General features: G+C 35.8%; 3 protein-coding genes across 3 annotated transcripts; all 3 read right to left on the reverse strand.

The window, feature by feature from the left end:
- Positions 1 to 20362: 20362 nt before the first annotated feature.
- On the reverse strand, positions 20363 to 49385 carry LOC131062400 (protein LPA2). Its single transcript, XM_057996054.2, has 2 exons — positions 48554 to 49385; positions 20363 to 20780 (listed from the first exon to the last, which is right to left on the reverse strand). The coding sequence occupies exons 1-2, from the start codon at positions 49119 to 49121 to the stop codon at positions 20641 to 20643; spliced, it is 708 nt and encodes a 235-aa protein (XP_057852037.2). The 5' UTR covers positions 49122 to 49385; the 3' UTR covers positions 20363 to 20640.
- A 16192-nt stretch (positions 49386 to 65577) lies between these two features.
- On the reverse strand, positions 65578 to 66569 carry LOC131875910 (sufE-like protein 1, chloroplastic/mitochondrial). The gene is made up of 3 exons (XM_059220630.1): positions 66532 to 66569; positions 66230 to 66443; positions 65578 to 66183 (listed from the first exon to the last, which is right to left on the reverse strand). The coding sequence occupies exons 1-3, from the start codon at positions 66567 to 66569 to the stop codon at positions 65578 to 65580; spliced, it is 858 nt and encodes a 285-aa protein (XP_059076613.1).
- LOC131029781 (alpha-mannosidase At3g26720-like) lies at positions 66153 to 67111 on the reverse strand. Its single transcript, XM_059220213.1, has one exon. It carries the CDS (start codon positions 67038 to 67040, stop codon positions 66573 to 66575), a length of 468 nt encoding a protein of 155 aa, XP_059076196.1. The 5' UTR covers positions 67041 to 67111; the 3' UTR covers positions 66153 to 66572.
- Positions 67112 to 72089: the final 4978 nt, after the last annotated feature.

Consider the following 72089-nt stretch of genomic DNA (forward strand, 5'->3'; position numbering starts at 1 on the left):
GTATGGGGACCAGCTCATGTATCATCTCTTGGTGGCTCTTGTTATTATGTTATGTTTATAGATGATGCAACTAGGAAAAACATGGGTATATTTCCTAAAACAGAAATCAAATGTTTTTGAAAATTTTAAGAAATGGAAAGCTTTGGTTGAGCATGAGACAAGAAAAAATTTGAAGTGTCTAAAATCTGATAATGGAGGTGAGTATTGCAACAAAGCATTTGAATATTATTGGTCTTTCAATGGAATCCAAAGGTAGAAAATGGTTCCAAGAACTCCACAAGAAAATGGTGTTTCTGAGAGAATGAATAGGACCATCATGGAGCGTGCAAGGAGCATGAGATTGCATGCTAGATTGCCCCTACATTTCTGGGTAGACGTTGTACATACTGTTGTTTATTTGATAAATAGAGGAACTTCAAATCCTTTGGATGGTGGCATTCCAGATGAGGTATGGACTAGTAAAAAGGTAAATTATTCTTTTCTGAAAACATTTGGTTGTGAAGCTTTTGTCCATGTTGATAAAGAAAAAACAACCAAGCTTGATGCTAACTCTAAAAAATGTACCTTCATTGGATATGGAATGGATGACTTTGGTTATCGGTTATGGGATTTTGAAAATCAGAAAATAATTAGAAGTAGAGATGTTATATTCAATGAGAAGGTCATGCATACAAAACAAATGCGAGAAAAGAAGCATGAATAGGTCAAAAAGGAATATGTGGTGCTGGATTAGATTCCTGAAAATAAAATGCCAGTGGTACCCGATGCTTAGCAACAACAAAATATCCCACAAACTCCTGCAAGTGTTAGATGTTCTACGAGGTTAAGTAGACCTCTTGAAAGATTTTCTCCTTCTTTGTATTTTATTTTATTAATTGAATCTAGTGAACTAGAAGGATATGGAGAAGTAATACAGGTGGATTCCAAATAGCAGTGGGAGATAGGCATGAAAGAGGAAATGGATTCCTTGATGAAGAATCAGACTTGGGACTTAGTCCCATTGCCTGCAAGAAAAATAGCCTTGCCAAATAAATGGGTTTATAGGCTGAAGGAGGAGGATGGAGGACAAAAAAGATATAAGGCCAAACTTGTGGTTAAAGGTTTTGCACAGAAAAAAGGGTATAGATATTGATGAAATATTTTCTCTAGTTGTAAAAATGACTTCAATTAGAATTGTTCTAAGTCCTGTCGCTACAAAAGACTTTCATCTTGAACAACTAGATATTAAAACAACTTTTCTCCATGGGGATTTGGAGGAGGAAATCTACATGCAGCAACCACAAGGATATGAGGTCAAAGGTAAGGAGGAGTTAGTGTGCAAGTTGAAGAAGAGTCTTTATGGCCTAAAGCAAGCATCTTGACAATGGTATTTGAAATTTGATAGTTTCATGGCTGAACAAGGTTACCATAGATGTCATTCTAATCATTGTGTTTATTTTAAGAGATTGGATAATGGTAGTTATATTATCCTGTTACTTTATGTTGATGACATGCTTGTTGCTAGGTCTAACATGCAACATATAAATGAACTTAAACATAAATTAGAAAAGTCATTTGCTATGAAGGATTTGGGTGCAACTAAGAAAATCCTTGGTATGAGGATTTCACGGGACAAGAAAAATAGAACATTAATTATGTCCCAAACTGAGTATATAAAGAAGGTGTTGGAAAGATTTAACATGTAGAATGCAAAAGTCGTTGATACACCTTTGGCTAGTCATTTCAAATTGACTAAGGAGATGTGTCCAAAGACATAGGAAGATGTAAATAAAATATCTAACATCATGTATTCATTAGTTGTTGGCAGTCTGATGTATGCGATGGTATGCACACGAGGTCAGATATTACACATGTAGTGGGAGTTGTGAGTAGGTATATGAGTAATCCAGGAATCGAACATTGGAATGTTGTCAAATGGATTCTTAGGTATTTGAGAGGTACTACTAGTAAGGCATTATGTTTCAAAGGATCAAATGTTGCTCTACGAGGATATGTTGACTTTGATCTGGTAGGTGACATTGATACAAGGAGTACTATAGGGTATCTTTTTACTGTAGGGGAACTGCAGTTAGTTGGATTTATAGACTGCAAAAGGTTGTTGCACGTTTAACCACTGAATCTGATTATGTAGTTGCTACTGAAGCTAGCAAGGAGATGATTTGGTTACAACATTTTTTAGAGGAATTGGGCCAGATGCAGGAGGATAGCCCATTGTATACCGATAGCCAGAGTGGCATTCATCTTGCAAAGAATTTTTCTCTTCATTCAAGGACAAAACACATTTAGCTCAAGTACCACTTCATATGGTCTATTTTGGAGGATGGCTAGTTACGGCTTGACAAGATTCACACAAGTGACAATCCTACATATATGTTCACAAAGGTAGTCCCATGGGAGAAGCTGATTTCCTTCTCGGTTTCTCTCAACCTTCTTGGTTGAAAATTGTGGAATTAAGGAACAATTGAGTTCAGGAGTTTTTATTTAACTAGAAATAGTGCAAATTTGCATCCCTACTAGGGGCCCCATGTCAATGTGAGTCATATTAAAATTTACATTCATGGCTTGATTTGGATCTTTCTATGTGGAAGGATGATAAATTTCTAAAAATAGGTGGTCAATGGTCTCATTCTCTACTATCCTTAAAGTAACTTTGAGCTTTTTGGTTTGAGGAGAAGGGGATATTGAAGCGATTTCTTCATTGCATCATTGGGTGGCATCTTAGTAGACTCAATCTTCCTTTATTAGACAAGGAGGCTTCTAGCCATGATAGAGAGGAAAGTGTTTGCATGGCACTTTTTAAAGAATTAGGAGTAAACAATAAAGCTCTTTTCATTAGGGGGTTTCTTTCTATGTTTTGCAAATCAAAAGGAATGGAAAGATTTGTCTCACTACTTTTGGAATTTTCCTCCAGGTTGGAGGTTGTTGCTCCCACCCCTTCTTCTTGTTTGCATGTGACTTCATTTTCTTCTCTTTTATCACCTTCATTTTATTTGCCCTGGTCTTCCCTTTCTTTATCTTTCTCCTTTGTTCATGCATCTAGTAATGGGCCTTCTCCACAAATCCTTTTAAGGGATTATTTATTTTTAGGGGGTTTTTCATCACCTCCATTCCCACTTGGTGTAGTCATTTGCTTTGTCCCAAATAGATGGAGCGGATGAATCATTCGTAGAACTTGAATTATTTTTCCCATCGACCTTTTGTGCTTTCTTTGGAGCAACTTTTGAAGCCTTTGCCTTCTTCTTGGCCAACCAAATTTGTGGCCTCTTAAGAACTACAACAATTCTTGATAGTATTGCCTAGACTGTTGTTTGTCGTAGGCGAAGGGGGAAATTTTCCCCACCACCCCCAAACCCCTCCTGGCTTGGTTGTCCCTACCCCTCCTTGAGTTGGGTCTAGTTGATGTTGAATTGTAAGGTTTTGTTGTTGTAAAAGTGTTATTGATAGTCTTTGACTATGTAAAGGGTCGGCGCCCTAGTTATCGTTGCTTTATTAATAAAAAAAAATTCTTGGTCGTAAGTCTCTATGCTCAGGTAGGCTCCAATCAATAGAAACAAGTGTTGTGGTTGGATTTTTTTTGTGTATATAGGATCCAATAGATCAGACTCGCCATCTTCAATTCCTTCAACATCCCACCCCAGTGATATTCAATAACTTGTCTTAAACTCAATCTCATCCAACTTTGCTTCCAAGCCTTATAATTGTCAACACAATCAGCCCAATAATCCTCCAATTTTGGTATATGGAGATATGCAAGACCTAAATGCCAATTATTTTTGACAAAGTTCTTACTATCAAAGTGCAATATGAGGTGACCATAGTTTGAGGTAGTATATTTAACCATGTCTCTTTCAATATTCAAGGAATTTGACTAAATTTTACAAACATAATACCCTAGTCCAATTGGGAATTGAATACCAATATTTCTTCTCTCAACACATCTTTTTTTTACTTTGCATACTTGTGTACATACCTCAATTAGGACAAATTTATCCTTTACATACTTGGGTAACTTTTATGGAAAATCATCATACCTGTCTACTCTAATGTAGGTAAATTGTTGGAATTATATGAAATGACTTCCATATTGACTTAACTAATTTGACGGCCTCTGGTGAAATTCTTTTCCCTAGATTCCCTTTTAATTCCCTCACAAGCCTCATTGTGAGTGCATTGTTCACTCTCTTGAAGTTAGAACAACTCTTTTGTGATTAGAGATTAAAATAGACATCATAGATCTTTTAATTATCATCATACTGCTCAACATTATTTAACCTAGGAGAATACCTTGTACATGCTAGGGCATTAAATAAGTAAGGGAAAAAAAATTGTTGAGAGAAAAACAAGTGATCATTGTATGTAAAATGTCACCGATTAGGCTTGCCCACTCTTAGTATTGTTCTTCGACACATATAACTTCCACAAAAAAGTACATCCATTCATCCAAATAGAATGCATCCACACCCCATATAGCCTATGTAGCAAGATGATAATGTCTATTGTTTCTCCTTTCAAGTATAATTTATGAATTGTCTTCAGTATTTGAGATTCCCCCCTCTTTGGCATAGAGAACCACACCTTATCTATGATATTCCTATAGTAGTTCTTCTTCTTGTTGAAATGTGTTTGTGATAAGGTAAAATCCAATGTGAATATACTACCCTATTCAAAACCCAGAAGCAATTGTGAATCGTTGCTCTATCTAGGGATATGAGAACCCTATTATCACTAGTCTTAATTTCTCAAATGTGGGGATCGTATTTATTAATGCATTAAACCATGACAAGGTCTTCACACTACACTGCTACCGAAAATGCAGCAACCTTCAACAATTCGCTCTCCACCAAACTCTATGTAATTGGATGCCTATTAGAACTTTTCACCCATTCCCAAAACTCCTATTAGTTTATGTGCCCTAGTCTAGTGTTACCAACCTTCGACAGTGAGCTTTCTAGACCTGATAGGTACTCATAACCAACATATGTGTACTTCGTCTTGAATTCTTCCTTGAAGAAAGAACCCTTAAATTTTTGGAAAATTCAAAAAGAGTCTCCCCTTATCTCAGTCGATTTTGATGTTGAAACTAGCATAAACTAAAACCCTAACACTAAAATAAAAATACGCTTGGATATTCTTAGAGAATACTTACTTCTAATGTGATGATGATGAAGAATAATGTTCTAACCAAGTTCTATACAAATTTCACCACGAACTTCAACTAAATACTCTGAGAACCTAGCTAATCTCTTGAATAATGTTCTAAAACTGGTGATTTTGAAATAACTATTCTCATCCTTGGGTCACGTAAAATTTTCATCTACCTTACCTCTCTATAATTAATGCACTGTTCTTCAATCTCCTATATCAACAATTGGCTTTCAATTAGTTTCGAAAAACTTGTCGGTCCTTGACAAAGGTTTTGAAACTATTTTATGCTTCCACTTTCACCTTTAGTTCACTTGGCTCAAAGAAATTATTTAATCATTGCTTTAGCTCCACTTTTTATCCTAGTTTTGAGTGATACATCAGAGTCTCATATCCTTTGAAAACTTACTCGAAGTTCACCTTTTGATAAAAACTTTGCATCTTTTTTCTTTGTCTTTGAAAAAGGTTCTACAGAAAAGGTCAAGTTATGAGAACCCCAACAATCTTTGACGAATATGGAAGAGTGACTTTGAAATCATCAACTGAGATCCACCAGGCTCTGATTTAGTTAATGAAAACTATGTTGAAACTCGACAGTCATTTTAAAACTTAAGAGGAATACAAAAGGGCTTCTTAGAAAGGAAAGGCTAAGTGAAGTTAAGTATTGCTCAGACCAAAAATAAGTTCAAGATGTTATGTCAGGTTCTGAAAAAACTTTCAAAACTAATGGGAAAGATGGATAGAACTGAGTCTTTTTTTAAAAAGTTGTGATGAATATTTATGGGGTTGTGGATATCTTATCAAAGCCCGACAACAATTTCAGAACCATGAGCGAAGTTTGACAGACTACAAAAATGATTTAAGTATAAAATGGTGGATAAATACTTATGGGGTTGTGGATACCCTATCAATGCCCGACGATAATTTCAGAACCATGAGCGAAGTTTGACAGACCACAAAAATGACTTAAGTATAAAATGGTGGATATGGACCAATTAACATGTTAAGATACAATAGCATCTAGATCCTAACATTTCTAAGTAGCTTGAAATCATGTCTGGAGCTCCCGCCCATAAGACGATTTCAAATTTTTGCAACAGCTCTCCTATGCGCAGGTCTCCTTCTGCTGTATCTTCTCCTACGGTGGTCTCCTTTGATGCTGCTACCTTTCCGCCACTTCCTCCTCGTGCTAGGGTTGTTGGTACTGCTGGTGGTGCTCCCTTCACGATGCTCATTGCTAGTTTGTGTGGTGCTCCCCAGGGGAACTCTCCTGTTGGGGACTTTCCCTCCATGGTGGGTGTCGCTGGTTCATGTCCACCCCTACTGGTTCTTTCGGGGGGTGATGCTGGTGTTGGCTCTCTAGCTTTTGGTGATGCTTCCGGGGATGCTTCTCAACCGACTGTTATGTTGTTGATACTGTTGGTGCTAAGTCCAAACCTTCTTATGCTGCCAAGCGTAGCTTTTCTCATGTGGTCAGACCTGCTGCCCAGCCCTCCAAGGGGGCTCGTCCTCTTCCTTGTGCTAAATCATTTTTTGGTGGTTTGTGGACAGGATGTGGTGGACAACATTGGGTTCTACCAACGTTGTGTTCTTATGTAAAGATTTTCAGGGCTTTGGCCTTCATTACCGAACCTTCATCGCTGGGTAAGTGACTCTTGGCATCCTTTGGTGGCTCACAATATTGATCTTTTTCCCTATGCTAAAGGTTTTTTGGTTGCTTCCTTCACATCTTCGGTTGATTGAGACTTGGTTTTGGGCATGTTATGGGCTTGGTGAGTGCACTCCCTCTCTATTAAGCCTTGGACAACCTCCTTTAACCCTCTCACTGAACTACTTAATGTGCATCCAGTTTGGGTTTGCCTTATTAATCTCCCTCTTCATTTTTGGGAGCACTCTTGCTATGAAGCTATTAGAAACTCTATTGATCGTTTCTTGAAGGTTGATGAAGCCACATCTTCTATGGACCACACTACCTTTGTATGCATCCGTGTGGACATTGACATCTCCTTGCCTCTCCCAGGAGATGTGGTTCTTATGGTGGGGGATAGGCCTTAATCACAATTGTTGGACTTTGATGGCCTCCCCTTTTGCTGTCAGAGATGCTTCTCTACGGGTCATCTTGCTTTGGACTGCTCTATTTCACACCACAAAGATATTTCTACTTGGTGGAAGGATGCTACTGTTGATCACTTAACAGTCAATGCTCCTGACTCTACTTCCCCTTACTCCTCTCATGAGGATGATGATGTTGTCTCCTCTCAGGATGAAGTTGTGCCCCTCGCAGCTACTTCTTCTCCTGTTGATCCTACCTTTGTGGCCTCATTTCTTGTGGTCGCCACTACAGCTTCTCTGGTTTTGCAGTCATTATTTACTCCTACTAGACCTACTTCTGGTGTTATTTCGTCTCAGCCTGCTGATGTTCTGCAGCAACCTGTTATGTTGCAACACCCAGTTAACTCCATGGACTGTAACCCTAGGGGGTCCCTCCCAATTGATATCTCTTTTGATGGTCCCAATGATAGCATCGTCTGGACCGTGGTTGCTCACAGGCAGAAGGGGAAGTCTTCTCCCCTTCCCCAAACCCTCCTTTGTCGGGGTTTGGGTGTCTCTCCCCCTCCATGATCAAGGTTTTGGGTGTTCTCTAATTTGATTGGGCTTTCCTTACTTGTTTGATTGTGTTTTGTTTCTTATTGCCTTCGAGCAGTTGTTTTTGTTGCCAACATCATGTTTTTTGGTGTTATTTGTTCTCATTTGATTGTTTTTTACTATGTTAAGGGCCAGTGCCCTAGTTAACATTGTTTTACTAATCAAAAACATATTAAATTCTTTGAAGCATTGATTTATGAATGGGGACAAGGAAAAAAGACTTTGATTCAATTATAGGTGAAAACTTTGGCAGCGAGGAGCTATTATAGTTCTAAGTGATAGTTATAGTATCATATGTGTGGCAAAGAACCTAACCTTTCATGCAAGGACTAAGCACATTGATTCATGCTACCATATGTGTGACATGTTAGAGGATGGGATGGTGATGCTAGAGAAAGTTGACAGTTTTTTATAATTTTAGAGATGAATTAATGAAGCCAATGAGCACCAAAAAGTTTAGGTGGTGTTGTGAATTTATGGGCCTCTTGAACCCTAGTAATTAGGTGATATTGTTTTTTATTTAAAAAGCAGCGTTAACAAGGGCGTTGACCCTTAACATAGTCATAGACTATAATTTAGGTAATATTGTTGATACTCCCTTTATTATAGCATTTTTTTTTAAAAGTGGAATAATATTAGGCAAGGTATCTCAATCTTGTATTCTAATGTTAAAAAAACATTAAAAAATGCATGTTTCACTATAATAAAGAAAAAATCAATTTTGGTGTTATAGACATATTTTTTAGAAGTACAAATATTTTTAGATAAGCTAAAATCATTTCATTGATTCCCATGATATGGACTTTGTGATATCTACAATTCAAAAAACATGCTCAATCGACTTCCCAAATCAAAATTTATGGCCTTCAAAAGTTAAGCCTCCCACATTGGAAATGTAAGAACGTCTATGAGCTTTAAGACAAAGTTACACATTGATAAAAATTATAAATCATCTTTGAATGGAGATATTGGATAAAAAATGACAAATTGGTGGGTGGATTATGATGATCTTATGGTAGGTGGAAGGAATATGTTAACTTTAGCTTGTGGAGTCATCTTGGGATGAGTATTAATTTTTTACTAGGAATTGGGTGCCACATTTTGGGTGTTTTTATCTTATGGCTTCTTAATTACAATTTGATTGTTTAATGATGGTGAGTTTTGTGGGTATTGTTATGTTGTCAAAAATTACTCCAAATATCTTGTTGGAAATACCCATGCAAAGGCTTAAGTTTTGTGAGTGTATTGTAACATTTGATTGTTGAATAATACATTAAGGTGCTTTCAAGTGGGTTTTTTAATATCAAGATGATTTTCCTAGTATAAATCATTATGCTATGGTATTTTTTTTTATTGCGTAATTTTCCATGTAACTATAATAATTTAACTTATTTGCACATACCTCCTCTCACGGATTAGTGACGAATTAGTCACAAGTGAACAAATGGTGGATTTAATGTGAACAACAAATAAGTCAAATGAACTCAACTTCAAGATTAAATGAGCTCAACTTGATGTAAAGTGCTCATTATTGGTAATCTACCTAAGTAAATAAAACTAATTACCTAAGTAAACTTAATATATAAGGTACAACTAAATAATTACACTAAATTTATTTTTTTACATTTCTCTTTAAAAAAATCATATATTTATTGAACACATGTATTTACTTTAGATCCCATATTTGAAACAAAAAAAACCCTACTTATGTGTTTCTTAATTTAAGGGTACAAGTAAATAATTATACAAACATCAAGGAATAAGAGATAAGGGGGAAACTGTTGAAAAAAGGATTATAAATACATGAAGGGGGAGACAGAAAAATTAACTATTAGGTGGGGAGATAAACATCACATGGATAGAGATAAGGAAGGATAGTAAAGGACCTAAACACATGAGAAATGAGAGGCATGAAACACACAAGGATAAACAAAATATGCACAAAGCTAGATAAGGTGTAAATAAGCGACAAAAAGACATGCAAAAGGAAACACCTAAAAAATGTGAAAAATGATGAAGCAATGCGCAACAAGTAGACTATAAAGCCATACCCATTCTAATAGACTGTTCACCGAGATAGTCACATTTAGCTAAATTCAACTGTGAACCATAGAATACACCTCCAAAGCTATCAAAAAGTCATAATACAACTGAATATACCATCTAAAGAAACCACAATCAATCTCCACACATCTACATGAACTCATAACCAATCCTTTGATACTGCATTACTTCGGAACACAACTGATCAAAATCTTGGACCAAGTTATCATCAATGACAACAAGTCTAACATCAATGCAAACACAAACTCATATTTGCAACACTCGCATGGATAGAAACAAGGAAGGATCATAGAGGACCTAAACACATGAGAAAGGAGAGGCATAAAACACACATGGATAAACAAAATATTTAAAAAACGGATAAGGTGTAAATAAGGGACAAAAAGACATGCAAAAGGGAACACAAATAAGTGAAAAATATGGTAAAAGAAATTACATATGGAATGCAATTTTAATTTTTATACTATTGTAGAGACTAAAATTCAACAAATGTAACAAGAAAAAATGTCCTTCATAGTGTTTGAGAATTAGACCATATATGAAAATAAAGAAGAAAATATGGGAAGGCCTTGAAGAATAGAAAATTAACAAATGGTCAATGTAGATAACCAAGGTGGTGTAGATTTCATTTTTAAAATAGAAAGGACTACACTCCATCAAGGAATTGTCTAGTTGTAAATTATAATTTTGACAATAAATAAAATCTATGTTATGAGATAATAATAATAATTGTTTTGATGTAGATTCTTGTAAAGAATTTTAGTATAATTAGAATCAAAAGGCTTGCCATAGTGTTGATTCAATGGTATTAGAAAAGAAACAATTTGCAATGAAGGCAAATGTATTCATGGACTTGATCATGGAAAGTAGCATAGCATATGTTAATAAATGTAGAGGAGCCTAATAATGAATGGGAAAATGGTAGAGAAAAATGTGAAGGTCTTGAAGATACAACACTGACATGACTAGGTCAATAAAATTATCATGGAAAGAGGAACCAGGTATAATGGTATGGTACATAGAAGGTAATGTGATAGAGAAGTATATGGGGTGTAGTAGGTTAATCATTCACCAATAGATAGCATTAACAAAATCATTATCTTCTATAGTGCATAAATTAGGGGTGTCATTTTATAAACCTATTGTTTTGTGATGTAACCCTAGAGGTGTATATAAGAGGAGAGTGTGTAGGGAAATGGGGTTGAGGGATATGAGAAATAAGGATAATAGATATAAATATCAAAATATCTAGAATAAATGTGAAATAATATAGTGGATGTCATATATTAGTGTGAAGTATAAGAGGAATGGTAGATAAAGATGATGAGGTTATAAGCCTAATATGGTTACTAAGAAAATGAGGAACCCAAGTATTAACATGTGTTAACATGCGTTGGTGTAGACAAAATAATTCCTAATATTAGATATACATGATGGTAGCTAAAATTAAAAGGGTCATAATTCTCCATCAGTATGGACAAACAAAATCAAAAGGAAAACCATGAAGGGAAAGGGAAAAAGTACCAAAAGGAAAAACTACAGTTATGGTGTCGAACTTGGGTCAAAATGAAAACAAGTAGTAAATCCCTTATGCTTTATATCATGTTCCCAAGATGATCTAGGAATAAATGACAAACCAAATAAACACAACAAAAATAAGTGTCACTCATGAAAGGAGAACAATAACAAAAAAATAATAAGCAACATAAGTGAACATAAAGAAGATAAGGAAAAGACACATCAAGGAAAATAAGGCACAAATACAAAATAAGAAATGTTGAAAAAATAAAAAAGGATTATGTAACACTAAAATCAAGAAGATAAACCATGAGAGACATATAGATACATAGAGGAGTACATAACAAAACATTATGTTGTCACCCCAAGTGTTGGCATAATAGCTCATCCACATAGATAGGGAAAATGGGCATGAGGAGAGAGACTATATGTATAAAATAGGGTAATAGAGAAAATAAACATATAGGACTAGGATGTGGAAGCTCATTGGTCATAAGGATCACTTAAAAAAACTTTTAAAAATTATTCAATTCTACATGAGGGATATAGGTAGTGGCAAGAGATAGGATAGTAATGTCAATGGGGGGATTAGCAACATGGAGAGGGTGAAGGCAAACTAGTGCCCAAAAGAGCATTGGATAAGGATGAAGGTGAATTAATGAAGGACTCTAAGTAGGGTCTCAAGGTCTCATCATTAAGAAGTCATATCCTTGCACTATGACCTTGATAGTCTATATCTATTAGAGAAATCATTCATAAATCCAAAAGCTAACAATTGGCACTTAATGATAGCTATGGATAACATTGCTTTATATTTTCCTATCTAGTGCAAGTGAAGAATCATATAACATAATGCAAGTATATGTATTGCTAGGATCAGACATAATATCAAACAAGTACTAATTACAAGAGATATTCTCGACAACATTATTAAATCTATAAGTATTTTTGAAAAAATCTAAATGAACAATAATCTCTATAAAATCTCAAATTTAAATGAGCTACAATTGGACACTACGACTCTAAGGAGGATGTTTAAGAGCATAGAAAGGTACATACTGAAGAGTTATTGTCCTAAGAAATCATTAAGGAAATTTCTAGAAATAGAGATTCGACAATCTCAAATGCAACAAAAGTCTCTCAATCTTATAGCATACATACAACATCATGTGAAGAAAATTAAGAAGCTTCTACAAGAGACCTTTTGCCACTTGAAGATCAACCCTTAGGAAAGATTGAAAAAAAAAACCCTAAAAGTGTTTTGGATTTTTATTTTTTTAACAAGAATGATAACTACTTTTCAAAATGTAATATAGTAGGGAAAATATCAAGCATCCTTATAAAGTGAGTATAACATATAAAGTGAGTATTCCACTGTTGAACTATAAGTAAGGGTTATCCTCCTAAGAACTTTTTTGTTATGGTAAGTACATGAGCTACAATTGGACACTACGAATCTAAGGAGGATGTTTAAGAGCATAGAAAGGTACATACTGAAGAGTTATTGTCCTAAGAAATCATTAAGGAAATTTCTAGAAATAGAGATTCGACAAACTCGAATGCAACAAAAACCTCTCAATCTTATAACATGCATACAACATCATGTGAAGAAAATTAAGTAGCTTCTCCAAGAGACCTTTTGCCACTTGAAGATCAACCCTTAGGAAAGATTGAAAATAAAAATCCCTAAAAGTTTTTTGGATTTTTATTTTTTTCACAAGATTAAAAACTACTTTTCAAAATGTAATATACTAGGGCAAATACCAAGCATCCTTATAAAGTGAGTATAACATATAAAGTGAGTATTGCACTGTTGTTATAAGTAAGGGTTATCTTCCTAAGAACTTTTTTGTTATGTTAAGTACTTTCAAAAATTTAAATGAGCTACAATTGGATACTATGACTCTAAGGAGGATGTTTAAGAGCATAGAAAGGTACATACTGAAGAGTTATTGTCCTAAGAAATCATTAAGGAAATTTCTAGAAATAGAGATTAGACAATCTCAAATGCAACAAAAGTGTCTCAATCTTATAGCATACATACAACATCACGTGAAGAAAATTAAGAAGCTTCTCCAAGAGACCTTTTGCCACTTGAAGATCAACCCTTAAGAAAGACTGAAAAATAAAGCCCTAAAAGTGTTTTGGATTTTTCTTTTTTTAACAGGAATGATAACTACTTTTCAAAATGTAATATAGTAGGGCAAATACCAAGCATCCTTATAAAGCACGAGTATACCATATAAAGTGAGTATTGCATTCTTCTTATAAGTAAGGGTTATCTTCCTAAGAACTTTTTTGTTATGTTAAGTACTTTTAAAAATTTAAATGAGCTACAATTGGACACTATGACTCTAAGGAGGATGTTTAAGAGCATAGAAAGGTACATACTGAAGAGTTTTTGTCCTAAGAAATCATTAAGGAAATTTCTAGAAATAGAAATTTGACAATCTCAAATGCAACAAAAGCCTCTCAATATTATAACATGCATACAACATCATGTGAAGAAAATTAAGAAGCTTCTCCAAGAGACCTTTTGCCACTCGAAGATCAACCCTTAGGAAAGATTTAAAAAAAAAAAGCCCTAAAAGTGTTTTGGATTTTTTTTTTTTTAACAAGAATGATAACTACTTTTCAAAATGTAATATAGTAGGGCAAATATCAAGCATCCTTATAAAGTGAGTATAACATACAAGGTGAGTATTGCACTATTCTTATAAGTAAGTGTTGTCTTCCTAAGAACTTTTTTGTTATGTTAAGTACTTTTAAAAATTTAAATGAGCTACAATTGGACACTACGACTCTAAGGAGGATGTTTAAGAGCATAGAAAGGTACATACTAAAGAGTTATTGTCCTAAGAAATCATTAAGGAAATTTCTAGAAATAGAGATTAGACAATCTCAAACGCAACAAAAGTGTCTCAATCTTATAGCATACATACAACATCACGTGAAGAAAATTAAGAAGCTTCTCCAAGAGACCTTTTGCCACTTGAAGATCAACCCTTAGGAAAGATTGAAAAGAAAAATCCTAAAAGTGTTTTGGATTTTTATTTTTTTAACAAGAATGATAACTAATTTTAAAAATGTAATATAGTAGGGCAAATATCAAGCATCCTTATAAAGTGAGTATAACATATAAAGTGAGTATTACACTGTTGTTATAAGTAAGGGTTATCTTCCTAAGAACTTTTTTGTTATGTTAAGTACTTGTAAAAATTTAAATGAGCTACAATTGGACACTATGACGCTAAAGAGGATGTTTAAGAGCATAGAAAGGTACATACTGAAGAATTATTTTCCTAAGAAATCATTAAGGAAATTTCTAGAAAGAGAGATTCGACAATCTCAAATGCAACAAAAGCCTCTCAATCTTAAAACATACATACAACATCATGTGAAGAAAATTAAGAAGCTTCTAGAAGAGACCTTTTGCCACTTGAAGATCAACCCTTAGGAAAGATTGAAAAAAAAAAAAAAAAACTGTTTTGGATTTTTTTTTTTTTTTAAAGAATGATAACTACTTTTCAAAATATAATATAGTAGGGCAAATACCAAGCATCCTTATAAAGTGAGTATAACATATAAAGTGAGTATTGCACTATTCTTATAAATAAGGGTTTGTTATGTTAAGTACTTTTAAAAATTTAAATGAGCTACAATTGGACACTACGACTCTAAGGAGGATGTTTAAGAGCATAGAAAGGTACATACTGAAGAATTATTGTCCTAAGAAATCATTAAGGAAATTTCTAGAACGAGAGATTCAAAAATCACAAATGCAACAAAAGCCTCTCAATCTTATAACATACATACAACATCATGTGAAGAAAATTAAAAAGCTTCTCCAAGAGACCTTTTGCCACTTGAAGATCAACTCTTAGAAAAGATTGAAAAAAAAAATCCCTAAAAGTGTTTTGGATTTTTATTTTTTTAACAAGAATGATAACTACTTTTCAAAATGTAATATGGTAGGGCAAATATCAAGCATCCTTATAAAGTGAGTATTGCACTGTTGTTATAAGTAAGGGTTATCTTCCTAAGAACTTTTTTGTTATGTTAAGTACTTTTAAAAATGTAAATGAGCTACAATTGCACACTACGACTCTAAGGAGGATGTTTAAGAGCATAGAAAGTTACATACTGAAGAGTTATTGTCCTAAGAAATCATTAAGGAATTTTCTAGAAATAGAGATTCGACAATCTCAAATGGAACAAAAGCCTCTCAATCTTATAACATACATACAACATCATGTGAAGAAAATTAAGAAGCTACTCCTAGAGACCTTTTGCCACTTGAAGATCAACCCTTAGGAAAGATTGAGAAAAAAAATCCCTAAAAGTGTTTTGGATTTTTATTTTTTTAACAAGTATGATAACTACTTTTCAAAATGAAATATAGTAGGGCAAATATCAAGCATCCTTATAAACTGAGTATAACATATAAAGTGAGTATTGCATTGTTGTTATAAGTAAGGGTTATCTTCCTAAGAAATTTTTTGTTATGTTAAGTACATGAGCTACAATTGGACACTTCAACTCTAAGGAGGATGTTTAAGAGCATAGAAAGGTACATACTGAAGATTTATTGTCCTAAGAAATCATTAAGGAAATTTCTAGAAATAGAGATTCGACAATCTCAAATGCAACAAAAGCCTCTCAATCTTATAACATACATACAACACCATATGAAGAAAATTAAGAAGCTTCTCCAAGAGACCTTTGGCCACTTGAAGATCAACCCTTAGGAAAGATTAAAAAAAAAAGCCCTAAAAGTGTTATGGATTTTTTATTTTTTTAACAAGAATGATAACTACTTATCAAAATGTAATATAGTAGGGCAAATATCAAGCATCCTTATTAAGTGAGTATAACATATAAAGTGAGTATTGCACTGTTGTTATAAGTAAGGGTTATCTTCCTAAGAACTCTTTTGTTATGTTAAGTACTTTTAAAAATTTAAATGAGCTACAATTGCACACTACGACTCTAAGGAGGATGTTTAAGAGCATAGAAAGGTACATACTAAAGAGTTATTGTCCTAAGAAATCATTAAGGAAATTTCTAGAAATAGATATTCGACAATCTCAAATGCAACAATAGCCTCTCAATCTTATAACATACATACAACATCATGTGAAGAAAATTAAGAAGCTTCTCCAAGAGACATTTTCTTCCTAAAAAAATTTTGGTATGTTAAGTACATGAGCTACAATTGGACACTATGACTCTAAGGAGGATGTTTAAGAGCATAGAAAGGTACATACTGAGGAGTTATTGTCCTAAGAAATCATTAAGGAAATTTCTAGAAATAGAGATTTGACAATCTCAAATGCAACAAAAGCCTCTCAATCTTATAGCATACATACAACATCATTTGAAGAAAATTAAGAAGCTTCTCCAAAAGACCTTTTGCCACTTGAAGATCAACCCTTGGGAAAGATTGAAAAAAAAAATCCCTAAAAGTATTTTGGATTTTTATTTTTTAACAAGAATGATAACTACTTTTCAAAATGTAAAATAGTAGGGCAAATAACAAGCATCCTTATAAAGTGAGTATAACATATGAAGTGAGTATTGCATTGTTGTTATAAGTAAGTGTTATCTTCCTAAGAACTTTTTTGTTATGTTAAGTACTTTGGTATAATTCAATCAATATCAAGGTAATGTGTTTCTATGTTAATTTTTCATTATTATTTTTTATGTAAAATTGTAAGAATTCTCAATTTTTAAGCTAATACAGTATGTTTTGTTTTTATATTAGTTCTTCATTTTTTACTTAGTATCATGAAGAGATTTGAAAAATCTTTAGATTGATATCAGAAATTTTTCAGTGGTGAATATTTATCAATTGAAAAATAGTTGAGATCATAGAATCAAGATTTGACAAATTGTAGAAGCTTTAGGATTACCATAATTGCCACATTTTTTTAGATTATTCTTGGTCAAGCTGCTAGAGCATTTCTTTTCAAGGATTTTAACTTGATTGTTTTGCCGCATTACTTGAATAATTTCGATAGAAAAGTAGATCTTATTTATCTAAATTTTTTAAGTTAGAGCACAAATCTAAAATAATTTACTATTAATAATACATAATTGTAGGCTACGTGATTGTTATATACATGAAATCGGCATTTAAGTGTAAGTGACATTTACATATGAACATTTGCTTCCTTGTACATTAAGTTATATTTCATGTATATAGTTCCAGGATGTTTGAGAATGGTTTCAAACCGTAAAAAAATTCTAGGTTTTGGAGGGCAATATAATTTCTCAAACTTTATCAAATTTTAGGAGTCTACAGGGTCTTATTATTTTGCAATTGTCTAAAGATAGTTGTTAGCATTCAAAAGCATCATCAAGTCTCTCCTTATAAATAGGAGTAACTATTCTTATGCAAGAGACCTGACAAGGAATCCAAACAAAATACTAAGTTCAAGAAAGTGGCAATCCTCTAAAGATTTTGTCAAGAGATTTTCAAGCTTCAAGACCAAGTCACATTCTTCAAAGAAAATCATGAAGAGAAATAAGTCACAATTGTTGCTACCATGCCCAAAAAGAGTGCATAATCAAGAAGAGTTAAGTGTTGCATTCAATAGACATTCAAGAGGCTCTACTCCCTCAACCCAAGCAAGGAGCATTGCCCCTTGACCCCATGGAGGAGAACAACCTCCTCAACCCTCGTAAGAAGTACTACCCTTTAAACTCATTAACTGTTGCACCACTCTAGCCCCTAATTTTTCATAAGAATTTAATTTTTTTGAAAGAAAGAATTTGCCACGATCATTTTTTTTTTCAGAAAATGAAAAATTCGTCAGGATTTTCTACCTAACTTCTCATGATGTAAAAAAATTTGCCAATAATTTTTTTAAGAAAAGATTCATCAATAGAAAAAAATTAAAATGAAAAATTTTCTCAAATTTGTGTACGTGTATGTGTATGTATATATATCTTTGTGTGTATGCACACACATGCGCGCACGCGCGTGTGTGCAGTTAATTAGCCTTCCATCACAATTTGATGTAAAAAAATTATTTCACAATTTATAAGATGTTTTGATTTGTAATAACTCACTAAGATTTTTTTATGAAAGTAATTTAAGCAATCTAGCTAAATTGTGCTAAATTACAGATAATAAATGAAATGCATCTTTGAAGCATAAGGATTTACATTTAATCTTTATACCTTTGACGATTAATAATTTCTCGCTATAATTTATAGTGAAACATGGGTAAATGAGTTTGACTCAAAAACTACATAGTTGAACCTTGATAGCAATATCATAGTTTGACTTGCTTTGGAAAATACCTCCTACTTATCAATTGATGAGCTAAAGGGGCTCTATAATGAATGGTCCATAAGGCACAACACTTGTTGAAGGTTTTGCAAATGGGGTTGCAAGTTAAGTGGGTTTAACCTTGGAGGGAACTCCATGGTTAAGCGTGCTTGAGCTAGAGTAGTACTGGGATGGGTGACCTCTCGGGAAGTCCTAATGCTTCACCCCTGTGAGCATCACCCAGATGCAATGAGTGCTACGTGGACCATTCATTCTTATGAGATGGGTTCTTGTGAACCACTACTCATGAAACATGGGTCAAAGAGTTTGACTCAAAAACTACACGGTTGAACCCTAATAGCAATATCATAGTTTGACTTCTTGTGGAAAATACCTCCTACTTATCAATTGATGAGCTAAAGGGGTTCTATAATGAATGGTTCATAAGGCACAACACTTGTTGAAGGTTTTGCAAATGGGGTTGCAAGCTAAGTGGGTTTAACCTTGTGTGGTTAAACGCCCTTGACCTGGAGTAGTACTGGGATGGGTGACCTCCCGGGAAGTCCCTAATAGCAATATCAAAAACTACACAATTGAACCTTGATAGCAATATCATAGTTTGACTTCTTGTGGAAAATACCTCCTACTTATCAATCTATTAGTTGTCAAAGGTATAAAAAATCAACATAAACAAGTCATTCTTAAACTATTTAAAATAAATTGATCAGTTGTAATCTACAAATTGTTTTAAAGGTCTCTAATTACAAAACTACAAAGATTAATGTCAAGAGCTATTCATGTCATTAAAGTTTAATCTTTTATTAACAAGTTACGAACAATTATTTTTAATGTCTTTTAAGAACTAAAGGGAAAACCTCCAAGCATTGCAGAACTCAATTAGTATAGGAGATTATGCCTATTCTTGTCACTTGCTAAAATAGCTTATGATTTCATTATAAAGACAACTTGATTCTAATCCGACTTGTATCCTCGAGTTTAAATTTTCAATATACATCCTTTAGAATCATAAAGAACAATTTGGAAAACCAATGGTATGGTCTGTGTCATGATTAATATAAGCCATTCTTGAGAAGCCCTGTGTGAAAGTACATCCAACACTGTCTTGGGCAAATCCAAACCTGCAACAAATAATTGACACAAACATTACTTTATCTTTTTAGTTGTGTACATGTGCTATCGTACACTGAAATCCAACAACCAATTTTTAGTACCCATTTTCTGATAAGCAAAAAGAGTTGAGTTATTCACGGAGATTTGCCCTTCAGATATTTTGTGTCGTTGAGAATGTGGGCATGTCATTTTGATAGGTTCACAATAAATCAGTTCACATTGACAAATCTCGTTCATGAAATGAACATTTGATATATGTATATTTATGCAAGAAATGTAACCCTCCAACACTCATATCTTAGTATGTAATTGATTAGGTTCATTTCCTACCAACACGGGTGACTCCCTCCAATAGAAAAAATCGTACCCATTCCCCGTGCAGGCAAATTACTATAAGTTTGAGTGTATTTCATGCACCTTGTATCAAATTAAACCACATGCAAATGCTTCTACCCCTGTGGATTCCAGTTATATGACTTTTCCTTCCTGTATGAATCTAAGTCTTTTAAAGGAATATGTTTATAGTTTTACCTTCCTTGAATGATATGAATAACAATAAATGATTTTGGTGGCCTGGTCCACCTCTTGATCGATCAAAAGATACAATAAAGCTTTATTGTAGTCATATACTTCTCAATTTTTTGAAACCTCTACATTTCAGTATCAAAAGCAAAATTGATATATGATGGTTAAATACACCTGAATGTGTTTGAAGAATTGTTCCATTATGAAAAGAGAGCAAAATTGGCCCAATATAACATTTTGCCCATTTCCTAAGATACATTTTTACATAATTCTCTGTGTTATAATGTACACCACAGGAGAAACATTCAATAATGTTTCTAATACAGAAATGCTACAAATCAGCTTTTCTGCGATCCCCCACCCAAATATTTATATAACCCATATGCTGCAGTACCAGCAAAGAACACTGCAACAGTCGGAGTGAAGGAAGGATACAGGTACTTTACCAAAAAATAATCCCATTCTTCGGGCAAGAATCCTGCAAAAACATCTTCATACTTGCTATCAGTATAATGATACATACAACTGGCCACATGCTAGAAGAGAGCAGCAATGCCATAACTGACTAAAGCACAACTAAAAACTGTGTCAATGACAGATTCATCATAGAGAATGTATTATTCAAATTAATTGGAAACTTTGCCCAGCATGGAGCTTTTTCATGTATAAGAACAAGCACAAACAGTTTTGAGACAATGTCAACGAGCACAAATCGTGCTTTATAAAAAAAGTAAACATTCTCAAATACATGGTTCTCAAAACTGGCTGCAAGCAAAGCAAAGAAGGTATGATAAGAATAGTTAGCATAAATAATTAAAATAGAAGGGAAAATCTCGATAGTTGTACCAATAAAGTTCTCTAAATTAATTATAGAACACTCAAGTTGAAAGATAGGTACCCTTGCATCTAAGTCAGATGAGAGCTCATATGTTAGTTTGATATTTCGCTACACGAAAAATATCAAGTTTTGGACACTGCTTCCATGGGTATATTTTGCATCCTTCCATGTAGCATTTGGTGAGTTATAGATACTGCTATATTTATTATGCGTTTGTGAGACTGGTCAATTACCTTTTAAGATACCTGAAGGGAAAATAATTCCCAAATTATGAGTACTTGTTGCAGCAACTTTCCAGTTGTAGTCTAAAAGTTTCTCATTAGGACCAAATGACATGTATGAAATATAGTATGTACACGTACATGGAATATATAGCAAGCTAGGCATGAGGACTTGACCTTGAAGATTCTATGTCAATAGCTAAAACAGTTGTAAGTATGAGATGGTGAGAATGATACAGGATGATGTGTATTATCATGTAAAACCAATAGCTACCTGGCAGGAGGCAGTTTCCTTGTACACTAATTCCATTCACATAAACAGCCTTAACCAGAGTGACAAAGGTGCACCCTCCAAAGTGCCAACCCCCCTTAAGACCAATATGAAGTATTCCTGGTACCCAAGGATGAGAGAAAAGGATTGGTTTTTTTTTCCGGGGTGATATAATGTAGGTTTCACATGGCAGTTATGCTCTTGGGCCACTCAAACAAGCTAATAATCTTTGTCTACATTACAACTTGAATAGGTAACTCTTTCTTATAGCACATAGCATAACATGTACTCAAGGAATCATAAAGAGATTGAGCAAGACAAAATTTCAAAAAGGGTTTAAACCAAAGTTGCATGGACACAAATACGGATACGGTATTGGATACAGATACGGCCATTATTTAAGACCCCCAATATGGATATGGCTGGATACGTCATTCATAAAAACACATTTTTAACACAATTTTCTAAGTTATTCGAGGAGATTTTCATTACTTCAAAAACAATATAGACACATAATTGCTACATAAATAATGATAAGTTATTGGAAGATAACCCAAAAATGGGTCACTAAAATAGAAAAACATTTCATTTGTCTTTCTCATTTGGTGTAGGTTTTGTTTATACCAATTTAAAAAAAAATGCATGAATGAAGTTTTTTGGGCACGTGTGGGTACAGTATTTGACATGTATCCAGGCTGTATTGGATAACTATCTGTTTCAGATACGGAAACGGATACGGGGATACACGTGCCCAAGGAGGGACAAAGGAGTTTCCGGCTACTCTGGTTTAAAACTTTAAACCATTTGTCATGGACCATTGCCCTATGCTTATTCTGGAGATCTGGACTGCAATATAAAGAACTCAGGTAAGTAGAAGGTTGTGAATGGAAAAAGGGAGCTATTATTTTGGGGGTGGTGATGATTCTTGAGTGCTACAGATCTTGGCAAGATCTGTTAAAATAGTTGGGTATCTTGAATCTTCTTAAAGTGCCTCTCTATAAAGTTGGAGTGTTGCATCCATCTCTCTCGTGATAGCACATGAAAGGACTATTTCCACAAAGGATTTGGCTATTGCATTATCACATTTTTGATAGACAGACACCATATATTAAGAAAATACAACATATTGAAGGACTGTGACTTTTAGTAACCAATATTAGAGTGATACTGAATCCATTCAAAGTCACAGATGCGAGCTCTAAACAAAAGCCAAAAAAAATCCAAGAAGCAGAAACAAACTTGTGCCCGCCATCAATTGTCAGTGCTCTATCATTGCCCAAAAGAAGATGTCACTGCAAACTGAGAAAAATAAATCAAGTTGTTGCTGTGCCCCTAGAATACTACTGCATTAACCTAAGTTTATGGTAGGAAAACATTTGTATAGCAATTTGCATTGACTATATTATATTTTTTTTTCAAGTACAAGAGTCATATGATTAATATTGAAGCTGTGTTCTCAAAAACATGCCACTAGACTAACAATGGATTGAGGTAAAATAAGTAAAGACTACAAATTTAAAAACTCCTTTTGAGGAAGAAAATGTCAAAAATTTAGAGGTACAGAAGAAAATATGACCAAAATTGCAGAATAAGTACTCTATTAATGATTCTGCCACAAAGACTCTTTATCTAATTGGGGAAATCCAGCAGGAAACTGAGCCAATTATGAGAGATACAACAAAAGGTGGATGAACAATATTGTCTGCTCAAAGAACAATTCAAAAACTGGCCCTATAGATTCACTCAAATGCCCAAATGAGAACCTTTGTACAACTGGTTTGTAACCAGGAAGGAAACATGTGTTAAGAAATTTGATTCTTCTTAAAATCGATGGTGGGGAAAGAGAATCAACATTTTTGTCATGGGTACGTAATGTAAAAGCTTATTTTGAGACATTGAAGTTAACAAAGAGAAGGAATTCGTTATGGTCACTTTGTTACTAAGAAATATAGGTAAAGAATGAAGATATAGCATGCGATATAGTGCAGATCTAGTAGCCATGTTCTGTTATGAAAAGATCCAAATTGACAGCTTTGACCTAGAAGAGGATCCAATTGAGGCTTTTGGCAATGTCTAAATAAAAGTCATATAGGAACACTAATCTTTTAGTCGTAAGATAGAAGCCTTGGGGATTAGACTATCAGTTTACAAAAATTAGGTAGTTAGATTTATTGGACTTTATACTCACAGTAGGAATATAGTAGTTACAATATAAGAAATCAAATACATGCAAAAAGTTATTTTCATTGTTCTCAAGGCTGAAAACACAAGGGAGGAAGTCAAGATGAAACCAAACATATAAAAGAATATAGGAGAAGTAATAGAAACTTTGAAATCTATGATGCAGTTGTCCAAAGAAAAAGGTATAAACCCAGGAGGAGGAAGAAAATTTCATCAAAGAAAGCCCTTCAAAATCTTCCAATCCACATACAAAATATCAAAGAATATCATGCTATATTTGTGAAACCATTCTCAAGAAACAAACTAGTTCTAGGAATAAACATTGAAATGGTAATTGAGGATTAAAAGCATAGTTCAAAGACTCTGCAAGACTTGCCCGACTCCCAAATCTTTGAGCTGGCCAAGCTGAGTTAACCAAACTCCCACACTGAGTCTGGCCGAATCTTGGAGAGTACTCAACCAAGTCCTGCTCCAAAACCCCTGAGTCTTAAAGCTTGGATCTCAATACGATGCCTCAACATAATAGACATAGTGACTGAAATTTCAAATTTTGAGAGTTTGAGGATCATATGATGTGTAATATTTGAATTATGACAAATTAATAGTCAAGTTAGACTTTTATATTCTCTAAATGCATTAATTTCTTCTTTTTGTGTAATTATGAGGTTTTCTTTGCTGATTCTTTTGCCGAGTTCATGCTGATTCTCAAGTCCAAGTCAAAATTTTGGGCTGTCAAGTTGAGTTTGAGTCCAAGTTTTCAAACTATGGTTACAAGGATCAAAAGATTTAGAAAAAATAATCAGGTACCTTAACAGTCAAGGATCTAGGAATAATTAGTAAAAACTAAGGGCCAAAACACTGGCCACAAAAATGTAAATAGAGCACTCACATTTGTCTGCAAAAGAGTTGGGTGACTAATGAAGTAGTTCCATAAAAGATAGTGTAGCTGCTGAATAATTACTGGGCCACTACCCAGCTGCCCTGTTGTTTCCTTGCTGACTCGTACCTTTTTTGGGCTTGTAACTGTCTGTTATGGGCAGATTCTAATTTTGGCATTTGTTTTCGTTTTTAGGTGGTGGGAGGCAGATTTTGGTTAGTTTTTTATTTTGATTTTTGGGGGTAATTTGCTGTGAAGGGAATTTTCTGGCTCTGTCTTTTTTCCTTTCTGAAAATCATTGGAATGCATGGTTTAATTGCATGACTCAAATTTCCTATAGTTCTCTTGTATTCAGTTCATGAGTTAAACTGATCCACACATCTGAACTTTCATTCTTCTTTATTTAGATCAGAGTTCCCAAACTCGCCGCAAGTCAGGTGAGTTTGCCGAGTTGGCGAGTCGAGCCAAGCCCAGAGAGTTTTGCCAACTCGTGACTCGGACTCGGCGAGTTTTGCTCATAACTCGCCTGACTAGTCAGGCGAGTTATGACAAAACTCATCAAGTCCGAGCTCCAGGACTCGCGCTGCGGCATGGTCAGGCGAGTTATGAGCAAAACTCGTCAAGTCCGAGCTCCAGGACTCGCGCTGCGGCATGTCAATGTTTTGACTTGCAAAAACAAAAAAAATAAAAGTTTTTTGACATGTTTTTTTTTAATTTCTTTTTCATTTAACCCTAAAAGGTCTTCTAATTGCTAGTTGTGAGAAGAAGAGAGGAAAAGTGAGAGAGAGGAAGGAAAACAAGAGGCCATAGGTTTGTAACCAGCAGGGAAGAAGAGCATCAAGGAGACCACAAATCACATTGGGGAGGCCATAGGCTTGCATTGAGAGCATCAAGGAGTCCATAGCAAGACTTCTCAACTCATTTGAAAGAGGTAAGTGTTAAACTTTGTAGATTTTGTTGGTTTTTTTGGGTATGTTAATGGATTTTTTTTATTTGTTTGTTAAATTTTTTAGTTTAATAGTTAACTTTCCAAATCTTGAATACTTTTATTTTTTTAGTTTAACTTCAATGAGAGAAGTAGAATAATAGCAAAGTGCAAACCCTACATTTTTTTAGAAAAAATTTGTAAACATGTATTTACAATTTTTTTTTAAAAAAAAGTAGAGTTTGCTGATTTTTTCTATTAGTTTATAACTTTATAAAATTTTCTTATTGCAGCAGCCTTCATGTTTTAAAAACATTCATTTTTCACAATGCCTACAAAAGATGAGGCTTGGAAATATACTGAAGAGTTTCCTGGCAGACAAAAAAATCAAACAAAATGTTTTTTTTGTAAAGAAATTAATTTTGGTGGCATCAATAGATTTAAATACCATATTGCCGGCATACCTGGCCATGATACTGAGGTATGTAAATTACAAACTGCTGAGGCAAAACGTTTCTGTTTTGTCCAATTAGAAACACATGAACAAGAAAAGTTAACTAAGAAGAGGCAATTGGAAGAGTTAAGTGCTATTGGCTCCCACGCACCCGCATCTGCATCCGCATCTGCAGGCTGTGTTGGAGAGGGTTCTTCCATGATCCACATCCGCAGGCTATGTTGGAGAGGGCTCTTCCATGCCTCACTTTCGGCCTAGTGCTTCTGCTAGTGCTAGTGCTTCTACTTCTACTCTCCTAGTGGCACTATTACCTTTGGCCCTAGAGTCCGGAAATCCAAGTTGGATAGTTATTTTGTGCCACGCAGTACTCCTGGGGCACAACCTTCGCTTGAGAGCATGGGTTGGAACAAGGAGGTTCATGATGCTGCAAGAAAACAAATTTGCAAGTTTTGGTACTTTTGCAACATTCCATTTATTGTAGCCAGGTAATTCTTTTTCATTTGATTGCTTTAAGTTTAAAAGTAAATTTATAGTTTGAAGTTGAACTCTACTTTGTCTAATCATAATCTATTTGTGACAGGTCTCCTTATTGGCAAGGCATGGTAGATGCCATAACCATTTGTGGTGCGGGGTTTAAAGCCCCTACTAATGCTAAGTTAAGTGGCCCCCTCTTGTTAGAAATGGTTGAGGATATGAAAGTTGAGCTAGAGGATCACCGACAGTCTTGGAGCCAAAAGGGTTGCACCATCATGACAGATGGTTGGACAGATAAGAGGAATAGAACACTCCTAAATTTTCTTGTTTCCTGCGGAGGCGATTGATCATTCTAATTTCTACTTCCCTAAATGCATTGAATAAATTAAATTTTGATTTGTTGAAACTTGATTGATACATGATAATTGATCATTATTTTGCTCTATTTTCAGGATCCACCATGTTCTTGAAGTCTATTGATACTTCCTCACATGTGAAAAATGCCACATACTTATGTGAGGTTATTGAGGAAGTCATACAAGAGGTGGGGGAAGAAAATGTGGTGCAAGTGGTGACAGATAATGCAGCAAGTTATGTTGCTGCAGGTAAACTTTGAACTTTTCAAGTCTTGATAGAGAGCCATCTATGATTATTTAAAAATTTCTTAACACATCAAAATTTCTAATTAATTTAAAATTGATGCAGGTAAACTTTTGATGGAGAGGCACCCGAAAATATTTTGGTCTCCATGTGCGGCCCATTGCCTTGACCTCATGTTGGAAGATATTGGTAAGCTTGAATGGGTGAAATCAATAGTTGAAAGGGCCAAAAATATCAGCACGTTTATCTACAATCATGCATTGGTCCTTAGCATTATAAGGCAATACACAGGGCAAAAGGAGTTGGCTCGTCCTGGTATCACGAGGTTTGCCTCAAACTTCCTCACACTAAAATCCTTGATGAAATCAAAGGCGGCTTCGAGGCGTATGTTTGTTGGTGAGGAGTGGACTTCCTCATCCTATGCTACGACCACGGTAGGGATAGATGTGGTAAATTGCATTTTTGATGAGCCAGGTTTTTGGACCCCTTGTGGAGAAATTGTGCAAGTAAATTTATTACAATTTAACATTTAGTATCAACTATTTAGTAATTTACTTTTAATTTATTAACAATTTAACTTTGCAATTTTGCTTTTTTTATTTAATTTGTGACTTAATTGTTTTTGTTTAACATTATGTGTAGGTCATTGAGCCCCTCGTAGTTCTCCTATGAGTTGTTGATGGGGAGAAGCCCTCTATGGGCTATATATATGAGGGTATGGATAGGGCCAAGGAGGCCATTAGATCCATATATGCAGGAGATGAGGATAAGTATGGCCCCATTTGGGAGATTATTGATAGGAGATGGCAGAACCAGCTTCACAGGCCCATCCATGTAGCATATTACCTCAATCCGGCATTTCGATTCCGTGATGACTTCAAGGCAGATGAGGAGGTTCTTAATGGCCTGTATACAATGGTACAGAAGTTGTGTACTGATGGCACAACCTCAAGTACAACACTCCAGCTGGATAAATATAATAATCAAGAAGGGGCAATCTTCGCAAGCAGCATGTGCATAGAGGCTCGGACACAATTGCAGCCAGGTAGAAATATATGTAAACTTAAGATTCTTAAGTTTATGGCTTATGCATTTTAATTTTTGATTTTATAATCTAACCTTAAAGTTGGAAATGAGATTGATTTTTTTTTCTTTTTGTTATTTCAGATAGATGGTGGCAAATGTTTGGGCCCTCAACCCCAAACCTTCGAAAAATTGTCATCCGTATTTTGAGTCAGCCATGCAGCGCTTCCGGATGTGAGCGCAATTGGTCCATGTTCGAGCACATCCACTCGAAGAGGCATAATAGATCGTATGTGTAGAGGTTGAATGATCTTGTTTTTGTTCATTACAACCTTCGTCTTAGGACCAGACAGATTTTGGACACTGACTCCTCTCTGATCACTCTAGCGGAGATCGATCTAGAGTCGGAGTGGATCACTGAATCTACCGATCCCGTCTGTAAATGTATTGTAATTTCCAATTTAATGGACAAGTTATATGTAGGATGGTGTATTTACTTTTTGATATTATGACTATGACACTAATATTGTTATCTTTCTTTTCTTGCAGGTAAGGAGGATGAACATGTATCGATTTCAATGTCCTCTCCTTTAATTTGAATGATGTATAAATAGTAAGATGGCCACGATCAAGTGGCACCTTGATCGGACATGTCTTTTAGACATGTCCGACCAAGATGTCACTTGGTCGTGACTCTTACAACCATCAACCGATCCATAACTAATCGGTGCTATAAACATACCCGATAATGAATCGGTATCATTGTTAATGGTAACAGTGCTTATAAACATACCCGATAATGAATCGGTATCATTGTTAATTGTAACAGATCTAAAACATACCCGATAATGAATCGGTATCAAAGCATATGATAATGGATCAATATAAAGTAAACAATAACAATAACTGTTAGCATTATATGCTATCGGGTTAATACCCTGATAGCATATTAATGCCAATTCATATATGAATCGACATTAATATGCTATCAGCTTAATAGCTCGATAGCATTTAGATTGACGCTTAACATAGTTAAGTAGGTCGTCAATCTAATCCATCATTATCCAATATCAATATCATAATTATGATCAATGTTATAGTCTGATAAACATAAAGCATGAATGAGTAAACTAATAACAGAATAGAGGAGATTAATGAGTTAGGAGAGTCTTATCTTGCAAAAGCTACTAATGCATTAACACTCCCTCTTAGCTTTTGGAAGATAGATAAAGTAACCTGCATCACATTTCTTTTCCATAATGTCAGTCTCCAAGAATATATATCATCTATACATATGATATGAAGTACCATCAGGACATAGGATACAAATATAAATACTCTAAGTATGTGACATAGAGTATCACCCAACCATGTGATATAAAAGATTTTATTATGACAAGATATCACCTAAACACGTGATATCAGTATTGCCTAAACACGCAATACTGAGGATAAACATATGAGGATGGTTAAATTCTCATCTTATCCAGATTGTGATATGTGCACAAACATTTTATTCAAATGTTTTATCACAACACCATCATGGCACATCCATGACATACCAGAGATCCAACATGATAACTGGTTTGAGAATCATAAGATCTTCACCTTATGATGTCTGCATACAAGTGTTCATAATCTGAGAGATCATCACCTCTTAGATATGAACACAGGGGGTAAAAACCCAGAATGTCTCAACATGACAAAAGAAGTTTACATTTTCAACATCTTATTTACAAAGCAGATTACCTTTCTATCATACCTAAACCCTTTCTGAAGTGATCAACCTTCACTCTGGAAAGTGGTTTGGTCAGAATATCTGCAGTCTGATCTCCCGTACTAACATATTCTAATTTGATCACATTTTTGTCTACCATGTCTCATACATAATGGTATGGGATCTCAATATGTTTGGATCTATCATGGAACACTAGATTCACTGAAAGTTTTATGCAACTTTGATTGTCGCAATGGATGATAGTAGGTTTCATCGGATTACCGAACAATCCCACAAGCAACTTTCTAAGCCACACCGCTTCTCGGGCAGCCATGGAGGCTGCAATGTATTCGGCCTCGATGGAACTTTGCGCTACAGAAGACTACTTTCTGCTGATCCAGGATATCATGGCTGATCCCAAACTGAAGCAGCACCCAGAGGTGCTTTTCCGATCAGTCACACTTCCAGCCCAATCTGAACCTGTGAATCCGTGTAGATTAATATCAATTTTCTCATACTTGAGACCAAGATTTAAGGTGCCTTGTAAATATCTCATAATGTGTTTTACTGCTACCAGGTGTATCTCCTTTGGCTCACACATAAACTGACTCAAAGCATTTACTGCATAGCAGATATCTGGTCTTGTATTTACCAGATACATAAGAGACCCAATCATTTGCCTGTATAGAGTGGGGTCAGTAGAAGGTGATTCTGTTGTTGCTTCTTTAAGTTTATGAAGATTGGTTTCCATTGGAGCGGTCATAGGTCTGCAGTTTAGCATTCCAAATCTCTTCAGGATGTCTAATGTATACTTGCCTTGGTTTAGAACAATGTTATTAGAATTTTGCCATACTTCCAACCCTAGGAAATAATGAAGGAATCCCAAGTCCTTCATATCAAATTCTTTGGATAACTCTTTCTTGCATTGATCTATAAGGTGATCTTCTCCTGTGATTAATAAGTCATCAACATATAAAATCATTATTAGCATATCACCTTTATTCTGTTTGTAGTAGAGATTAGGATCTGCATCATTTTTAGAGAAGCCTAGTTTTGATAGATATGTGTCAATTCTTTCAGACCAGGCCCTGGGAGCCTGTTTGAGCCCATATAGAGCTTTCGTGAGTTTGCACACATGAGATTCTGCATGATGGATCTCAAACCCTTCAGGTTGCTCTAGGTATACTTCTTCAGATATCTCTCCATTAAGAAAAGTTGTCTTTACATCCATTTGATGTACCTTCCATCCCTTTGTTGCTGCAATGGCTAGTACAGTCCTTACTGAGGTATATCTGGCTACAAGAGCAAATGTTTCTTCATAGTCTATTCCTTCCTTTTGAGAAAATCCTCTGGCTACAAATCTTGCCTTATATTTTTCAATGCTGCCATCTACTGCATGCTTGATCTTGAAAAGCCATTTAGAACAAACAAAAGATTTCTTAGTTGGCCTAGGAACAATTTTCCATACATCATTTTTCATTATGGATTGATAATCTTCAGACATAGCATCCTTCCATACTTGATGTTTAAGGGCATCTGTTACATTGTCAGGTTCGATTTTAGACAGATCATTCATAAGAGCAACATAGCTAGTAAATTTATTAGGTCTTTTGCTTTCTCTGAAGATTCCAGAAGGAGCAGCAAACCTCTGAGCTTCTTCTACTGTTTTGGTGGCCCATAGTGGTCTTTTCTTGAGATTTCTAGGTGAGTGTTCATTTTCATTTTCAGTTTCATCTAAATTCTCCCTCTGAAACTCAGGGGCAGGATTTTCATCTAAGTTAAAGGTAGGTACATAGATTTCAGGTTCTATGAAGTTCTGAGCTCTTTTGAAAACCAGGTCCTCTTCAAAGATTACATCCCTACTTAGTTCAATATTTCTTTGACCAGGTACATAGATTTTGTAGGCTTTGGAGGTTTCACTATATCCTACAAGCAATCCTCTTTTTCCAGAAGGCTCTAGTTTTAGTCTCTTTTCTTTAGGTATATGGATATAGACAGGACATCCAAATATCCTAAGGTGGCTAATATCAGGCTTAGTCTTAGTGAATACTTCCTCAAGAGTTTTGTCCTCAAGATGGGAGTGAGGGCATCTATTTTGTATATATACAGTGGTGCTGGATGCTTCAGCCCAGAGATTTGTGTTAAGGTTTTGATCTAGGATCATGGCCTTGGCAGCTTCAACTATAGTCCTATTTTTCCTTTCTGCTACCCCATTTTGTTGGGGGTTATAAGGTATAGTGAGCTCCCTCTTAATCCCATTATCTCTACAAAATTCTTTAAATGAATCTGATGTGTATTCTCCCCCATTGTCAGTTCTTACGGTTTTAACTTTGTTTCCTGAGTGGTTTTCAGTTAGTGATTTAAATTCTTTAAACCTAGAGAGGATCTCTTATGATTCTTTACTTTTCAGAAAGTAGATCCAAGTCTTCCTAGAGTAGTCATCAACAAATATTACATAATACAAGAATCCCCCTAGAGAGGATACGGACATAGGTCCCCATACATCAGAATGAACTAATTCTAGAATTTTACTAGTTTTCCTAGTACTATTTTGGAATGCACCTTTGGTATTTTTACCTAGGGCACATCCTTTGCATGCTCCTGAATGATCTTGCTTTAACTTGGGTAGACCTGTGACAAGGTTTCCCATTCAAGATAAAGCCCTAAAATTCAGATGGCCTAATCTTCTATGCCAAACTTCATTTGCATTAGTGGCTTCATGGATTAGGGCTAGATTGGGTTCCGTGCATAGCTCATACAAATAGCCCCGTCTCTGTCCAATGGTCTTTGCCTTCTTGATGGAAGAGTTCCTTGGCCAAGCCAATACTCTGTTGTCCATGAATGTCACTCTCTATCCGTTATCTTCCAGTGCCGATATAGAGACTAGATTTCTTTTGATGCCGGGGACATATAGTACTCCTTCAAGCCGCAAGGTTATGCCTGTCTTCAATTTGATGGTGCAGGTTCCTACTCCTCTGACTGGATGTGTGGAGTCATCTCCGATGGTTACGTCCTCATCACTCTCCTCTGTCATGGAATCAAGTACTTCTCTAAACCCAGTGATGTGCCTGGATGAACCACTGTCAATCACCCATGAGTTGATTTTGTTAGAAGCTTGACTTGTGAGTGCTGAGTAGAATACGTATTTCCCGGAGTCATCTTCCCCTTTCGTCTTTTCTGCAACAAAGTGTCCGAACTGATCACATCTGTAACATCGAATGTGAGATAAGTCCTTCTTTGAAGTATTCTTGCCTTGACGACCTTTTCTCTTTCTAAACTGCCTTTTCTTGTTTTGCTTGGTGGAGTTGGTGTTTAGAACTTGTAGGTCTTCATCTATATTCTTGTGTTTCATTCCCATCTTGTTCAATCTTGATTCTTCTTGGAGACAATCATCCCTTAATCTCAAACTTGGGATATTTGGACCTTGCACTGATGCCTTGGACGAATGTGCTCCATCCACTAGGCAACCCATCTAAAGCAATGAGTGTTAACTCTTTGCTTTGGATCTCGTAGTCCAGAGTTGCAAGTTCATCTTTTAGAACTGATATCCGCATAAAGTAGGCGTTGATTGTCTCCCCTTTATTCATGGTGATATGATTTATTTCTCGTTTTAATGCTAGAGTTCGACTTGCATTTGATATCTCAAATGTGCTTTCAAGAGCTTTGAACATTTTATAGGTTGTCTGATGTTTTCTTATGATGGGCATTATGTTGTTTCTCACCCCATCAACTATTATTTTTATTGCCTTTTCATTTCCCTCAATCCATGTTGTTTTGTCAGGTTCATTTTCGGGTTGATCATTTTTAGTTTGAACAAACGAATCCACTTTGTTCTCCTTTAAGATCATTTGAATTCTGAATTTCCAGGCTGAAAAATCATCGCCACCTCCGAGTCTGTCTTCGAATCTGATAACACTGGCCATTTGAAGAAATGTGATGTAGTATAAACTTGTTCTTAAATTTGTTTCACGAAATTAAATAGCCTCAAGTTCGATCAATTTGGCTCTAATACCATGTAAATGTATTGTAATTTCCAATTTAATGGACAAGTTATATGCAGGATGGTGTATTTACGTTTTGATATTATGACTATGACACTAATATTGTTATCTTTCTTTTCTTGCAGGTAAGGAGGATGAACATGTATCGATTTCAATGTCATCTCCTTTAATTTGAATGATGTATAAATAGTAAGATGGCCACGATCAAGTGGCACCTTGATCGGACATGTCTTTTAGACATGTCCGACCAAGATGTCACTTGGTCGTGACTCTTACAACCATCAACCGATCCATAACTAATCGGTGCTATAAACATACCCGATAATGAATCGGTATCATTGTTAATGGTAACAGTGCTTATAAACATACCCGATAATGAATCGGTATCATTGTTAATTGTAACAGATCTAAAACATACCCGATAATGAATCAGTATCAAAGCATATGATAATGGATCAATATAAATTAAACAATAACAATAACTGTTAACATTATATGCTATCGGGTTAATACCACGATAGCATATTAATGCCGATTCATATATGAATCGACATTAATATGCTATCGGGTTAATAGCCCGATAGCATTTAGATTGATGCTTAACATAGTTACGTAGGTCGTCAATCTAATCCATCATTATCCAATATCAATATCATAATTATGATCAATGTTATAGTCTGATAAACATAAAGCATGAATGAGTAAACTAATAACAGAATAGAGGAGATTAATGAGTTAGGAGAGTCTTATCTTGCAGAAGCTACTAATGCATTAACACCGTCTTCACTGAGGAGGACCATGAGTGGGTTGACCAAGCAGACAAAGAGGTTGAGGCTGTGGCTATGGCAGAGGAGGATAGAGCACGATTCAGCACAGGCACAACTGATGTTGAACATTGTGGCACCTCACAGGTGGAGACTATGGCTACTCAGTCATCCAGGACCTACCTTAGACGCCTATGTAGGAGGCAAACAGACTACTCTAAGGCTGAGGCTGAGGATGAGCTAGAGCCTAAGCCATAGACTTGTTTTTGTTTATAGTTACATATATGTTTGAAACATTTCATGTCATGGATTTTATATACATTTGACAACATTTATAACTCTATATATCTATGTTTTCTATTTCCTTCAACTACAATTTACATTTCTACGCATGTGATGGATGTATGTTTATGTATGTGATCAAATTAGCTTCTATTTGATGATGTTATAGTGTCTTTAAGCTTTATTCAATAATGGGTGCATGAAACAAGTTTTAAATCATTAAAAATCTCTAAATTTCAAGGGTTTTTTAATTTTGCCGAGTCATAGCCGAGTCACGAGTCGAGTCGGTCTTGCCGAGTCCGAGTCTAGGAAATTTGATTTAGATTCTCGTCTTGAGATGGATAGAGGTATCCAATTCTGGTTTTCTTGTTTTGGTGAGAGAATCATTGTGCAGGTTAAACGAGAGATGAGGGCAGAGGAGACATTTGAGGTTTCTCTGTCTGCATCAGTTTTTGGTATCAAAGCAACCATCAATGGCCCAAAGAGGAGTTCGTGTGAATTGGGGAGGAAGGGGCAAGAGGAATGCTGGTGTTCGGAGGAATGCAGCTAATGCTTTAGACCCAATGGAGAGGCTTATTGAAACCTTAAAGAGCCAAAGTTCAAGATAAAGGTCAATAATTCCAAATTTAAAGGTGAACTCAACCCAGGTGCATATCAAGACTAAGTGCAAGAATTGGAGCAGTAGTTTGAAATGGAAGATATTGATGAGGATGATCCAAAAAGAGTGAAAATCGTTGCATTCAAGTTGAAGTCGCTTGTAGCCCTATGGTGGGAGAATGTGTAGATTTCAAAAATAAGGCAAGGAAAAGATAAGATTAGGCTTTGGCCTAAGATGCTAAAACCTATGTTCCACAGGGACACGTCCCCTGCCCTTTTTCCCTCGTACCCTACCGGGGACGAAACGGGGACGCAGAGACGGGAATTTGTCGTTTCCTAAGTGTCCCCTTTTTGGCAAAAACACAGGGGACGTTTAATTTACAATAGAGGTTCGGCTGGCCCCACCAAGAACCCAAATAAACATTAAAATATAACAAACCCTAATCTAATGCATAAAACAAACAAAAGGAATAAAAAGACACTCATTTTGACATTTGCAAAATAGGAAAAGAGCAGCAAGAAGAGAAGAAGCGGTTGGTTAAGGAGTGAACAGCAGGTGAAAGAGGAATTGGTCCAATTCCTCTGCTGCAGAGAGGAATTGGTCCACATATAGCTTCATCCAATCAGTCAAGAGGAACCACCTTACCTCTAGACGATCAGAGAAGTTAGTGGCTATTCACAATGCATTGCGGCTACAAGATCGCCAGACTCCTAAGTATCATCAAACTCCAGCCTCACGTTGGGATGTCAATCCTGAAGATGCTATGCAAGTTGAGGAGGACGAGACACCCCCAGGATTGCTTGGGTTCCATTGGTTGAGGAGGCAGCCCCTCATATTGATAGTGACTCAAACAAGACTCTAGCTCTGATCTTGATTTAGACTCTTAGTCTTAGACCTACCATGTGCTTATTATGGACAGCCATATATTTTCTTAGTTTATCCTAAGTCTTGACATTATGATAGACAGTTGATTATGGACTTTTATGTTTTAATTTTTCTATTTACAGTTTATGTCATTTCATAGTTATGGATGTTTATGACATATGTTTGTTGGCAATGATTGATAAAAGCATTTGAATTTTGGTAAAATGTTTGTCAATTCTCTTGTGAAATCTCAATTCAAGTCTAATGCAAAGTATTAATGTCTATGATGAATGCTTTACCATTGTTATGATATGCATATTTGAAATTTATCTATATTTGAAAAAAAACCCCTATTTTTTTAACAACTGTCCCCCCAAAAATGACCCAAAAGTACCCCTGTACCAGAAACACATCATGGCGTCCCCTGCTCTCCCTGTCCCCGAAACTTTGTGGAACATAGGCTAAAACATTTGAGAGCTCGATTTTTGCCCTCAAATAATCAACAAATATTGTTCACTAAATTGGTATGCAAAAGAGTTGGATGACTAATGAAGTAGTTCCATAAAAGATGAGCTCAGTCCCATTTAAAAAATTGTTTTCCTACAAAGTTGATAGTTCACATACTCGAACTTAGCAGACCCCATATTTTTTTATTGGCAAAATTAGCATGAAATGTTTCTAGATTTGACTATGTAAGATTTTCCCAAAGTGAGGTTGGAGTCTAGTGATATTCAAGGATCAGTTGATCCTATAGCTGCAAGGCACTATACCAACTTGTCCAATCATCTAGAGGTAAGGTTGTTCCTCTTGACTTACTAGATAAAACTATATGTGGACCTATGAAAGGAAGCAAGTGCCTAGTGTCCTCAATTCTAGTGCATCCTTGCTATGCCACATCCACCATTTGATAGAGTCAGTTTAAGATAATGTAGCTCTCTACATCCTTGCCTCCAGTTTGCTTAAGGTTGGACCACAGAGATTGACAAAGGTTAGCCACTATGTGTGAAGTATATAAGACTCATTTATATACATTTTTCAAAAAGCCTTCATGAGCTCTGCTTTCAAATTTTCATCATGAGACAGAGGCACTCTTCCAAGCCTAGTTACAAATCATCTAGGATTCACAACATTTCTTGCAATATAAAATGGGGTGTTCATAATGTTCTACCAATATGTCGCAATGGGCCTAATATGCTCCTCCTAAAATCTCAAACTAGGAACCCTAATATGAATGGCTTGCTTCATCTACCCAAGCATGCTATCCAATGTCTCATAAATATCTCCAAGACTAGAAGAATTTGTATCAACATATCTGTTGACGTGGCTAAAATCGCATTGCTACGACTCCATCCGGCCAATGCAGAATAGAATGATCTCGCTGAGTATCCTATCCTCTCTTGAGATAAGGAAATCCCTAATGTTGTTTCAATGGATCAATGGGGATGACCTCAAGGTTTCGGTTGTCAGGTCTTGACTGCAGGATTACTCAGTGATTGATGTGATTTGCTGGGAGCACAAGGGGACTCACGTTTTGCAACAAGCTGGTCTGCTGCGATTCTCGGACTGCGAAATAAAATTAAAAGGGAAGGGTTCGGGAGATCTAAAACTAACAAGACTGGTATGCGGGTAGACGGATTCAACATAACCAATCCCTGCTTGGCCAGAATGGCTCACAACCTCCCAGGAACGGTGCAATCTTCAAGGGGACTTGGAAGATTTTTAGACTGCAAGAGCATGGCTAAGCACCCAATTTTGGAGCAGCCTAGACAGACACCTGCAATTGAACTAAGCACAATTCAAAGGCTCAGGTTAACCATACGAAAGGATACACAATCAGTATATCCTCAATGCTATGAGCCTGAATCTATCAAATACCTGCACACCCAAAACAGAAAGATCTATCTAAAATGCTGAAAGAAACCATGCAAACAGGATGAAAACAAGATGATAAACACCAAATCAATGTCCATATATTGATTTCAGCTGCCTATTACAACAATTTCTGCAGCATCTCTATGCTATTGCTAAGATCTAACCTATTCTAACTTCTAAAATCTAACTATCTAACTTCTAACCACCAAAATTCTAACCCTTTACAAAAGAAAGGCCTCTACCTTTTATAGATTTTACAATATTGAATTGAAGGCTAGGATAGATTGCATCCAAGGGTCCTCATCTGCCTCCCGAAAGCTGGCAGCTTTAACCCATGCCCATTAAACTCTTAGTCATCTATCCAACCACTATCCCAATTACCTGCAACTGTTTGGATTCAATTTGGGTCTATTCGGTAGTTGGACATAACTATCCATAACTAACCTGTTTCCCCTTTGTTCCAAAATATCTTGAGTGGGGCCCACATGCAGTTTTACAATAAAACAGTTTAAGTTTTTAGAAACTGAACTTCTGGAATTAAATCCAGCTGTGTATTTCTTGAGAATGCATAGACTTGCCGCATTCGGAGTGTTCTTTGGTCTTTGGTCCCGGTGGTGGACTTTAGCTTGTCATCCAGCGACATGCTTCCCAATGCTCGATTCAGATCTCGCGCTCCTGTAGCGCGTTCCTGCATCTTCTCCTTCAACTTTCAACGCCTGGCTCCTTGACGTTTCAGGCCTTCCCCTGGTTTTTCGGGACGATGCCTTTGATCTGCGAACAATCAATTTTAACCCGCATTAATCATTTGAAAAATTAATTAATTTGACAAATATTAAATTTAACTTTAAATGATGTCTGGCTCAAGAAGCTCTTTGTGAGATGTATCTTTAAATGTCATCATCCCTTCGAGCGTGAAATCAGATCCTTGTCCTGATTTGCTCTCTAACTTAGATGAGAATTAGGCCCGAGAGGTGAACTGCAAAAGATTTACTTCTTTTTAATGCTTTATGTCTCTTTAGCCTAATTTGGGTATTTACACCAAATTGCGCGAGATTTTATTTTATAAGTTTTACCGTTACCTCCGTGATTTCCATCAAGAGGCCACTTTGAAACGTTTTTAAGTTAAAACGCCTTTCCATTCATTTTTCGCGATCTTCGAGTCAAAATGCCATTTTGAAAAGGTTGGAAAGAATGACGCCTTCCCTCATATTTGCGATTTTCAGCCTGGAAGGCACCTTTTTTTTTTAAAAACACCTTTTTACATCATTCTCCAATTTCGGGCTAAAACCCACTTTTGCAAACTTTATGAAAAACGCCCTTCCATTCATTAGCGATTTCGGCTTGGAATGCCTTTTGGAAAGTTTTATGTTTTAACGCTTTACTTCATTTTCCAATTTCGGGCTAAAAGGCCCTTTTGAAAAGTTACCAAGTTAAAACGCTTCCCCCTAACTCGCATTTTCCAGCCAAGAAGGGTCTTTTGCAAGCTTTTTAAGTTAACGCCTTACCAATTTTCGCGATCTTACCTTTTACCTTTCGGTCGGAAATGATATTTCGTGAGTTGTAAGAATTTTCGGCCTAAATGCCAATTTCACAAATTTTGCTTATTTTCTATTTTCGGCTCTTTGAGCCATTTTGAAAGTCGTGGTTTCGGTATGAAAGGTAGTTTGCGCGATTTTATTTTAGTGATTTCGAGCTGAGGAGGGTTTCTCAAAAGTTTGAAGTTTAACGTTTTTTTCTTATTTTCTTCCCCCCCTCCGCGATTTCGGGCTTAGGAAGCCTTTTGCGAAGTTTAAAATAACACCACCTCTTTTCGCATTTTCGCGATTTCGGCCTAAGTGTTCACTTTGTGCGATTGAAATTGTTTCCGGGCATATTGGACGTTTTGCGCGATTTTAGGATTCTATTTCCCTTTGGCATGAATGCTTATTTTAGCAATTTTGCAGATTTTCTCTCATTCATTGGGCAAACTTCAAACCAAAAAAAAAAATGGGGGTCCCTATCCTAGACAGGAATGGGTGTGCAATATGCACAACAATATCTTATTTTATTTTAACAATTCTTGTAATATGGCCGATAAAAATTGAAACTTTAAAATCTCGAAATCCGAGAAGTGTGTCGACGCCAAAACTGATTGCATTTGTCAAAATACCATCAAGAGCATACCCATAGGCCTGCTTTGCCCAAAACTTTGTAATTTTCGACATTTAATTGTTTTTGCATTTTGTGTCAATGCACATGGTCGATTCCAAGTACAAACAAAATGATACATAGGATATTTTCAATCTCACATCTAATGTGGGATTTGACATCACCAATCTACTCTAGCCAATTGGACTTGGGTGTTTTAGAGTGAGTTTGACAAATTATAAAGATGGGACCTATTGATGGTGTTTTTATGCACAATCGAACACAGAATAAAGTATTGAATACTATATCCTCTCTTGAACAAAGACTTCTCAAATGTTGAAGATTAGCAAAAGGATCACTTTAGACGACTCCAAGGTTCTCGATGTCAGATTTTGACATGTTGGATAGCTTCAATGGTGTGACGTGTTTGTTGTACCTGCGAGGGGACTTACGTAATTGTTCTTATCGCTTCAAGCTCATGGAATACTGTTCTTCGAATGATATTGCAATATTGCTCTCTCCTACTACTAATGATCTTTGATAAAATAAAATACTAAAAGAAGCAAGGTTCAAGAATGCTATGCTAATACTAGGAATGCAAGACAACGGACAATTTCAAGTGAGCTCAACTAAGCTTTGTTTCGACATGCCATGAACATCTCCATAATGCTAGTGCAATCTTCTAAGAGTGGCTTGATGATTTTCAAATCACTACCATGAACATGGATACCTTCAAGATGAAGCATACCGATGATGGAATAGTAATTGAAGTTAATCTTTTGCTAAATTGAGTTCAATCGACTACGCGGGATACTTCACCATCGATGGAGTACTAGTAGTATGAACAACGAGCTTCACTATCAATCATGCACATGCATCTTTCATTCATCTAAAACACTTTAAGGAAAATTCTACTCTAATTTTTTTTTCCTTTTCAATATTAACTTCTCTCATAAAAGGATGAAGAAACGAGTAAATGCTCCAAAACTCAATAAGTCACCAATACTTCAATGATTTTATTTATTTTTGCAGCATCGAGCAACAATTCTTCAAAACTCTTCTAATTGATCCTTTACACATGAAATAAGTTGAGCTTATATACAGCTCTCATTACAATGAATGGCCAATATTAAATCAGAATCAAGGGCCCAGATTTGCCACCTAAACCCTAATTAGGGTCTGTTACACCAAAATACCTAACTTATTGCAAATTATTAAATGTCAACCAATGGGAATATGACATCCATTTGGCACAAAATACAAGGAAAAATCCTCCAATAAGAAACAATAAGAAAAATAACAAATTATCTTCTAGAATCAATGGTGGGAGGACCTAAATCAATAGTCTCCAAGTCATACTCTTCTGTTGTGATCTCGCCCTCATGCTTATCTACTCTTGGAGTGGCAATCTGCATTACTCAAGATCCTTCACCATCTCTTGTCATCTTTGACATCTTCACTGCTTTCTTCTTCTTAGTCTCTTGAGTTCTATCTAGGAAATTGTCTAAATGAATAGGATCTTCCTCTTCTACTATCACTTCCTTTGCTAATCTCTCCCTAGGCCATACAAGGATAGCTGATTTCTCTTCTACCTGCACTTCATTCAATTGCTGATCTTCTCTAGGTGGAGATGTTACTTCTTGATCTTCATCTTCAATATTTACACATAGGTCACTGCTTGCCTTATCATTGACTACCTTAAGTGAGACTGACTTGTCTTGACCCAATGGTTGCTTACCCTTGTCTGACCTTTCACATCTGCTGTTCTCAATTGTAGATTCCATGGACTCATTCACCCCATGATCAATGCTCTCTCTAGGTGGGTGATCTTCTTAGGCCATTGCTTGATTCATTTCCATCTCATGCACAAAAAAGGTACTAGTAGAAGATTGGCTTGAACCTAACTTACGTTTCTTCTTTGGAGGCTCCTCTTTTTTGGTTTCCTTCCTCTTAGATCCTTTGGAATGAGCCGACTAGGTAGGTGGCACTTCCACTCTGACTTTCACTTTCTATATCATCATCCAAAGACTACCTCTCCCATCAATTTGAATGTCATCTGGGTTCCTTGACTCTTCAATTAATGTGTTTGGGCGTCTACCCAACGTCTTGTATATGATAAGATTGGTTTCATTAAATCCTTCAAGTCGGTGATCTACACCTCAATCCAATTGACTTTCACCTCTGTCTTTCTCATGCTCAAATATCAGTAGGAGCCGCCTTCCACTGTCCTGTGCCTAATCAGGACTATCAAAGACCTTGCATGCCCTAACAATATCAATAGATAGCCTCGAACACATTCTTCTTCTTATGTCTAGATCATCTTAAGCATTCATGAAATGGTCCTCCAATTGTAACTTGTGTTTGTGTCTTCTTCCTCTAGATCTCTTGATGCTACCGTAGGGATCAAAGTTTTCTCTAGAAAAGTATGGAATAACGAGAGACTTCAATTCTTCTTCCACCTTCTCAGTTGCTTGCAAAGATGGACATACTTCCAATGATTGTCCAACTGAAATGGAAAATGGAATTCTTGACTTGTGTCTATTTTTTAGTACTTTGTTGTATGCCATCAACTGCCTCACCAACTCAAGCAACACTAGCTTGTCAATAGGATATCTCGGTAGCATGTAGGGCAGACAAGACCATCCTTGTATCCTCATATAGATGAACTTGGGATACTGGATAAACCAAGCACCAAACTTCTCTATTAGCTCTTTTGCCTGTGGAGGTAGTCTTTGATGAATGCCACCTTGCAAAGTTCTTGTTATGTGCATAGTGAAAGCATCATTCACTCTCTTCTAGTGTGTCTGGCTAGGGTAATGTAGCTGCATGCGTGTATTATTCATGTGCTCTCAATTCTCCAACTCTTGTACTGACTGGACCTCCATAGACTAATCTTGCATATTGATGAGCTTTGGCAAGTGAATATATGATGTATAAACTCATATAGAATATTCTGGTTCGCACAAGTCTCTTGAGTTGTAACTTGTATATCAATATTATTGCTTATAATCCTTGCCTAGTTGATTCTCTCCTTTCCAATTGATACGATCTCCATGAGGTAGAACATCCAATCCTCAAACTGAGATGCTTGAGGGGCTCCTACAATTTGGTTGAGCATGGTGATCAAGTCACTAAATTCCTCCTTGAAATCAATCCTATGGAGCTTAGTGGGTAGCTTAGATTTGCAAGGTCTACTCCTCAATAACCAGTACTTGTTAATTATGCCTAGGCATTTGTCAAGATCATCATCATAGAATACATGTGCCACTTCCTTGCTCTTGTAGTTCATGCCATTGAATTCAAGTATATGGAAGGCTTCACTAATAGCTCTCTCGGATAGATAAGCAAGTTCTCTACCATCAAGTGCCACTATCATCCTTTTGCTTGCATCATAGTACTTGGCACACTCAACAATCAACTCATTACATTGTATAGCTAGGGGGAAGCCTGCCACTTTCACTATCCCACTCTCGATCATCATCTTTGAATATCCAAAAGGCTTGGTGGTGTACAAAGGTCCTTGGAACCTCTTCATGTTGATTTGGCCAAGGTTGGTGTCTCCTACATTGCCCCATAATGATGCAATCTTGGATTCCATCGAATCTCCCTTTGAGTCCTTGATGAGAGTCTGTAGTGTTCCTACCATGCTCTACCTGTGAGAGTTGTCCAAGTTAGGGTGGTGATATGACTTTAATACTTATAACGTCTAAAAATGCATCTAGGTTAGTAATTCCACCTTAGGGGTATATAAAATCGCTAAAACCTTAATGAACGACTAAAACCCTAGGCTTTTGCAAAACAAACTTGTCTAAAATCTGAAAATTGCCATCTAAGCTAATGAATTAGGCTTTAAAATGTGCTTAGATGATCAAAATGCAATGAACAAAGCATCCCATGATCAAAATCACATGAAAATTATAAGCAAGAATCTGGACCAGCACTTAACAAGGTCTGGTTTTGTAGAAACATGATCAAATAAACTTATTTCAGACCTGTGAATTGCTTCCAAAACAGACTGGTTACTTCAATTTGATTGTTCTTTTGATAAAATCGCCCTTCTATATCAATGCGCTCTTGATGTCAATTGCTATGGTTTTTCAAATTGCTGATGTAGAATTGGTAATCTCCCTCCAAATTCGCTGATGCTTGATGGATACAATGTCACTTCCTTCAATGACAAACTTGCATACTTGGGAAGTCAATTTGCTGCTAACGATGAATGAATTTGGTGTCTTCAATGACTTCGCCTTGCCTTGATGAAAAATTGCTGTCAACAATGAATGAATTCGTTACCTTCTCAATGGCAATCTTGGCAATATGAAATCTCTGTTATGTCTAATCAGAATCACTGCCTGGATAAGATCAATTGCAATATCGATTTGTGTTGATCAAATGCAATGATCAACACAACTTTATAGTCACTTAAGGGGAATCATAAATCATCACAAGGCCGACTCGAATCACATTTGATGATTTGCAAATTAAAGTTCACGGCTGACTTGGTTCACAAATTCAAATTTAAATAAAAGCATTCTTCTTGTTCATCGTGTTGGGGCCCATTCAAGGTGGCGCATATATCAAATGTTTCCCTTTTGCTAAATTATATTTCTTAAGTAGTACTTTTGGGGTGGCCCCAAAAGAAGTAAAATACCTTAAGTCACACATTTCAAGTGGCAAAGGAAATCGCGCCCAATCCTTAAGTCGCTGATTTCAAGTGGCAAAGGAAGCTGTCCAATCCTTAAGTCCCCAATTTCAAGTGGCAAAGGAAGTCGTCCAAAATGCTTATGTCGCTGATTTCAAGTGGCAAAGGAAATCCCCCAATCCTTAAGTCGCTGATTTCAAGTGGCAAAGGAAGTAAAATACCTTAAGTCGAACATTTCAAGTGGCAAAGGAAGTCATCCAAAATGCAACTTTTGCTATCTTGACCGATTTGTTTCCAGCTTCTCATGATAATTTCAACTTCAGCTCCCTTTCCTTAGAATGTTGACCTCTAAAACCAACTTGCCTTAGCCAAATTTGTATTTCATTTCCATTAAGGCAAGCAAAAGATGTGAATCACTCATTCCCAAAATGCTGGATGTGAGATCAACTCAAAATTATTCATCCTAAAAGGATCGCTCCTAGCATCTAACCTAAAACTGAAAGCAAAAGAGGGGGTCCCCATTTGTGATGTGGCAATGTGTGAAATGGTCACAAGAAGACCCAATTCGACCAACTCAAGATAAGGTTTCCAGAACGACTTTCAACTATTCTTATATGTTCACCAATCCCAAAGACACTTGAGAAATACTCATTATCAAGCACCAAAATAATGAACTGATGAAAAAATTTGAAATTGAACTAGTCAAAAATGGGGGTAACAAGAGGCTATGTATAATGGAAAAGGAAATACATACATTATTGTGAAGAACGTAAAAAAAATTATTTTGAGCTCACTGAAGGAAAATATTGAAATAGATTGAGCATAGACAAACAATTGTTTAAGGCAGCAAAAGAAGTTGGGGGTAATCCATATGAAGCAAGTAGTGGCAAGGAGAGAAGTGGTATTGAACGTAAAAAAAAAATTTCAAAGAGGTGAAAGAATGCTCAAGAGAGGACATTAAATGTACTGATTTCAAGAGTAAAATTCAAAAATTTCAAGTTGGAGATTCTGTATTTGCTTATATACAGAAGGAGAGATTTATAAAGGGGATTCAAGATGAGTTAAAATGGAAAGTACGAGGACCATGTCAGATCCTGATGGAAAGTGCAGCAGATTTTATGAAATAGAACCTCCAAGAGGAGCAAATATTTCACCAATTTTTAAAGCGAAGGATTTGTACCCTTATTAAGAAGGACAAATAAGTGCAGAAATAAATGAATGTTTAAATGTACAGATGGATAAGCAAATGAAGAAGACAGAAATGAATCCGATAAAGGATGTGAAGTAATGAAGAAGAGTCAAAAGGACAAAGAGTTTTTTTTGGATAAAAGCAAAGATGGGATTTTGGTCCCAAGATTCTCCAAATGTCCATGGAACATCTCTTCCTACCTGGTGAGTCTAATGCAGGAGCATCCAACACCGTTCAAGGTGACTCCCTATTTTAAAACTGGCAGTTACGAATAGCACATTCCTTTCATTAGAATCAACAGTTCCATGAAATTTCTTTAGTGTAATTTGAAGTGGCAAGAGTGGAGAAATAGTGGTGACAGTTAATACCAGCAGCAATTTCTTAAATTCTGTCTGTTGACGCATTACAAATCAGATAATGAGATTAGGCGGTTATGAGTCAGGTGACGACATAATTGATGCTTTTGTCTATTTCTGACCTGTTGCCGACAGTTTTATATCTGGTATTGAAATCCTTGGTGGATATGAGACATGGGTGTGTTTTGGTGGTGAATTAATTTTCAAGTATGTAGCGATTCACAAATATATACTCCATGCTTGGGAGATTCTGGGATTAACATTTTTGGAGCAAAAGAAGTCTCAGAAAGAACAATAGTTTGTTTGGCGTATGGCTGTGGAGTCGTTTTGTCGTGTGTAGGTAGTAGCAAGCTGTGGTGTGGGTTTTGTTTTAGCTTTGTGCTATCAATCATGTAAGACCTGGATACAGAGGATGTATTGAGCCGTTCAGGCTGCTTTTGTCTTCAATAGTAACAGAACTGTTGTTCTTTCTTTCTGTTAGTTTGTCCAATTTTCCTGTCGTGCCCTGTTTTGCTGCTTAGGTCATCATTCTTTCACTAGGCTAGTGAACCTCATCTGCATCAATTATGTCAATTGAGCAATCGTGCACAAGCATGGATGGCAACTAAAGCTCTCAAAATGGAAAAGATAAATGGTGATAAATCTCTTTGTCATCTACGGCTGACATTTTCCATGGCACAAAGGAGCCAATGATCAAATCTCTAGTATTTCAGCTTAGGGGACCATGCACCATTTCGTGAATTAGAGCCGAGATACAAGAGAGTAATTACACATCTGAAAGATTATAGTAAACACAATAAACAAGGTGCAATCCGAAATTGTTTGGAAACACACCATATTAAACGAGTGAAAAAAGGCATTGCAGTTAGTCACTAATTAATCAAGTTTTAGAGCCCAGAAATAAATTAGCAATTAGAATTCTAGATGATCAAACTAAGCACAGTAAACATGATGCAATCCAAAACTGTTGGAAAGCATAACATTTATCAACAAGAAAAAAAACAAGACATTGCAATTAGCGTTTTCAACGAAAAAATTCACAGCATCCCACCCTGCCTTGCAGAAATGCTGCTGCAAGCTATGATTGCTAATCATTTTGTGGGGCCACCTTCCTCAACGTGTAGGATGGTATTTCTAGTTCACAAATTTCATAAAACCAAACAAGTGCAGGAATTTAATATACTAAAATACAGCACTTGTTCATTCAGTAAGTATCCGATAAAATCCTCTTCCTCCTACATTCTCCACATCCTTCCAATAACATTCAGATATGCTCATTACCCATCTGTTCTGGATAACTTCTCTCCATCCTTTCCAGAAGATGAATAATGCAATTTTTATAAAACTTGACTAGTCCTGGTTAGCAATTCATTTGTATTAATGTCCAACTGGCCTCAATTTGGTTTTAATTTTTATCTGGTCCTACATTTGGTTTTAATTTTAATCTGGTCCTCCATCTGATTTTAATTTGAAGTTCATGAGACCGAGGGCTCTAAAACTAACTTACGATTTTCAGGTAGCAAGCTAAAGTTCATCTTAGATGTGAACAAAATTCTCAGAAGGGCACACAAAGCTAGCCAAAGGCAGGCAATCCAAACTATCCAGGAATTATACCTTATCACAGCATTAATCGTTAGAACTCTGGAAATGGTAAAATCCCACCAGTCTCACCCTTGCAAACCAGGCAAGAGAGTTTCCCTTCCCCACAAGCAAAGAGGATCCCTATACATGCATAACATAATAGTAGCTCTCTTCTTAATTGTCTTTTCAACTATTTCTTACTAGAGAAACCAAGTTTACTAGAGACGACTACATTAAAATGCTTCTGAATCTACTTCCTCATTGACAAATATAAATAAATCCCGTTCTTATACCTCTACCGTTCACTACATTCCTTTGTGCATACCATTCAACAATGTAAAATACAACTGCCAATGTATCAGATAATTGACAACAGGGATCGAATAAACTTAACCTGATGCGGCCAAAACAACTCCCTCCACAAGAATCAGGATTCCAAGCGCAGCCCAAGTTATAAGAAAAGCACCCTCATTCTCTTCAATTTTTGGATCTCCCTGAGGAACTGTAAATGGCTTTTCTAGAGGAGTCCTACGAATTACGGGGCTGCTGCTCGTTCTCTCTTTGGTTTCCTTACCCCCATTACTACCTTTCTTTCGCACTGAGGCTGAGGGTTCTGATTTAGGTGACCCAAATCCCTTACCACCTTTAGACATAGACTTTTTTTGGGTTTTTTCCTCCACAGAGACGGTCTTCTTCTTGTTCTCTTCTCCCACGACATCATCGCTTGCCATGATTTTCCATTTCCTGTAGAATCCATATGAATTCGGTATAACTCTAGTTGAACAGGGTGTGAAGCCAATTGACTTGGATATTCTTAAAAATCTTTGATGTAATCTAGCGTTAGAAATAGTAGCATCTGCAGAGCACAGAACCCCTTCAGACAGGCGAGGTTGAATAGAAACACTGAGATGTGTAGTGGGCATTGCAGTAACCTTGAGGACTGCCCAGCCAATTAAAGACATTGCCCAGGCTTGAAGTACAGATTCCAGATACTACGCTCCTTTGGCCATGGTCATATATCTTTTTTCTTCCTGGCTTTGTTCTTTTCTTCTTTCCACTAATCCGAGCCTATCCAATTGAGATATTAGCATTTGCTCCCGGTATAACTGTCCCCAAAGGCCTTGAAATTAGACGCACCAATTCCTCAGAAAAGAGGAAAACAGCAGGGAGCTATGAACACCGAAAATAAATTAATGCCTTTGATTTCTTGTATGATCTAGATAGAATGGATATTCAATTTTATGAGATGAGAGTAAATTTGAAAAACTATTTCATATAAATCTATGTTATGTGGAGATATTCTTGGCACTCTAGGCATTGTGTTTATTCATAATTATTTAATTATTGATTGTATAATTTTATGAGTAGATTGAGTGAATGAATGAATGTTTTCAATAACGTTTATAAGGTCAAATAGTTTCGAGGTGAATGAATGAATGTTTTCAATAACTACATAGGTAATCAACAAAGCAAAAATTGTAGAGTCCAAAACATTACGTCCACTAATCCACCTCCTTTTCCTTTGCATCTTGGATCTTCTATTTGAATCTTGATAAGGAAATTTATAACTCTTATTATCCTATTTGTATCTTGATCAAGAAATCTATAACTTTTGTTATCTTTTCTTCTTTAAAGAGATTACTCAAGGTGTTTACATTTAGCGTCTCAATTTAGTTGATTTGAATGTACTTGTAAGTTGCACATTCTTTAGGTATCATCCATCTTCCAGTTTCACATCTAAGTTGATGTGAGTTGGTTCTTATCTGAGCAACTAACATTTTTGTATTCAATTTTATTTACATACCTATGTAGTTATTTTGTGTATGGTCATGTGTGAGATTGAAATGTTTGATATAGCATTCATTTTTTATTCATCCATTTAATGTTTTGCTTCATCAAGTGGTCAAGCATACAAAATTTCTCTCCTCTTCATTCAATGATTTACAACAATTTGAGATTCATTGAGAGTAATGAGAGTGATCCAAAGCATTAGACAGATGATAAAACTAGAGAGGGAGAGAGAGAGAAAGAGAGGGAGAGATAGAGAGAGATATCAAAAAACTAATTTTATGGTATTTTATATGTTTTACTAATTTATATTTTTGGAGGTCTTTGGAGAAAAAATTGAGGTTGAAATTGTAATCAATCCACTAAATAATTGAATAATCGAAGCATTTGATTTAAGGGACTGAAATTAGAGCTCTTCAAGAACTTTCCAACAATGTAAATAGTTTTAGATTTCAACCATCGAGCATAAAATTATGACCTTATCAAGTTGGGGTATTTAAATTCCTGCTTTAAAGTGTCATGTAGTGGATAGTAAAAATATTTGTTGTCGATCTAAAGTCACATAAAATAAATAAATGTTAGTAGTGGTAAGTACTTATCTTTGTAGTATCAATATTTGTTGTTCATTTAGAGTCACATAAAATAAGTAAATAAAAAAATTCAAAAAATATATATTTTCAATTTTTCTAGATAGATGTATAATTAAATATATTTAAACTAATTATATACTAGATAATTTTTAATTATAAATTTATATAAAAAAATGAATTAAAAATATATAATTTTTTTTAAATGATATTTTTTTTACTAAATAAAATATAATAAAACAACTCTTTAAACAAAATTAAGAAGCATTTAAACAAATTTAAATACATCTAGAAATGTAGATTTTTTAAAGATATATATGCTAGTTCATATTATTATATAATTGTTAATATTTTTATCTGTTTTTACATAAAATGTCATCCAAAACCTTTCAAGAAAATATTTCATATGGTCACCATTGGATGAAGTGAAGGCCTTTGGTAGTCTTATATGATTAAATTGTAAGTCAAAAGACAATTTTGAGTCTTAGGCGCCAAAAGGAAAATGTAGAAAAGAATAAAAGAAAGTATATTTCTTCTCACCAAAATTTCATGGTGAAGGATTAGGGCATGAACAATGAAGGGAGTAAGGATTCCTTACATTTTCTATCTAAATTTAAGCAGTTGGAGTGTTCTCATGCAAATTTTAAATTGTGGAAAAAAAAAAGATAATTTAGAGTATTTTGCTATTTTAGTGTAGCAACTACTATTAGGAATTGGAAATAAGCTATGAAAAAAAAACATATTGCCAAAAGTATCATGTGGCTCCACAATTTTTTTCCTTTTTTCACATTTTATTTCTATTTTTTCCTCAAAATTTTAAGTGCACAAATTATTAATAATATAATTTCTAAAAATTTTAGATATATGCTTAAAAATAGAAGAAAAACCAAAGATTCGTGGAGTCACTAGCACCACAAATATTTCTTAAAAAAGTTGAGCAAGGGCTACTAGCCAAAATAAGCTAAGCAACCACATGGGAACATGACATAAGAGTCCTCCATTTTTAGCACTCTAAGAGGCAATAACTTTATTGTATTTCAGTTTTACACATGTTGCAAAGCTATCTAAGTGGTTACAGGGTTAATGAATGCATTCCCACATTGCAAGGTATGGGTAGTGTTAAATCATTTATTATAAAGGTATTTATAGTAGTGGGTGATTGTCTTAGATTAAAGCTTATGCAAGTTGATCTGCTATTACTTGTCCTTTTATTGTTTTTTCAGTCTACATACTAAATATCAAAACTCACTCATGCACTAGGGACCTAGCTTGATTGGCAAGAGCTTCCAGTGGTGAAGCACGAGGTCACGAGGTCTAGTCTCCCCCCAGCTCATGTGGTACAAGAGGATGTGTCGCACAAGTGTCATCGATCACATTAAAAAGTTTACCCGATGCATTGCAATTTATAGGGGGTGCTATACCCAATTCCTGCAGTCTATATATATATATATATATATATATATATATATATATATATATCAAACTCACTCAAAATCATAACCCATTTAGCTAAGCATCTTGTATAAGCTCATCCTGTGGAACTTGTATATCATTGGTTTGATCCATCAATATTGGGATGGCACCATGACCTCCTCAATCATCCTCATCCCCATCTGACTCCTCATCTGTTGGTATTTTGATATGGTTTTGTCATTGATGTCAACACCTACTAAACACTTATCAACTCTGGCACTTTGGAGATCCAGCAACATTCACCGGCAAGCAAGTGACTAATGCACAATCACCAGTATATGGTACACCGACAGGATATAATGATCACCGACACTTGGGATAATATGGAAAACACTTGGTAATGTCAAAGACATCATTTGGACATCTTATCTTGGAGAGTTGTTTATTAGCATATTCATATTTGCATATTTGCTATTACCAGCAAATAGGTCCAGGGTTACACCGGTAGGTTTATCTTTTCCAGATCAGCATGGCACGCTGTGGAGATGATTAAATATTGTTGTAAATGCATTAAGCTGACATGTTGAATCGATTATTGCATCGGATATTGTATTGTTTGTAAAATGATTTTATTGTAATATCTTATAGAGCCGACCTACTAAAATTGGTCTTAGGTTATGGTATAAATGTAAGGTCTTAATTGTAAGATCGATGGAGGAATGTGAAAAAGGTTTTGTGCAAAGGTATATGTGAGATTAAGCAGAGCTATACACACAGACATCATTTGAAGGTGAAGCTAGGTTTTTGTGAAAGCATATTAGAACTACACTGGTACTGAATCCAGCATATGAAAATGCTATTTTGAGCAATACATTCTTATTGGATTTAACCATCCAATTGTAGTCAGTGTGAATCCCATTTGTGTTTGAGCAGTGAGCTCTAGGCGCTTGGCCTTTCTGCATGTGCAGACCCCATTTATGTACACTTACTATCTGCAGTAGTATCATCTGATTGTGGGTAAGGTTTCCCACCGTGGTTTTTCCCCTTACGGGGTTTCCACATACAAATATTTGTGTTATGTGTTGTGGATGACTTTGTCTTTTAGTTTCATGCATTAATCTTTACCGGTATTGCATTTATTTGTTAAATCTGTCCACCGGTATAACAGACTGTTTCACCGGTATTAAGCAGTAATTTGATTAAGTTGTTTTTGGTTTAATATTATTATTAGACAACTTATTCACCCCCCCCCCCTCTCAGTTGTCTCTAGGACCTAACAATTGGTATCAGAGCCTAGTCCTCTTTTTTCGGAAGCTTAACAGCTTGAGGAGATCCAATGTCTAGCAACTATTTCAGGAAGGACAGTCCTAAACTTGATGGAACCAACTATGGCATATGGAAGATCAGAATGGAGACACATCTAAATTGCATTGGGAAGGACATCTGGGATGTTACAAAGAATGGTTATACTGCTCCTACTCAAAATCAGCCCAATCCACCCAGCTTGACTAAAGATGAGGAAAATGACTGCAAGGCAAGAGAAGCACTTCTGAGCACATTATCAGATCAGCAAATCATGGGACTATCAGATAGGTCTATTGCTAAAGCTATTTGGGATCACTTGGAAACACTGAATGAAGGAAATTCCACAGTCAAAATTGCAAAACTTGAAAGCTTCTGGGTCAGGTATGAAAGTCTAAAAATGGAAGAGGATGAAAGAATTTCTGCTTTTATGGAAAGAGTAAATGAAATTGTTTTGGGTATTAAATGTTGTGGAGGAACCTTAAGTGAAGATGAAATTGTTTCAAAAGTTTTAAGAGGATTGCCACCGACATATAAAATGAAAGTTACTGAAATAAATGAGCTTAGAACAATGCCTAACACATCAGTAACTAGGTATACATTGATTGGAAAATTATCAGCCTTTGAAATTGAGGAATTTGGTCTTGTTGCTACTATAAAGACAGATTTAGCCTTCAAAGCATCAACAGCATCTGCACAATCATTTGACAAATCTGATTGGAAAGCCTTTTATGCAAGAGAACTTGAAGAAAGCAGGAAAGAAAATGAAGAACTTGAAGCACTATTTGCAAGGAATATGCCTAAAGGTCCAGTTGGAAGTAAGTATGAAGGTAAATCACCCTTTAAATGTTTTAACTGCAACAAGATTGGTCATATGGCTTCAATATGCCCTGATAGACATGCTAGGTTAAGAGAAGAATCTAGAAGGGCATACAAGCCTAATCCTGAATATCAGAGATACAGATTCAAGAAGAATAAAGACAAATCTTGTTATGTTGTTGATGAAGGAGTAACTGATGATTATGATGAGGATCCGACAGACAATGGATGGGTTTTTGTTGCTATAACAGAAGATCAACTGGCACTTGCAGTGCAACCGGTAGAACAGGCCTTGGTAGCTAAAATTGAAGTAAAGGATGAATGGATCATTGATTCAGGATGCTCACATCACATGACTGGTGACAAAAGTAAATTCTTGAACTTTCAAGAATATAATGGAGGTCTAGTAATTTTTGGAGATGACAAAGCTTGTTCAATCAAAGGTAAGGGTTCAATATCTCTTTATGGTAAGCATAACACTGACAATGTTTACTATGTTGAAGGTTTAAAACATAATCTTTTGAGTGTTGGTCAATTAGTTGAGAAAGGATTTCAGTTACAATTTAAGAATGGAAAATGCAAAATTATGAACAGAACTGGTTTAGAAATTGCAACCAGTAATCAGACTAGAGGTAATATCTTTCATTTGAATAACAGTGAAAAGACATGCTTGATTGCACACATTGATGAAAGTTGGTTATGGCATAAGAGACTCTGTCATGTAAATTTTGATTTTATGGTAAAAATCAGTACTACTAAGGCAGTTAGAGATTTACCTGAAATTGTCAAACCTCACAACACAGTATGTAAGGAATGTCAATTTGGAAAACAGGTTAGAGCTAGTTTCAAAAGTATTCCAGAAAAATCAAATAATGCTCTTGATTTAATTCATACTGACTTATGTGGTCCAGCTAGAACTAAAATCTTACAAGGTGATAGATATTTCATGCTAATCATTGATGACTATTCTAGAATGTGTTGGGTTACTTTTCTCAGAGAAAAATCAAAAGCGCTTGGAAAGTTTAAACTGTTCAAAGCAATGGTTGAAAATGAGACTGGCAAGAAAATCAAATGTCTAAGATCAGATCAAGGAGGTGAATTTACATCTAAGGAATTTAATACATTTTGTGAAGTAAATAGAATCAGAGGACAGCTATCAACACCTCGGACACCACAGTAGAATGGGGTTGTTGAAAGGAAAAATAGAACTATCTTGGATGCAGCAAGGAGTATGTTATCAGAAGCAAACCTACCACATGTATATTGGAGAGAGGCAGTAAGTACAACGGTCTATACATTCAACAAAGTTCACATCAAAGGTGAAACCGGTAAGACCCCTCATGAACTATGGTTTGGCATTACTCCTACTCTTAAATATTTCACAATTTTTGGAAGTAAATGCTATATTAGAAGAGATGAGTATATTGGAAAATTTGATCCTAGAAGTGATGAAGGAATATTTCTTGGTTATTCATCTAAGAGCAAAGCATACAGATGTTTTAACAAAAGATTGCAGAAAATTGTTGAAAGCACAAATGTAAAGATTGATGAACAATTCAGAGGAACTTCAAGGTATATAGACTCTGAACCGACAACATAAATTTTGACAAATGAACCTACTCTAAATCCATCGGTACAGAATGAAGATCCGGTTACCCCGGTATCATCTGAAAATTCCACAGTAACTGAGGAACAACAGCAAACAAAGACACCCTGGTATGTAAGACTGAATCATTCTGAAGATCAGATAATTGGAAACAAGTTTAAAGGAGTTATGACAAGAGGAAGATTGGCAAATGAAGAGGTATGCCTTATTTCTCAAATTGAACCATCATCAATTAATGAGGCATTTGAAGATAAATTTTGGATTAAAGCTATGGAAGAAGAATTAGAACAGATTGAGAAGAATAACACTTGGACATTAGTTCCCCGGCCTAAAGATAAAAATGTTATTGGAACCAAATGGGTATTTAGAAACAAACTTAATGAAGATGGTAAAATATTCAAAAATAAAGCAAGACTAGTGTGTAAGGGATATTCTCAAAAGGAAGGAGTTGACTACAATAAAACATTTGCACCGGTAGCTAGAATTGATGTAGTTAGATTGTTTTTGGCCTTTTCAGCTCATAAGAAGTACAAAGTATATCAGATGGATATTAAATGTGCATGTTTGAATGGAATTCTTTAAGAAGAGGCTTACATTGAACAACCTGATGGATTTTCTTTAACAGATAACAAAGATATGGTTTGTAGGTTAAGGAAATATTTGTATGGGTTGAAGCAAGCTCCAGGAGCTTGGTATGCAAGATTAGATAAGTACCTTTTGGAGATTGGTTTTTCTAAAGGTAATGCAGACAGTAATTTATACTATAAAGTGACTAATGATGACATCTTGGTTATAGAAGTTTTTGTTGATGATATAATCTTTGGAGGAGAAGATGGACTATGTAAAGATTTTTCTATCAAAATGCAGCAAGAATTTGAAATGTCTATGATAGGAGAAGTAAAATTCTTTTTAGGATTACAGATTTCACAGACTAACAAAGGTATATTCTTGAGTCAATCCAAGTACTTAAAAGAGTTACTAAAGAAATTTGGGATGGAGAACTCTAAACCGGTAAGCACACCTATGACAACAAATGACAAATTATCACAAAGGGATGAATCTACACCTGTTAATCCAACCAGGTACAAATCTATGATAGGAGGTTTATTATATTTGACACAAACAAGACCTGATATTATGAATGTAGTATGTATTGTTTCAAGATTTCAAAGTAATCCTAGAGAAAATCATGAATCAACAGTGAAAAGGATTTTCCGGTACTTACAAGGCACTAAAAATCTTGGCTTATGGTATCCTAGAGATGACAACTTTGAATTATGTGCTTACACGGATGCAAATTGGGCAGGAGATGTAGATGACAGAAAAAGCACCACCGGCGGAGCATTTTTTCTTGGAAACAGATTAATTTCTTGGTTAAGTAAGAAACAAAGTTGCACATCTTTATCAACAACAGAATCAGAATATGTTGCAGCAGCAACAAACTCTACATAGGTACTATGGCTTAAGCAAATGTTGAAAGACATAAAGGTAAATTACAAGGAACCTATTACTATCTATTGTGATAACACTGCAACAATTGATATATCTAAGAATCCGGTATTACATTCTAAAACCAAACATGTTTCTATCAAACTAAATTTTCTAAGGGAAAATGTTGAAGCAAAAGAAATAAAACTGGTTTATGTGAACACTAAAGAGCAGATTGCAGATATCTTTACTAAATCTATGCCTAAGGAGACCTTTGAATATCTTGGAGATCAGCTTGGGGTCATACCCCCACCGGTAGAGACTTAGGAAGCTGATGATTGTCATCAACCGACAGAATTAACAGAGATATATTCTTACTCCGGCTTTGATGAGGAAGCTACTTCTCAGGGGGAGTAGTTGGTATTTTGTATCTGAAAATGGTTTTTATATTACTTTGGCATTTGATGTCAAAGGGGGAGTGATTGGTATGGAAAAACACAGAAAGATAGATGTTACTCCTAGGGGGAGAGATTGTTTATTTTGGTTTTTGAACTCTGTAATGATCTTTTTGGGAGATTGTTGGTTTTTGGTATTTGGCATTTCTGTTTTGGCACTTTGATGGTTTTTCCATCTTGTGTTGTCATCAATGCCAAAGGGGGAGATTGTTGGTATTTTGGTATGGTTTTGTCATTGATGTCAACACCTACTAAACACTTATCAACTCTGGCACTTTGGAGATCCAGCAACATTTACCGGCAAGCAAGTGACTAATGCACAGTCACCGGTATATAGTACACCGGCAGGATATAATGATCATCGGCACTTGGGATAACATGGAAAACACTTGGTAATGTCAAAGACATTGTTTGGTCATCTTATCTTGGAGAGTTGTTTATTAGCATATTCATATTTGCATATTTGCTATTACCGACAAATAGGTCCAGGGTTACACCGGCAGGTTTATCTTTTCCAGATCAGCATGGCACGCTATGGAGATGATTAAATATTGTTGTAAATGCATTAAGCTGACATGTTGGATCGGTTATTGCATCCGATATTGTATTGTTTGTAAAATGATTTTATTGTAATATCTTGTAGAGCCGACCTACTAAAATTGGTCTTAGGTTATGGTATAAATGTAAGGTCTTAATTGTAAGATCGATGGAGGAATGTGAAAAAGGTTTTGTGCGAAGGTATATGCGAGATTAAGCAGAGCTATACACACAGACATCATTTGAAGGTGAAGCTAGGTTTTTGTGAAAGCATATCAGAACTACACCGGTATTGAATCCAGCATATGAAGATGCTATTTTGAGCAGTACATTCTTATTGGATTTAACCATCCAATTGTAGTCAGTGTGACTCCCATTTGTGTTTGAGTAGTGAGCTCTAGGCACTTGACCTTTCTGCATGTGCAGACCCCATTTATGTACACTTACTATCTGCAGTAGTATCATCTAATTGTGGGTAAGGTTTCCCACCGTGGTTTTTCCCCTTACAGGGTTTCCACATACAAATATTAGTGTTATGTGTTGTGGATGACTTTGTCTTTTAGTTTCATGCATTAATCTTTACTGGTATTGCATTTATCTGTTAAATCTATCCACCGGTATAACAGACTATTTCACCGGTATTAAGCAGTAATTTGATTAAGTTGTTTTTGGTTTAATATTATTATTAGACAACTGATTCACCCCCCCCTCCTCTCAGTTGTCTCCGGGACCTAACATCATCATCCTCATCTGTCTCATCCTTCATCTCCTCATCATGTCCTCTCCTTTGACCCCTTCATGGTGCCACACTTGGAACTGGTATCTTTGGATCTATCAAAGGAATCAACTTATGCTCTGCGAACCATCTCACATATATCATTGTGGTGCTTGCATCTATCACATCTAGACCTACTGATGAGTACTACATCCTTATACTTTTAATCATACTTTATCATTTAAACTTTTAATGATTTGTGAACTAATATGCTTGGCGACATTCTTATTGCATGCATATTTACTCATTTTTGCTATTATATTCTTCTTATTAGAAGTAATGTTAGAAATGATATCTTTTGGTTGAATGTTTTACTTTCTGCTTGTTTGCACTTATGGATGGCATAATAATTAAAATAATGTCACTTTGTTCTATTTTATTTTGAATATGTTTTAAGAGAACAAGCAAACTAAGTAGACAACTCTAGCTCAGTTGCTACAAAGATGATGACGGCTCTTGAGCGTTCTAGATAGAAAGATTCACTTGATCTTCTCTACATCTATTCCATTGGCTACCCTTAGAACTTTAACTTCCTTATGAAGTTAGTTACTTTTATATTACATTTTCTCTAGTTCGGTTTTGTAATCGTTACTCTGTTTTAAGCAGGTAACTTTAGTTTGAATTTGAATAAAGGATATGTATGAATATTATGATGGTTTCTATAAAATGTAATAGGAAAATAATAAGTAAGTTATTCAGCAGTAGAGTCTCACATTTTGTAACTAGCAAGTTTGTTTCACTTCCTTTTGGAAGTACATTTTAATGGAAATCAAAAGTTGATCTAAGAATTCCTATGTTACAGATCCCACCAGAGGAAGAGCAAGGCCCACTCGACCGAAGGGAGGTGATCCTTGTGTTAAATTTCTCTTACATTTTCAGTCCTATGCATTAAATTTGATTTCATTTTGTTTAGATTACATGATGATGGGTTCTGAGTAATTAGGAATTTGATTGCAAAAGTTTTATTTATTCATTCCTCGTGCAAATATTGTCTGGGTAGGTGAATGTTAAGAATTTTTAGTTTTACATCTTTGTTTCATCCCTTTACAGTAAATGTATTATGTTTCCACGATAGTTATCAAGATGATGAATTTGGAATTAAGAAAAGAGCAGAAACATTGTTAGATTAACTCATGGAATTTAGTTGTTTTCATGTTCGTTAAAATAGATTTCATTTCCCGCATTCAGAACATAGGTTTCATTTCTTGCAAGTGTAAAATAAGTTCATTTCTCAAGCACTTAGTTATAGATTTGATTTCGTAGGAAGTTAAAAGTTATTCAAGTTTTTTATTAGATAATTCCATGGTTAAATCTTAACTTTGACCTATTCGAACTCTTGATATCAAATATAAATCCTTCATAGGATAGGTTGATTTCATTAATATATGTTCGCAAAGTGTCTTTTAGTCTTAGAACTCAGTTACAAGAGAAAGGTTCTAAGAGATCCCAACAGCTCCTAATGGAGCATGATCCAACCCAAGTCACTGTTTTATAGTGTAAAAATCCCCCAAAACTAAATATCTCCTTATCACAAACAACTTTCAAACACACCCTAGTTTGATAATAAAAAGAATTTAAATGGTTCAAGTTGTGACATAAACAACCTTGCCCACCACATGCATCCCATCGTCTAGGATATAACTACTCAAAGTTTGTATATGCTTCTTGAGGTTTAATGGCTAGTCCCCAATCTCCAACCTCTCTGTTGGACCATGCATAATATGTTGTAATTGTAGGGACATCCTGTCACTCCCCAAATTGTCTTTGTACCCTCTCTAGAAACTGGACCTCTATGATCCTTTGTTGCATAATAGAATGTCCTATGAGGAATCTCTCCTGACTACAATAAGGGAGGTGCTCAAGTCATCATATGACCAACCAAAGCAATCCTTATAAGGTCTCCATGTGAAATCCTTGAGACAGTCTAGCTCATTCCTCCAATACAATGTATATTCCAATGATCCTTGTGATAGTGTCCTATTGTAGCAATTCACATAAGGTAACCCTAGCCACACCTATCTATCTGGAATAGGTTGACACACTACTATATGTTCAAATGCCCACACCTGTAGCAATATCAGCCTATAGCTGATGGTCAAAGTCCCACTATATACCACCCGATGCAAACGAAAATATAACATGCCAAGCATGCATGGTCCCCATGTGAACATTATCCCATACATCATCATATGCTCTAGTACATGGCCCCATCTAATAGAAAATCCATGACCTCTCCTATCTAGTACTAATAAGCTTGTTATCACTACGCTAATGACAGTCACTAATCTTGAATGTTGAGTGGCCATCGTCTCCCATCTAATCTCATAGTCTACAATGCATAGCTCATCTGCATCAACCTCAAACATTTGACTAAGAGCCTCCCTCATTGTTGAAGGCTCATATATAGTTATCTCACCATGAATGGGAATCCTGAGTATGCACCACATGTCCTCCAATGTGATCATCACCTCTCTTGTCAATAGATGGAATGAGTTTGTCTTTGAGTGCCACTGTTTAGCTAATGTGGTGATGGGTCTTCTATTTTCCCTTATATCAGGAATATATGTAATATGATGAAGTCCTAAGTGATAATTAAAATCCTTCTCATGTCCCCTTAACTAATGGCGTAGGGACATACATGCAAAACAACTCTCTCGAGTCTGCAATGGAGAAAGTTGAACCTAGAAGATAATGGGGCAAAATTGTGTCAACCCTAAGAGTATCAACGTGTCTTATTAGCCATATAGGTTTGTATTTGCACAACCCTACCAGACAACCCTCACTAAGCACCTCAATCGGGCACATGAGCATCTATACTAGATCATTTTCAAACCAAGTCAACTCATGGTGAACCCTAGTCAATTATGTAGTTTGACTAAGTCAACTACCCAACTTAACCTCCCATTTGCACAGTTTGAGCCTTCAATTGCACAGTTCTAGGCCTCAACTACGCAGCTTCAGCCCTCAACTATGTAGTAGTTAGGTCAACTATGCAACAGCTAGGTCAATTATGCAGAAAGCATAGTCACTGCATAGCTCCTACCTTAACCCCCCGATATACATTGAAAAATGAAGAAAATTAACCTAAAAAGGCATTGCTCAAATCATAAATTGACAAGTGGGCATCGAGGTACATACTTTTGGTCCCACTCCCATTTGGTCTTCAGTAGCTTGTAGTGTCATAATATTGTGACCCCTACAATTTTAACCACATTTGGGGTCCTCACCTTGGCGATGACATCTCCTTCCTTAACCGGGACCTGTTTTGCATTTCCAACCATTCTCTCTTCCTCCTTTATGTCTTGTGTTTGCTTTAGACCCTGTCCGGGCCCCAAAATAGGGTAGGACAGGGGCGTGGCACCCCTGTCTTCACCCCTTAGGGTGGTCCTATGTTCGGTCTGCCCGATCTCCTATGCATTTCTTGTCTTCGGGGTTTTTTATTCCTCTTTGTCGACCTTCAGTGGTTGAAAATTAATCCTTGAGGCATGTATACAAGGGAATTCAATACCCTCATCCAAGGACAGATGACAAATGGACAACAAAAAGACAGATAGAGAGCATAAGGAGAAGATACAAGATTTCAAGGTCATCATCAAGCATTCAAGCATTCAAGTCTTCTTCATTCATCCATTGGAGCAACATTACAATATTCACTTGCAAGCATGTATGTGTGTTAGGGTTTTGTCATGTTACATGCCATTTCATACAACATTTGTGGTTACATTCAAGAAGCAAAGTAATCATCATCAACAAGTTGCAGATCTACAAGGTATATATCTCCATTGTTTACATTCAAGCATTTTCAATTAATTTCTTTCTAGGTTGATTCCTCAACTAGGGTTTGATTGAGTCAAACCCCTATCCACAACCCCCCTTTCTTCTCTTTTTTGTGTATAGGTTGCACGTGTGCAGCTATAATTACAAGTTTGGGCTTCATTTGCATAGACAAAAGAACCCTTTTCGTTTCGTAGATTTTGTGGCGGACCATGTACATTCCCGCCACGGTCCTGATGACTTTTCTCCAAATTTGCAGGGCAGATCCACATCAGTCTAATTAGCTCAGATCCAAAGTCACAGCATGATCCCGAATTGGTAGCTCCTTATTTCACTCATTTCCTCTCTTTTTTCTGCATAGTCAACAAGTCAACTTTCTCATTTACAAAAGAGGGTAAATCACACATCAACCGCTTGCAATCCACTCAGAATTCACGTCCTTGTTTCCCTTGGATTTGGATCTAGCGGATTCAAGCCCCTCTTTTGAATGTAAAGTTCTTCTCAAGTGAAAATCATCCTAGTGGCTTCCTTTCTCTCTCCTAGGTGGAGAGTCACTAGGATCCAATTTTCCACTTTACATTTTGGTGAACCTGACGTCTTACACATTAATTCTGATTTCTCATTATTGGATCTGATTAATTGTAATTGTAATTTCAAATTTTCATTTTCAAGTTTGATCTATTTGCAAATTTTAGAGGTTAATTGCATAAAAACTCTAATTTTTCATTTTGAGAAAATTAAGCTTGTAAAGTGTAAAATTTCAATTACTTGTTTCAGATCTGATTTCTATTTTAAAATTGCAATTCAAATCTATCTCTTTATTTTGAAAATTTAGTGGTTAAATCATAAAACCCTCATTTTTAAGATTCTTCTATTTTCGACCTTTGACTGCAATTTTGACCAATCTAGACACCTCCAAATCGGTTGTTTTTTTGGATTCTGCATTAAAATCATAATCTCTATCATCCCTAAAAATCTTGAAAAAATTTGGTCGGACCGTGTGCGTTCTCGCCACGGTCCTTGATTTTTTTCTCGAAATTTTGGGAGACGGAATTGACTATATTTTTCTGCTCAAATCCAGAAAATTAGTGTACTTTATCAATTTTAACACTCTCTAAGGTCGAACACAAATTCAAATTTCATCAAATCCAAATCTTAAAGTTAATTTTCACAAAAAGGTCCTAATTTTAGATCTGCTTTTCCAGCAAATTCAGATTTCAATTAAGAGACTTTTAATGGCAATTAATAAATTGGATTTACTTTCTCTTTCACATGTGATTACTGTTAAGGCTCAAATTTGCACCCTACTAAACTACAAGTTTAGTAATTTGGCCTAACATGGGATTCACTTCTGCATGTGGGCAATGCGCAAATTGAAATGAAACCTCCGGTTCCTAGGCCGGTTCCTATTGGATAAATCGCCTATTTGCTCTTCTAACAACTGAAAACTTGGTAGGAAAAGGGAAGAGAAAAGGAAACAATAAAAATAAACTAAGTAACTAGGTGATTCACCAAACTTTGAGGGAAACTAAAATGATAATGACAGGTCTCTAATTGCAAAAAATTTCTATTTTAGTGGGTAACACTTCTGTTCTATATAGGCCTGCATAAATGTTTCACAGAAAGGTCCTAGACTGAGCAATCAAGGAAAATATATATTCACATGAAAGCTCCATGTTCTTGTGGACACAAACTGCAACCTACAAACAAAATACACTTCTGCAACTAGGCTCTTGATGAGACAAAATAACAAGGAATAATACAATTCACTGGTTACCTCTATCAATCATGCTATGAACACAAAGATACAGAAAGAAAAGAAGGCTTGAAAAAGAAACTTAATAAAACCTTGCTCCAAAAGATGCTGTCATCATATATTCAGTCTCCAAGATTGAGTTACAGAAAGTATACAAGAAAATATGCTAAGGACAAAATGTTGTCACAAGAGCCTTCTCTGCATAATCAGAACTAACCCCAAATGAAGTGTCTTCAGGCACTAAGTACAAAAACCCCCAACTGATTTGGGTCGGATGCAAGAAAAGTGCCTCAAAAAGAGGAGTCTAGAAGACACCAAAAAGGGCTATAAACCTGGAAAAGTCTTCCTTAATAAATAATCAACCCAAAAAAGCACTAGAAACAGCCTCAAAACACTTAACCAGGTAATAAAAGCCCCCCAAAATGGTGGAAAAGTCCAACTTCGACCCTTTACCTAAAATTGCTCCAACCTCCCTAGATTTGCTCCATTTGGTTTCAAACAACCTCATGTTCCTATAAAAACGCTCTTGTCTCCAAAAATATCTCAACTCCTTTTGAATGTTTCCCAAGTGGTTATGCGTGATCCTATATGCTCTCCTTATGTCTCCAAACTGAAAAGACTTCTTCAATGAGAGCCTTATCTCTCCTGAATTAATTCCTCCTTCAAAACTAAGTCAAAAGACTAAGTCCTTTTCTTGCATGTGGATAAACCTTTGATATTTCAAATAATAATATTCAATTACAATTTATAATTGCATTGTAATTAAATACTTTTTACAAATAAATACCAGTCTTGGACCAAAAATGAAAACAAAAAATATAATAAAAGTAAAACATATTTGATATATTAATAAACATTTATTTATCAAAATATGTTTGATTTTTATCATATTGAATAAAATAAAGCCCAGCGGACTTGAGGGAGAATATGAAAAATGATAAAGGATTTTGATAAACCTAAAAGTCTTGCACTCCCATCGCATTTTTCATTTTGCAAAATGAAAACAACTTCGAAGGAAAATCTTCGAGGGTTTGGTGCCGCCATGGACGAAGAGTGCTGGGTTTTCAATGGGCTTCTTTCTAAATGCAAATCCTTTTCTCTACAGGTATGCTCGCACCACATTTACTAGGAAACTGACTGTGTTCATTTTTACATCTTGCATACACTGCATTTTGCATTCAATTTGCCAGGAGAATAATGCACTGTGTTTTTACTGTAATAGACAGGGCATGCAACCCACTTTGCAGCTCTGCATTCAAGAGTCCATATACAAGTCTATGACGTTTCACAAGACTAAGTCCTTCAAATTTGGCCGAAACAATTTTGACATTGAAATGAGTCTCCTTGGCCTGATCCTGCATCGCTGCATGACCTACATGTTGATGTGAAACATCCTCTATCTCCAATACCATGGGCTCCAATTCTGTTTCTAATCTCTGCCTAATTCTGTCCAGTCTAGAAGTTACAGCTGACCCAATGGAATCAATCTCTTTTTTCCCAATTCCAACAGGAGGCTCTTCTTTTACCTCATCAACAACATTAACTCCATTGACATCCAGGTCATTGGAGTTAACATCCTTTGAACTCCCTGCCTTTTCAGCCTCCAAGTAAACCTGGAGTGTCTTCCTCTGCATTAATTTAAGCATATTCAAAAACCCATTGTTGCGAGAAGGTATCAAGCTCTGTTTAAGACCCAACCTATGTACAAAATCAGAGGTAACGCCAAGAATTTGAGCAGGAGAAGACCCAGAAAGCCCCTCTACTAAAAGGGCAGCCAAAAGTTTCTAAGCTTGTCGAGCAAGAGAGAGCTAAATTCACTACCTCTTCTGCCTGAGAAGCTCCAATTGCAAGACGTTTAGCATAATCGTTTGCAGTGTGTTGCTTTTCAGTGCCACTAACTGCATCATGATGTTGTGCGATTCCCAAAGCATCACCTAAAAGATCTGTATTTGAGCTCCCACTTTTCCTGCCAACTAAGAATTCAAGCTGTCGTGCTGCTAGATAATAACCACTTAAGTAGCGAACATATCCCTTGAGACCTGGCCTGCTTGTGAAATATCCTGTCCAATAAGCATTTTCACTATCTGCATATCTTATTTACATAATGAATAAACTTGTCCATTTGCGTGAACCAAGAATTTGCATATTGATACTGAAAGTCATCTCCCATTGTCTACATAACGTGGTTTGTACGAGTAATGTTGGCCTGGGTAATTGATGCATTGACAAAATCGTTTACTCTTTGATCAACATTGTAATAAAAAAGAAGAACATCATCCTGAATTGGATCATCATCATCATTAACTTCAAAATGAAAACCAGGTGGAGGACTATAGTGAACAGGAAATGCACCAGCAAATATCTGAGAAGAAGAACCAAATGTCTTAGACCCCAGCCACACAACTTCTAAGGACTTCTGATCTTTTCGCTTTGCTCTATCCTGATAATCTATGCGTGCAAGAAACAGAGAGTCGAACCCAAGCTCAGCGCCCAGCAAATATGCTTGGACTGCAGAATGTCCAAAGGGATCAATCTGCCATCCAACTCGTGGAGTTTTGTTATATTGTTGCTTAATAAAACGATGCCCAAGGGTTGTCTGATCAATCATGTCTATATAATGCATTGTTGCTTCATCGTGCATACACCAACCACCATTAATGAATTCAAGCTGGCCTGCATCAACTAGCTTCTTCACTTGTGTCTGTTTTTCATCACTTTTTGCGGCCCTTATCCTCCAGCCAATCCACGAGCTCCCTCATGCACTCTTTTAAAACACCAACCAAATGAGATACTCGATCTTCAAGTGCAAACTTTTGTTGTGTTACAGTGTCAAATTGTTGCTTTAAAGCCATTGCTTCCTTTTCGGCTTTCTCCCAACATGAAACAGCTTCTTCTGCAACTTTAGCATGCTGTTTCACTAAATTATCTTTGACAGTATTGTCTAAAAGGGCCCGTGACAACTTCTCATTCAAATTCTTTAATCTTTTTTCTGATACCTGGTATGCCATCATTGTGTCGTCTGACATTTGAAGATGATCTGCACCAGCTTTGTAAGTGTCCATTTTATCCATATTCTGGAATCATCACATTCCATGATACCGCATCTTTTAAAAGGCATTTATCGAACAGTTCCAACACTTTTATATGCTTCCACATTTTGTATACAATTCTTCCAGATTTGGATCCCAAGTTCCAAGTAATTTTGTAGATTCATTTAGTCCTTCTTTGAGTTCAAATAATGCTTGACCTTCAGCATTCATTGTAGCTTTTGATGAGATTGTGTTTTATCCTTATCGAATTTCTGACTTTGGCACATGCTGGGATTAATCTTATGTAGAAATGAAGTTCGAGCACGGGCTCGTGACACTCATTTCTGTACCAGTTAATTCTGATTTCATTCAGTTCACTGTTTGAACATGCATTTAACTCAAATACTCTTTTTCTTTACCAACTTGTTGCATTAAATTGTTCAACTTCATGATGTAGTATTGATCCTTTTAAAATACTGTAAGGTTTCACATTGAAGTAATATGTCCCTTAAAACAGTTTATGCATTAACATTTTCTTTTTATGCATATCATGAATAGTAAAATAAAATATCATGAATAGTAAAGTAAAAGGTTTCATATTTAAAACAAACATGTCCCTTTGATACTTCAGTTGGTTTCTTCATCATTCCACTTTGATATTCTGAGATTAGTTACTCTAAAGGGTATGTCGGGCTCATACCCCAAGGGAGCCTCGGTCAGGGGCACATGCCAATTAGAGTAACTAATTATCTGCACATGAAACAAACACATTAGCATAAACATTTCTTTTTCCTGAAGCAGTGATTTGTCTTTATCTTTCCCGCCCTTTCAAATCAGAAATATGATAGGCTATAATAAATGATATGTTGTAGGATAACCTTTCATTGCTTAGATCAGTTGGATCTAACACCTCTTCTTTTTGTGCAGGAAAGTAGGAGTTTTCAAAGTCTGAAGATCGAGAAAAAATTCACAAGGGCAACGGGGCAGCCAATAACCAGTCAAAGCAACCCAAGGCAATGACTGGTTATCCTCACACTCATTTTTTAATTCTATCCTTTTTTGTTTTGGATATGTAGGAAAGATAAGAATGCTAAGCTCACGGCTTGTGTGAGGTTTTAAGAAACTCAGTGTATATAAATATGCTTCAGATGCATGAACTCAATTTGTAATCTATCATTGTTCAATACAAATGAAAAATATCCTCTTTTTCCCTTTTTTTTTTTTAAAACACTGCGATGTATCTTTATGTAAATGCAATCATTCGATAAATTTGCATCCTTTGGCTAAAATTACATGGGTAATGAAATTTTAGATAACAATTACATTAATTTTTGCATATATTTATCATGTGTTGGATAAGAGTTTATTCCATTTCTTGTTGCTTCTCTTTCTTCATAGCACTTGGTCATATTGTGTTGTTAGGATTTCCAAATTATTAGATCTCAAAGCTTTCATGTATCATTTATGTTGCATTATGGTGATGTTGTTAACAAAATGCATTTCCTATGTTAATCACCTTAAATATTTTGTAGATCGTAAACCTAGAGATCATAATCTTTGTACCTCTCCTAGGGTATCTTGTGTGAAAGACATGAGATCTAATGCTTTTCCCAATGATATTTCTACAAGAGAGCAAGCATTGGAAGGTAATATATATCCATTTTCTTCTACACACACCCTTGAGAAAGGGGGGCAATATGACAACATCAACATTCTTACATCTTTTGATCCTCCTTATTCTCCTAAGACCTATCTTCAACATCAAAGTCTATGTAGAGAGGATAATGTCATGCATTTTATTCATGACCTTTCTCCCCGCATAGAAATCACTAAAAATGAGCTTTTAGATGATGAAGATGTTCTTCCCCAATCTTCCAAAAAGGATAAGCTAGATAACGGAAAAGAGATTCTCATTCCACATGATACTCATCCTTCATCTACAAATCCTTTTCTACCTCCTTACACATCAGATTTCAAAGAAATTCATGATCTTGTTCCTCCATCTAGTCAATTGCAAAATTCTTATAGTCGTGGCTTTCATATAATCACAAAATAAGGTTTTAAAGGACAAGGAATTGGGAAATTTGAGCATGGAATTTGTGTCCCTATAAATCCTCCTACACAAACTACTACAAGAGGCCTAGGAAGTGGTACCCCTCTTTCTATGGACGAATTCCTTAGACTTCAAAACTTTAAAGATTACCTTCAAAAACAACAAATCAAGAGAGCTCGGAAGAATGCCTCTTCTTCAAAGCGTCCTTTTTGTTCATTTCATCAAACCCATGACCATAATGTTGATGATTGCCCTGATTTTTAAAAATCCATTCAAGATGGCATAGAAAGTGGCAAAATTAGAATTGTGGATAATGAAACCCCTTCTTCTAACAAACCTTCTTCTTCATGGGAAGATGATATTTACCATCCTGGCAAATTAGCTGCAAGAATCTATTGGAGATTGAAATATGACAAGAACATTTCCTTTCCTCCTCAAAATAAAAACAAAAATCTTAAGCAAGTGAAAGGTATTGAATATTGCATTTTTCATGATTTATATTCACATTCTATTGGAAAATGTTATACATTTAAGAAATTTGTTCAACTACAATATGCTCTTGCACACATTTGTCTCACAAAAGATCTAGTTGTATTTCTTGGTAAAAACATTGTGCCTTAGCACTTCTTTTCCCTTCAAGTTGCTCTTCATCCTATGGCATAATTAGCCCATTTCACGGGGGCTCTTTATCATTAGTGGTGGTAATATTTTACTTTAACATACTTTGGGGTAGCAACATGAAGTCCATTTTTCTTCTTCTTTCTATACATTTATCTCTATCTTTGTGCATTATTCATTATTAGATCTCTTTTCTTGCATAGGGCTATTCCTATGTGAGCATATAATTGTTCTTTGGTTTTCCTCTTTGCTTGGAGAGGGGCATCTTTAATGAGTACTGCACTTCTTCTCTTTCCTTCATTTTCTTGGAAATATTACCTCTTCTATGGTTTCAATTATTTGCAAGTATGATATGCCCCTTAGCAGGGAATGATATCTTGAGAAGTATGTATCCCTTCCTTGAAAGGATTTGTTCCACTAGGATAACATATCTCTTGAAACTAATCACCATCAGGAAATGTGTAATATTTCTCCTTGTTCTCCTCACTTGGGGGGCAAGGATTTTCGCTCCTTTCCCTTGTATAATTATTTCCTTTAGGGGCTACCTTTTTCATATGTGATTATCATTTCTTACAATGGTATGCTTTTATGATTAATCCCCCTTGGGGAATCTATGATGCTTTTTATCTCTTCCTTTCAAAGATTACCACTTCTTGAGACAAGTATTTTACATTTACTAATGTCTTTTCTTGCATGTGTTCATGTAAGTTCATTAAAAAATTTCTTATGTTTAATCTCTATTATGTTCTGATACTAAATGTTAAATACAAATGCCAAGCTAACAAGATGAGAGGGGGGGGGTGAATCATACAAACCTAAAATTCCATAAAATCAATAGATTCAACCTCGGTAGCTTTAACAGATATATGAAACCAAAATTGTAAAACATGCAAACTCATAAATAGATAACATCACAACACATTTAACACCAGATTTAATGTGGAAACCCAAATAGGGAAAAACAACTGTGGGATTTTGGACCCACTAAGAAATATACTCTTCTAGAGTATGCTTGGTTAAAAGCAAATCCTGTTAAAGATGACAAACACATTGCTAGATGTGACCCGGTTAAGGGATTTCCCTCAGATCTGTTAGGATCTTCACTTTGTTAGAAGTGACCTTGTCAAAGGATTTCACACACTCAACTAGAATGTTACCTTGCTAGAGGGTTTTACAAATAAGACTATTAAGTCCACTCGGTTAACAGATTTTCTGTCACTTTACAAAATAACAGTAATAAGAATATATCTGCAACTTTACATCTAAAATGCTAAAGCAGATTCTTATTTGCTCAATACTTCTTAGTCATAGGACTTATCTTGTCCCTCTGCTGGGCTCTATACTCTGTTAATCAAACAGGTCTTCAAGCTTATGTGCTCGGTAATCACTATGTAGCATCCATGTGCTTACATTTGCCTGCATACATTGTTTATCAACAATTCCTTATTTATAAACAATTTGCTAACCGTTGAATCTCCTTGATCACATTTCCCATGATCAATCATAGCCATTGGATCTTCAAACTTGACCAGGTTCAATGTATCCTTTGATCTGAAAACATTTTACCTCGCCTTGGAACTTGTATACATTTCTTGGAACTTGTGCTAGGGTATTGCGGTTCAATCTGAGTTGTAGATCTTCCTGTCGATCTTCCAATGCCATAGATTCTTAACAGACTCCATGCACGACATACCAATCATTTAATCAACTCCAGCTCATTAGCTTCCTTCATTAAATGATGCTTTTATTCATCCAATCATTCTGTTACAGCTCGGTTGTAACTCGGTAAATACTAAACTTCACTCGGTAGACATTCTGCCTTCATTAACCGATAGCGATAACCTTAGGGTTTACCGACTAGGTTCCTTAGGGTTTACCGACTAGGTTCTTTGCTCGGTGACATAGTATAGTATTACCTTACAATCAATAACATATGTAGGATATCAAAACAATCTAAACATCATGATCTCATCATTATCTAACTCGGTAA

This window comes from Cryptomeria japonica, chromosome 5 (genome assembly GCF_030272615.1).
Source record: "Cryptomeria japonica chromosome 5, Sugi_1.0, whole genome shotgun sequence".
Lineage (NCBI taxonomy): Eukaryota > Viridiplantae > Streptophyta > Pinopsida > Cupressales > Cupressaceae > Cryptomeria > Cryptomeria japonica.

Bases quoted from the DNA above. Each gene is read 5' to 3' on its own strand.
- LOC131062400 (XM_057996054.2), bottom strand. From the start codon at position 49,121: ATGTCTTTAATTGGCTGGGCAGTCCTCAAGGTTACTGCAATGCCCACT. The intron at 20,781-48,553 runs GTTAAGTTTATT...ATGTTTTTGCAG, and splicing joins AGTTGTTTTGGCCGCATCAG to GATTCTTGCCCGAAGAATGG.
- LOC131875910 (XM_059220630.1), bottom strand. From the start codon at position 66,569: ATGGGAGATGACTTTCAGTATCAATATGCAAATTCTTG. The intron at 66,444-66,531 runs GTTCACGCAAAT...TTTCACAAGCAG, and splicing joins TATCAATATGCAAATTCTTG to GCCAGGTCTCAAGGGATATG. The intron at 66,184-66,229 runs GCAGAAGAGGTA...CGACAAGCTTAG, and splicing joins TTGCAATTGGAGCTTCTCAG to AAACTTTTGGCTGCCCTTTT.
- LOC131029781 (XM_059220213.1), bottom strand. From the start codon at position 67,040: ATGCACGATGAAGCAACAATGCATTATATAGACATGATTGATCAGACA.